Source organism: Oculina patagonica, chromosome 5 (assembly GCF_052425735.1).
Source record: "Oculina patagonica isolate OP01 chromosome 5, crgOcupat, whole genome shotgun sequence".
In the NCBI taxonomy this organism is placed as follows: Eukaryota; Metazoa; Cnidaria; class Anthozoa; order Scleractinia; family Oculinidae; genus Oculina; species Oculina patagonica.
Genome location: NC_135762.1, coordinates 29,751,823 through 29,823,911, shown reverse-complemented (window position 1 = coordinate 29,823,911; position 72,089 = coordinate 29,751,823). Strand labels below are relative to the sequence as shown.

General features: G+C 38.2%; 2 protein-coding genes across 2 annotated transcripts; one reads left to right on the top strand and one right to left on the bottom strand.

The window, feature by feature from the left end:
* Positions 1-17,516: 17,516 nt before the first annotated feature.
* Positions 17,517-54,816, bottom strand: LOC144655113 (uncharacterized). Its single transcript, XM_078515330.1, has 12 exons — positions 54,602-54,816; positions 51,167-51,303; positions 49,876-50,014; positions 41,535-41,582; positions 39,641-39,712; positions 36,206-36,277; positions 23,772-23,846; positions 22,528-22,739; positions 21,482-21,607; positions 19,436-20,992; positions 18,213-18,608; positions 17,517-17,646 (listed from the first exon to the last, which is right to left on the bottom strand). The coding sequence occupies exons 1-12, from the start codon at positions 54,814-54,816 to the stop codon at positions 17,573-17,575; spliced, it is 3,123 nt and encodes a 1,040-aa protein (XP_078371456.1). The 3' UTR covers positions 17,517-17,572.
* Positions 54,817-65,627: 10,811 nt separating this feature from the next.
* Positions 65,628-69,347, top strand: LOC144655112 (uncharacterized). Its single transcript, XM_078515329.1, has 2 exons — positions 65,628-65,694; positions 66,994-69,347. The coding sequence occupies exons 1-2, from the start codon at positions 65,631-65,633 to the stop codon at positions 69,345-69,347; spliced, it is 2,418 nt and encodes an 805-aa protein (XP_078371455.1). The 5' UTR covers positions 65,628-65,630.
* Positions 69,348-72,089: the final 2,742 nt, after the last annotated feature.

The following is a 72,089-nucleotide window of genomic DNA, read 5'->3' as shown; positions in this document are numbered from 1 at the left end:
GTTCCATACGCCGAATAAACATGTCCTGAATTCTCTGCAGCGAAATTATTTCGAAATCTACATCTTTCAAAAGTTGTATGGCCATTACATATGTATACAGCACCAGCGTTTATTCCTCCATTGCCCTCAAATAAGGTATCTTCAAATGTCACGTGGGTCTGATAATGCCAAAGAGGATGAACGTCTTTCTCTGTTTCCTCATTGACACACCCTGGACTAAGCTGTGTATCAGAACTTGAGATGAAAGATACAGCGCCAGACGACATTTTGTAAACGCTAAACATGCTAATGTTTTTCCAATGGAATGGAGAGAAACAGAACCCATTAATAAATGACGAGTTTCTTATGCGTAACGTTTTGTTACCTCGAAACAGCAAGGCAACAAGGTTGCATGGTTTCGAGTCAAATGTTACGTTATCCAGTTCGATAATGGCTTTCGAAAAACTTAGTTTTTTCAAAGGTTTTATATAGATAAATAATCCAAATGATTTGGGTGCAGATGGTCTGTTGGTGAGATTGAATATGGTGTTCTTAATTGTTAGTTCCATCTGACTTGGATCGGGTGATGTTACCACCATATCACGGAAATTGTCGAGGAAGGTGCAGTTGATAATCGACGCTTTCAAAGGGTGGGCTTCAGAATATGTATTTGGCAACAAGTCATGTATAAAGAGTCCGTAAAGATGTGAAGATAATACAGTGTTTCTCAAACTGATGTGAAATCGCGAAGATGCAAATATGGCACAAAGTTCATTGCCAAATTTGCCTTGGCCAGAAACAGAACTGTCTACAATCGTTAATGTCCCCGGTTGTCTACTGTAGGAGAAAACACCAACAACGAAACTTTTCACGATGTTGCGAACAAATGTGCAGCCAAAAATAGTTACATCTGTCTTACCACCCATGTTGACTACTGAAAGAGCATTTCTTATGGATTTGTTATTGTTTTCCCAGAACGAATCACTGATGATTACTTTGCCATTAAATAACATCAGTGTGATACCATCGCAAAGATAATGGAAACCAAAGCAGTCACGCACTCTGACATCTCTGAAGTTTGCAATTAACTTGTTTGTTCTTCTTGACTTATTCATTATTCCTGGCTTTTGGTCTTCAACCAAAACTGCACATCCTAAACCAGCGGCACATTCAGTGAAATTAACATTTGTAATGTTCAGACTCAAGGTTCCAATCTCACTTTGAGCATACAAAGCTCCACCAAATTTAGCTATGTTCCTGCGAAACCTGCTGTTGAAAATAGCTAAAGACCCGCGCACTGTTGAGTTAATAAACATCGCTCCCCCTCTTTCGTCTGGAAGTTGCTGTCCAATAAACGACGAGTTTTGAATTTCTACTTGGGCTTCCTCAGAATGAACTTTTATACATCGCAATAAACTGTTGTGAGAACATCTTAGGTTCCTGAACTCAACACACGTTTTCTTTGTATCAGAATTGTACAAACTGTTCACCACGTGACGCGGTTTTCTACCAGCCATTGCCTTAACCAAATTAGAAATGGTATTGTTGAACAACCTGACGTCATTATATACCTCGCTGGTTACGGCTGATGGCAGATCAAGATTAACGAAATGGCCATAGTTCTTCACAGATGTAACATTGGAACAAGATATTTGGACATGTATACTGGACGACATCTTGGTTTCTGATTGGATTGTTAGTACACCCCTTGCAGACCGCTTTTTGTGAATTCCATTTTCTGAAAACTTTGTCTCGTTGATATTTATGGCTAGAAACTGATCTTTGACTAAAGCACCACTTTTAAACGTGATCTCCACACATGAAGTGTTGTTCTTAAAGAAAGAAGACCGCTGAATGTTTAGGCACATTTTGGCGTTGATTCTTATGAGAATACTTAGAGCTATGGACGTGTCCTCAAAAGAACAGTTTTTAATCGTTAGAATGTCACAATCTTGAAAGATAAGTGGTGTTTGGCGGAAAGCAATACCAGATAAAGTAATGTTCAGTGGCAGAGTAGTCGACCTCTTTATAAAATGAAATCCATTAAAACATGAAATCAGAGGAGCGGCTTTCCAACCCTCTATTTCCAAATTTTTCTCAACAACAATTCTCGGCTGTTGCTCGTGCGTCATGCCAAGATGACAGACATAAGGATTTTGCTCGGTCCCAGTACCATCAAGGTGAATGTTTCCGCCCCGGTCCACTTGATGAACTGCTTTTGCGATAGACCTGCATGGATGACTGACTGTACCACAGCTCTCGGAATCGTGTCCACGCAGGGAAACATAGACATCAGTAAATCCATGGAAACGACCAACTAAAAGAAATGTAACACGGTATATATTAATTTACTACACTTTTTGTATGTTCAGTACATTTGATCTGATTTGATAAGGGAACGGCTCATGTCAAAATATTCAATAAAAGTCATGAACATGCAATGCCACACTTAATTAAAGAAGTGGCTGACAAAAGGGCGAAAGAAATAAAACTGTGCAAACTGTTTCCACTTCATTAGTATCAAGATCTATCGAGGGCGAAAGCAATGTTACTTTCTTGTCACATGTATTAGTCGCTTCAACTGGCCAATATTGCTTAGTTCATACCGTCATCTGATCTACGAGTATAATCCTCGACGAACCAACATACATACATACTTTATTAACATGTAAACCAAAAAAAAAATTGAAGTTATGTAAGATTTCTGAAGGCAGGTGAGGCCGGAATAAATATTCTTTATTCTATTCCCCGAGTTTGTTATATTCCAATACTTGAATTTTTTAAAGACGACGAGAATTCATCTCATGCAGCTTAACTTTAACTTGTCAATCTCACAATTGAATTATTCGTTCCCGCAAACAAAATTTTAAAAGAACTGACTTTCTCACTTTCCGTTTCGAACGTGGAGAATAAACAGCATGAATGCCAAACTGTTTTTCTTTTGTAGTCTGCACCTTCAAACTTACTTATTCTAACAACTAAACAGTCCTCAATTGCATTTTCCATCATACAGTCCCCACTCACACGAACATATTGCACTCTCTTAATTACATTTTCGTCGATTTTGGTCAGGATAAATTCTTTCGTTTATTTGATGATGTCCTTCCTTTCCAGTTCTGAAAACTGAAATTTGCCGTGGTCAAATAATTCTCTTGAAATAATATATTATGGATGATTCCTTGGTGTAATTGCGGGAAATAAAAAATCGCTACAGTGCATGTGGAACCTCGATAAAACGAAGGGACTGGCAAACAACGTTCGCTATATCGGAGTTTCCTTATATCGGGGTTGTTTCCCATATAGTTTACTTTTTCTAGGGCAAAGAATAACATTCGCTGTACCGAGGACTCCGTTATGTAGAGGTTCGTCAAATCAAAGTCCCACTGTACAAGAAAAAAAAATTACATGTTGAACAGAATTTAACTAATCCCTAAATCAGTCGAGAAAGGACAATTGGGCTGATCAAAAACCTTCCTCTTGTCAACTTTCGACTAATTGCTGTCGAATCTATTTTCGTTGAAATTACAGGAACTCTGATCATTTGATCAGATAGCTTTGGTATGTAACATAGTAAGTTTACAAAGTGCCAGTTTGCTTCTGGTAATTACCTGATTTCTTGCTTGACAGCGAAAAGAAGATCCAAACGGCCATAAAAATCCGCAAATACGCCATTGAAAATCACTTCCCAAGTGACGCCGAAAACCAAACTCGCTTTTCTCCCTTTTGTAGTTGCATTACATTTTCTACTCCCTCTGATGTGAATGGAGAAACAGTTTTGAATTTGTCTAGTTGAAGATGTTCAGGAACCGAAATGTCTTTGAAAGCATGGAAAGCGAAATATATAGACGTTTCCGCTGAGCCAATCCAGTTAAGTTTCCAATTCCGTTCTCGTTTTAATTTTTAAAGATTGACATGATCGTCATTGGACATCTCATCTTAATTTTATATTTTAGTTTCGAGAGATTGCTTCAGGACTTGATCTCCTTCCTTTCGAGAATAGCCATAAAATAAAAGCTCCCAGGGGCTTTGACAATTAATTTTAAGTGAGTAAAGGAAAATCTCTATTGTTAATAGGAACTTGGTACGGAAATCTTCAGTGAACAACTGATTTTATTTTCAAGGGGAACAAATGAAAAAGTGCAAAATTATCAAGGAAACATGCGGGACAATAAACTGAAAAACCAAATTTCTGTTCTGAATTTTGAGCGACTTTCAGTGTAGACTTGGTCAAGGACCGGAGAAAGACCGCAGAGCAAACAAAGATATTTTCAAAATCAATCGCGCGAGGATAAAAAGGCTCCGACGAAGGGTTAATGATGTCAAGCCAGCTGTTACAAGATGAAAACAGGACAAATAACAATTCATTCGAGACAACACAATATTTACTGGAACGTGTCTTTCCTTAACATACCCCATGGTAATCTCCTAAAGAGGGATTGTCTTACAACTGGGGTCCAACCCTCTATCAGCAGCTTTCCAAATTCGTTGTATGGCCATTAATCTACCTAGCTAGCACAAACTGGACAGCAACTAGCCAAAAAAAAAAAAAACAGAGGTAACGCTAACAAGGGGGAGCGTTAGGGGGAGCAGGGATAGCGCAGTGGTGCGAGCGCTTGCCTCCCACCAATGTGGCCCTGGTTCGATTCCGGCCCGGTACCATATGTCGGTTGAGTTTGTTGTTGGTTCTCATCCTTGTTCCGAGCGGTTTTCTCCGGTTTCTTCGGTTTTCCTCCCTCCGCAATAAACAACACTTTCAATTTCCAATTACATCAGGAATACACGGCCCCACAAGTTTCTAGCTTAAAACGTTACCGTGTCTAAACGAACGCAAGTTATTTATTTATTTCACAACGGTTGTATGTACGTAACGTCGTGCGTGTCGCATAAATTGGAGTTTTAAATTAGGTTACTTTTTTGCAAGACATTTCTGTGCTGATTTCTGCTCACAAGGCTTACAAGGTTTTTGAGAGTAGTGTCTTTTCTAGTAACACATCACTAGAAAGCAAGTGGTCTTGCGGCCACTTCTAATTTAACTTCTCCGTTCCAAGCGTGTGTTTCTCGAAAGTACTGAAGACACTTAGCACCCGCAGAATTGTGAACCGTTAGAAAGCCGTTGGCTTTTTAAAAACCGATGATGGCCGAAGTTATTTTGTCCAAAAGTCTTTAAAGTTCTATTAACGTTGTTTCTATCGTCGACACAAGTCAGTGTCAAGTACAAATTTTATATTCCGATGTCAATCCATAATTAACAATTATTCGCCGAAGGCGAAGTGATTATTGTTGAATAATCCTCGAGTCGAAGTCGAGTGAATTATTAAACAATAATAACTTCGCCTTCGGCGAATAATTGTTTTAGTATAATTTTCAGAGGTGAATATCAAAAACTGCAAAATAACAATAAAGAAACACGAAAACAACAAACACAAGTGCTCGCTTGCATACGTGTAAACCAGTTTAATTCATCGATTGAAATCGTAATTTACACTCAAGTTTTAGCAATAAAACGGAACAAAACAAACACTACGAAAAAGATAGATACTGGTACCTTTGTTTAATCGTTGGTGACTTCTGAGCAATTGAGTGAGTTCTCTCGAAATTACTAGCTCCAGTAAGAAGAGAACTAAACAATGTTTTGCCAGTCGATCTGACTGAGTACATGGCCGCGTACGATATTCAAAACCACCATGTTTACGATCAATTCTAATGCCTTGAAAACCATCTCTTGAAAATATTTTCGGTCCAAAACCCTTGGTAGTCAATTTGCAAAATTCCCAATGTTTTAAATATCCAGGACTTGGAGTGATTTCTTTTAAATGAGAGAAATTTTCATTCAGCAAATGCCGCCATGTTCACTGGCCTGGATGGCAAACGTGACATGGCTTAGTAGCCAAACCTTGAGATGCAATATTCACCGCCTAGCGCGGTGAATATGGCGTCATAGTCCGAGCTTCTCGACCAATCAGAATTGAATTCACCTCTGGAAATTATACTAACTGCAATTATAATATTTTTATTTAAGAGTTGTATAAACAGTCCACATTAAAGAGGCATAAAAGACTGATTATCATTATTTTGAAAAAAATGTCTATACGTTGTCATTAATCCTTCCTTCCCTCCCTCCCTCCCTCCCTTTCTTTCGTCCTTCTCTTGGCGCTTCTCTTCAAGGTCCCTCTGTCGACACATTTTGAACGAAAAAGTGTCGGTGAAGTCCGCTAATTCAATACCTGTCACAAAGTTTAAAATATAGTTCGTTGGGTAAACGCGCAGACTAATAGCCCTGCTAAATAAAATAAACAAAGGACTGTCTGACACCTTCCGTGAATATCGTTATATTTATTTATCTGGTTCACCTTGCATTGTTTTTTGTGCGTAATGTTATTTTCGCTGCAACGTAAACGTTCTTTAAAGCTGTTCATTTACCATTACATGTAAAATTATTATCCTCTTAATATTTCGGTGACTGATTATCTTGGAGACACGTTACTGTGAAAATCTCCAATAACTATCAATTAACTCTCCGAAGCTAAAACCTAAGCTATTATGTGTTTTTAAAACAATTACTTCATATACTAAAGAGAAAGTTCATAAAATTAAACCGGGCATTTCTTTGCCTAAGAAAATAAGTTTCGCTATAGATAGAAACTACAGTTTACACCTTTCGGATACATTTGCGAAATGCTAATTTTTACTGTCGCAGTCATAGCACATTAAGTCAAAAATTCTGAAACCAAAACATGATTCAAAATCTCACGAAACCAGAATATACTATAAGCAAAAACAAAAAGACAAATTAGAAACGTAACAGAACATTCTGACCAAAAAAAATGAAAAACATTTATTCGGTCAAAAGTGAACTTTGTTAGCTGTTTACGCCTTGACAACTAAGCGTGAGAATGGCTAGGCCATGACCCTTTCATAGCGGAACGTCCTCTTTAAAATGGAGCATCACTTTTATATTCAGTGATATCCAAAAGAGGTCTCCGTTGGTCCATGAGCCATTGAGGGCTCCCAAGTTGGCGCGAACATCCAGTAATTTGCTTGATCAGAAACCCCAGCAGCCTAGCCAGCTGAGACAGAATCGCAAAGGTGACGAAACCAGATACTAACACTGGGACAAAAGCAAGGGCGCACACCTCAAACCATTCCAGAGCGTCCAGATAAGACTGGTAAGGCCCATCAATTGTGATACCAAATGACATCAGTGTTGCTTTCGTCAGATTGATGAGGGCAATCATAGTTAAAGCGGTAAGGGACAATGTTTCAGCTTTGTTAGCCAGTGGTTCTCGAAATGGTTTCTTCAAAACGTGATGAATGGTCATCAGTAAACATGCTGCAGCCATTGAAACCATACGTAACATCGAACTTCTTATGAACGAATGGCAAGCGAGGAGAATAAATCTCCGACCGATTAAAACGCTCTCCCAGTAAAGCGTTCCTTTATCTTCATTGTTTGGCGGACGGAAAGGACCGTGGAGTACTTCCAAGATATCTTTGTTAACAAACTGAGCTCTGGTGGAAATTTGCCCTGTTTGTTTCTGTATTTTCTTAAAAAACCAGTAGATGAGAAATGGCAATGGAAGCATGCAAGCAGCGAGGAACTCACTTGCAGTAATGGACGCACTGTAAAGCTTGGAGGAGCCGCAGTAGAGAACAATGATAAAGGGAACCACAAACACTGCAATATAGGCCAGAAGAACATACTGCCACCATTGCATACATGGAACATTTCCATCAATGAATAACCTCTTAGTCGATCCGATCGAGACGCACTGCATTAGCTTCAAGGACGTTTCTGCCAACCTTTCGTAACCTAACAGCAATACTTCCATGACAACGGCCATGTAATGGATAAGAGCTGGTTTTTCTTTTCGCCTTAGCGTGTTGAAGACACAATGGACGCAATAGATGAGTACAATGTCAGTCATTGTCATGAAAACTGTACCAGAAAGAACCAACTGCTTAGACACCGCTGTCATCCCTGGAAAAGGGCAACCAATTCCATGGTTTATAGTGCGAACTTGGAAATTAAAGGCGGCAATAACTGTATAAATAAACGGTAATTTTTCAAGAAGGCTTTCTATGGAACCAACCATCAGTAGTTCGGCAACTTGATAGAAATAGAATGTGATTTTAATATAGCCGTTGTCCGCGCCCGAGTGTTGATGGAAGCCGCCCAAGTCATCTTTTTCATGGTCCTCTTCTTTTCTTCTAAACCATAATATCTGATTTGCAAGAAAACCTAAGATCGGAGGTTTTATCAAAAGGTAGAGGGCCAGTCCAGTTGTTATCAAAATTGTCCAAATCCAAAACCAGTAGTTGTCGCATTCCTCATTTTTACGGCATTCAGATGAAAAGAGAGTTTCACTGTATCCTCGATTGCATTTCCCACAGAGAGTGCCCATTCTGTTTCCCTGACAGCTGTTATGTACTTGTGTATCTGATGTTGGTTCTCTACAGTACTGTTCCGGACAGGCCATGAATTTCAGTGATGGCGGATCGCTCGATGTGGGATAACCCCAAAAGTTTGGTTTGGCAGCTATGTTCCTTTCAATACAACTGGCACCAAATGGACATTGTAGACATTTGACGGTGTTGTTTACAATAAAACCACGTGAAACTCCGTTTTGAATACTGTAAAACCCCGGAGAACAAAATTGGCAAGAGTACTTCAAAACGGTGACATTTATTCTGCAGAAACTGTTTCTTTGCTCTGTATATACAAAATGTGTTGTATTATCCAAGAAAAGATGGCTTCCGATAGGACATTGGATGCTCGAATTATCATCCATGTGTACGTAACCTCCATTCGAAATGTCTAGTACGGAAAAGGAAATCCTGTCAGCAGCAAACGACACCATAGTTGTATTTTGAAGATTTATAGGTCCGCCACTTTCTGACTGCATGAACGTCGATTTTTGAAACGTAATGCCGTTTCTTGTCATATTCACTTTTGTTGAAATAAATATGCAGTCTTTGAAATCCACTTGGCCAGTTCCATATGCTGAATAAACATGTCCTGAATTCTCAACAGCGAAATTATTTCGAAACCTGCATCTTTTAAAAGCTGTGTGGCCATTACATATGTACGCAGCACCAGTGATCAATCCTCCATTGCCCTCAAATAAGGTATCTTCAAATGTCACGCGAGTCTGATAATGCCAACGAGGATGAACGTCTTTCGTTGTTTCCTCATTGACACATCCTGGACTTAGCTTTTCATCAGAACTTGAGATGACCGATACAGCCCCAGATGAAATTTGGTAAACACTAAACATGCTAATATTATACCAATAGTATCGATCGAAACATAAACCATCAATAAACGAAGATCTTTTTATGCGTATCGTTTTGTTACCTGGAAATAGCAAGCCAACAACGTTGCATGGTTTCGAGTCAAATGTTACGTTATCCAGCTCGACAATGGCCTTCGAAAAATTGAGTATTTTTAAAGGTTCTATATATATGGAAATTCCAAATGAGTTGGGTACAGCCTCTCTGTTGGTAAATTTGAAAATGGTGTTCTTAATTGCAAATTTCACCTGAGTTGGTTCGGGTGATGATGCATCTATATCACGGACATTATCAAGGAAGGTGCAGTTATAGATTGACACGTTCAAAGGGTAGGCTTCAGAATATGTATTTGGCGATAGGCCTCCTATCATGAGTCCGTAAAAATGTAAGGTTAATACAATGTTTGTCAGATTGATGTAAAATTCCGAAGATGCAAATATCCCGGGAATTGTGAGCAAAGTTACATTGCCACGTTTCTCTTGACCAGATACAGAACTGTCTACAATTGTTAATGTGCCCGCTCGTTGACTGTTGGAGACTACAGCAACAACGGCTATTTGCACGTTGTTGCGAACAAATGTGCAGCCAGAAATAGTAACATCCGTGTTATCGCCTGTGGTGACTACTGTAAGAGCATAACCTATGGATTTGGTGTTGTTTTCCCAGGAAGAATCACTAATAATCACTTTGCCATTGAATAACATTAGTCTGATACCGTCGCACAGACCATGGAAGCCAAAGCAGCCACGCACTCTGATTCCTCTGAAGATTGCAATCAACTTGTTTTTTCGAGTCGACTTTTCCATTTTTCCTGACTTTTCGTCTTCAACCAAAACTGCACATCCGGAACCAGCGGCACATTCAGTGAAATTAACATTTGTAATGTTTAGACTCAATGTTACAATGTTACTATGAACATACAAAGCTCCACCGCTTCTAGCTATGTTCCTGTGAAACCTGCTGTTGAATATAACTACGGACCCAAGCACTGTTGAATTAAAAAACATCGCTCCCCCTCTTTCGTTTGGAAGTTCCTGTCCAATAAACGACGAGTTGTGAATTTCTACTTGGGCTTCCTCAGAATGAATCTTTATGCATCGCGATAAATTGTTGTGCGAACATCTTAGGTTGCTGAACTCAACACGAGTTTTCTTTGTATTCGAATTATATAAACTGTTTACCAGGTGACGCGCTTTTCTACTAGCCTTTGCATTAACAAAGTCAGAAATGGTATTGTTGAACAGCCTGACATCATTATATACCTCGCTGGTTACGGCTGATGGCAGCTCAAGATTAACAAAATGGCCATAGTTCTTCACAGATGTAACATTGAAGCAAGATATTTGGACATGTGTACTGGACGGCAGCGTGGTTTCTGATTGGATTGTCATTACACCCCCTGCAAACCTCCGTTTGTGAAATCCATTTTCCAAAAACGTTGTCCCGTTGATATTAATGGTAAGAAACTGACCTTTGATTAAAGCGCCACTTCTCAACGTGATCTCCACACATGAAGTGTTGTTCTTAAAGAAAGAACACCGCTGAATGTTCAGGCTCATTTGGACGTTGTTTCTTATGAGAATACTTAGAGCAATTGACGTGTCTTCAAAAGAACAGTTTGTAACTGTTAGAATTTCACAATCTTGGAACATTAGTGGTGTTTGGCGGAAAACAATACCAGATAAAGTAATGTTCAGTGCCGGAGCAGTGGACTCCTTTATAAAATGAAATCCATTAACACATGAAATTAGTGGCGTATCTTTCCAACCTTCTATTTCCAAACTTTTCTGAACAACAATTCCCGGTTGCTGTTCGTGCGTCATGCCAAGATGACAGACATAAGGATTTCGCTCGGTTCCAGTACCATCAAGATGAATATGTCCGACCCGGTCCACTTGATGAACTGCTTTGGCGATAGACCTGCATGGATGACTGACTGTACCACAGCTTTCGGAATCGTGTCCACTCAAGGAAACATAGACATCAGTATATACAGGGTATTGGACAGCTAAAAGGAAAAAGTTGAATACTGTACAGTTTAGTTTAATACAGTTGTTTGTATTAGCAGTATATTTGATAAGAGATAGAACGGCCGATGTCAAAATATTGCAGTAAAAGTCATGAACGTGCGAACGTGCGTTACAACTCTTAATTAAAGAAGTTGCTGGTGAAAGAAATAAAATTGTGCAAAGTGTTTCCACTTCCTTAGTATCAAGATCTATCTAGGACGAAGTAATTTTCCTTTCTTGCCACATGTATTAGTGACTTTTGGCCAAAATTGCTTAGTTCCTACCATAAACTGATCAACGCGTAATCCTAGGCGAACCAACAGATTATCCCGCAGGCAATGCTTGAACATTACAGAATTAATCCTTTATTACGATATTCGCTTTTTTCACGATCCCATAATACACCTTGTTTACCCCCCAAAATTTTTGCATAAGCATTGTTTTCAATTTCTCTTGGGACGATTGTAAGGTCATTTTACAGTCAAAACCATAAAACCATGAACGCTTAAAACTATTCCTGGAATGTTTATTAGCGACCAATCAGATGCGAGACGTAACCGCAACAAACCGCAAGAGTAATTAGCTAAAATGTTTGGATCAGTCACGAAACAACGAGTTGGCTTTTTTTCGACGATAAATCCCTCATTCTACTGTTAACAAATACTGAAATTGTCATTCTTTTTCTATTTCAGAGCTTATGCATAAGCAACGAATAACTATGAACGATATTTTGCTGAAAACGTAAAATTCTGCTCTCAGACGCGCTGTCTAGCCATGTCTTAATTTTCAATTCAATTACTCTTGCAGTTTATTGCGGTTACGCCTCGCATCTGATTGGTTGCAAAACAATAAACATTCCAAAAAATAATTTTAGGCGTTCATGCTTTTATGGTTTTGACTGTAAATCCCAAGAGAAATTGAAAACAATGCTTATGCAAAAATTTTGGGGGGTAAACAAGGTGTATTATGGCAACGGTGAAAACAGCGAATGAAAGATTTCTGAAAGAAGTTAAGGCTGAAATGAATATTCTTTATTCTATTTTCCGAGCTCGTTGAAGACGACGAGAATTCATCTCATGCTGCTTAAGAGCCTGATTGCATGAGCCGGGCTGGCTCGGTTTGCCGAGATCTCGGCACGTCTGTTAAACGCAACAAAAATCGACTTCGCGATTACATGACAACCGGGCCAGCCCGGTTAGCCGAGATCTCGGTATCGCGATGCCGGGATCTCGGCTAGCCGGGCTGAAAATTTTCCATGTAATCGCGTTAATCGGGCCAGCCCGGCTAAGCGGGCCAGCATTAAATTTCTCTTCCGAGCACAATATCCGACGAAAAAATCAATGCTACTCCTTCTAAATAGGATGTACAGGTAAAGTAACCCATCCAGCTGCATAAGTGCAAAACATTTAACCACCAAATTGCCGGAAAAAGGTGATCAAGATCATTCGTGCTCTGATCATTCGTGCTGTAACCGGGCTGAAAGTCAGCTCGGCAAACCGGGCCAGCCCGGCTAACCGGGCTCATGTAATACCGGGCTGAAAGTCATCTCGGCAAACCGAGCCAGCCCGGCTAACCGGGCCAGCCCGGCTCATGTAATCAGGCCCTTAATCTCACAATTTTATTATTCGCTACCGCATAAAATATGTTAAAAGAACTCACTTTCTCGTTTTCCGTTTCGAACGTGGGGACTGAACAGCATGAATAATGCCAATTTTATTTTCTTGTAGTGTCATGTACCTTAATATTACTCATTCTAACAATGAAACAGTCCTCAAAATTTATCCTTTAGTAATAATAATTTACGATATGTAAGATTTTGGAAAGAGGGCGAGGCTTGAATAAATATTCTTTATTCTATTTCCCGAGTTTGTTATATATTCCAATACTTGAATGTTTTGAAGACGACGAGAATTCATCTCATGCAGCTTAACTTTAACTTGTTAATCTCACAATTTCATTATTCGTTCCCGCATACAAAATTTTAAAGGGACTCCCTTTCTCGTTTTCCGTTTCGAACGTTGGAACTAAACGGCACGAATGTTATTTTTTTCTTTTGGTGTCGTCTATCTTAAACATTACTCATTCTAACAATGAAACATTCCTCAAATGCATTTCTCGTCATACAGACCACACTCACACGAAAATATTGCACTCTCGTGGTTACATTTTCGTCGATTTTGGTGCCATATCAGAATAATTCTTCTGTTTATTTGATGAGTTCCTACCTTTCTGGTTCTGAAAACTGAAATTTGCCGTGGTCAAATAATTCTCTTGAAATAATATATTATGGACGAGTCCTTGGTGAAATTGCAGGAAATAAAACACTCAATACAGTGGAACCTCGATATAACGAAGGGTTAAGGGGCTGGCAAAAAACTGTGGCTAATCAAGGTTTTGTTATATCGGGGTTGCTTCCCGTATATTTTAATATTACTAGGACAAAGAATAACATTCGCTATACCGAATACTTCGTTATGTAGAGTTTCGTTAAATCGAGGTTCCGCATTGTACAAGAAAGGAAATTTACGTGTTGAACAGAATTTAACAAATCCCTAAATGAGTCGACAAAGGCTCATCGATAACATTTCCCTTGTCAAATTTCGACTGATTGCGGTCGAACCTATTTTCGTTTAAATTACAGAAAATCTGATCAATTAGTCAGATAATTTTGTTCTGTAACATAATAAGTTTGCAAAGTGTTAGTTTGCTTCTGGTAATTACCTGATTTCTTGCTTGATAGCGAAAAGAATAACCAAACGGCTATAAAAATCCGCAAATAAGCCATTGAAAATCACCTCCCAAGTGACGCCGAAAACCGAACTCGTTTTTCTTCCTTTTGTAGTTGCATTACATTTTCTACTCCCTCTGATGTGAATGCAGAAACACTTTTGCATGTGTCGAGTTTAAGATCGTCAGGAACCGAAATATCTTGGGCATGGAAAGCGAAATATGTAGTCTCTGTCTCTGAGCCAACCAAGCTAAGTCTCCAATTATATTCCGTTCTCGTTTTTGAAAGTTTTTAAATGTTGACACGTATATGTTTCATTCGACATCATATTTTTATTTATTTCGTGTTCTTTCAGTTTCGAGAGACTAGTTATGGTCGTTAAGGACTTGGCCTCCCTCCTTTCCATAATTACCAATAACTAAAATGCTGGGCGCCTGCCAGGGGCTTTGTTCATTAATTTCAATGGAGCAAGGAATATCTTTACTGTTAGTACTATTAACAGGAACTTGGTAGGGAATGCTCTAGTGAACAATTGATTTTTTATCGGAACAGGAAAGAAAATGCAACTGTTGGTAACTAGAAAAGAATCTGTTCTAAATTCTAGCTAGCGACTTTTAGTGTTGCACTAGCCAAGCTAGGAACGGAAAAAGATCGCAAGGCAAACAACAATATTTTGAGAACCTATATCTATTTAGGTAACTTCAAGTGTCTTTCAATCAGCTTAACTCAGATATTTTTTTTAATTACGCCGAGATTATAGTTGTCTGTATTTTAAAATTGTCTTTTTTTGTTACTGAAGACTAAAGTAAGTCTATTATCTATTATTTATTGTCTGTCTACTGGGGAGAGTCAAAAGTCAATAATTGAAACTTGAGACGTATACATGAAATGGGCGAGTCGTATTTACGAAGCGGCAGACAAGGTAATGTTTAAAACTTGCGACGTAAATCGTCTTAATTTAAATCGCCTCTAAAACGACTCAAAAAGACGCAATAACACATGTAAATATTTTATATTAAAGGGACATGGTCAGCGTTCACGTTTTGAAAAAAGTCCACCTTAACCCGAAATCAAAATACGCGTAGAGAACCTTCAGAAATCTGCTTCAATCTTCTGGGTTTTTTTTTCTTCTAAATTTTCCCATTTAGTGAAACACTGAGAAGATTGAAGCAGATTTCTGAAGGTTTGTTTTGAAAAAAGTCCACAGTGGTCTTTTTTTAAAACGTGAAAACTCCAGGTTAGCGAATCTTCTAAGAAGCCGACAAAAGTTAAAATTCGAAGTCGACGGACAGTCATATTTCAGTACACTTTTTTACTGACTAATAAAATGGCAAATTTGAATGAACGCAAAAGAAATCAGCTGCTTTTTGGACAGATGTTCAATCATTTGCTGGCTTAACCTAAAAATAAGTTCTCTAAACCAAACAATAAGAAAGAAACTTGATCTTAATTTGCGAAGTATACTATTTTAAAAGAAAAAAGCAAATAACTTACGACGTATTCTAGGAATACAATGTTAAGGTGGCTCGATCGGGTTTTTGAGTGACGATACCTTTCAACTTTGAGCAACTTGTATGTCACCGTAAACAATCCAACTAATAATCGATCAGTACAGCTGTACTAAAAGAAGATGAAAGTTTCGATTGAGATAAGTTTCGTCGAAATCGGAGTAACCATAGCAACATAATGACGTCACCACCCATTTTACACGAGACCGATTTTCTTCTCATAGAGGGATAATTTTGAAAAAAGACTTCTAGATCTTGGATTTGACATAGTTTTCTCAAGGTCTGCAAAATTTGAAGAATTTTTATGAGAGCGTTTTCGAGAAAATTTTGGATGAAGTTTTCAGGTGCTAAAATACAACAAAAACAAAGCAGTCTTAAAACATTATTGAGAAAACGTTCACAAGGCCCGATCAAGTAACATTTTGGCCTTAAGTGAATCTTGTACTATCCAATTACCTTGGGAGAAAATCTCAGAGAAATCGTTTCATTTGATTTCTTGAAACATCGGCTTGAATATCAACTGGTATAAAGTTTTATTGCGCTCTTTTATCGAAAACGGGCCTTCGCTTACTAAAATGATCGCAAAATAAAAAGCGCTCGATAGAATTTTTTTAAACTTGGCAGTCAAAAAGAAGAATATATATGTGAAGAAATGTCCGATTTTCAAAATAATTGAAACATTCTAAGGCAGTTAATTTAAAGCCTTAACTCAGGTAAACATTGCGCTGTTTTTCACCCTACATCGGATCGCTGCCTCATTATCTGTCTCCATTGTCTCAAGCCGCGCGCATTTGTAAATTCCAGTAGATCATGAATTATTAATTATTTATTACTGGAGATTTCTGTGACAATTCTGCCTTGGCCTTGAAACTGTTAGGAGACTAAAGATAATACAAATGCTTTACTAGCCTATTCCTCGTTGTCAGTGTATTTTGGCTTGTTAAATTAGCTTGTTTCTGTGCAGTTTTCGGAAAACAAGCAGTTGTTATACATATTCAAGATGTGATAAAATTTACAAATGCACGGGACACGACACAATAGAGACTTATAATGAGGCAGTAATCCGATGTAGGGTGAAAAACAGCGCAATGTTTACCTGAGTTAAGGCTTTAAATTAACTGCCTTAGAATGTTTCAATTATTTTGAAAATCGGACATTTCATTACATATATATTCCTCTTTTTGACTGCCGAGTTTAAAAAAATCTATCGAGCGCTTTTTATTTTGCGATCATTTTAGTAAGCAAAGGCCCGTTTTCGATAAAAGAGCGCAATAAAACTTCATACCAGTTGATATTCAAGCCGATGTTTCAAGAAATCAAATGAAACGATTTCTCTGAGATTTTCTCCCAAGGTAATTGGATAGTACAAGATTCATTTAAGGCCAAAATGTTACTTGATCGGGCCTTGTGAACGTTTTCTCAATAATGTTTTAAGACTGCTTTGTTTTTGTTGTATTTTAGCACCTGAAAACTTCATCCAAAATTTTCTCGAAAACGCTCTCATAAAAATTCTTCAAATTTTGCAGACCTTGAGAAAACTATGTCAAATCCAAGATCTAGAAGCCTTTTTTCAAAATTATCCCTCTATTAGAAGAAAATCGGTCTCGTGTAAAATGGGTTGTGACGTCATTATGTTGCTATGGTTACTCCGATTTCGACGAAACTTATCTCAATCGAAACTTTCATCTTCTTTTAGTACAGCTGTGCTGATCGATTTTCAGTTGGATTGTTTACGGTGACATACAAGTTGCTCAAAGTTGAAAGGTATCGTCACTCAAAAATCCGATCGAGCCACCTTAAAAGTAACCTTTACCTTTGATCCCCATGGGAATAACATCCTGACGATCTTGACCTAAAATTAAGGTCTACATAATGATTACTAAGTAGTGTGTGACATCATTGACTCATACTATACTCCTACTGCTACAAATATTTGTTATCAGTTCAAGGTTGAACTAGAAACTACAGTTAAGTATTGTAAAGTCATTATCAACGTCGTTTTCCAAATGGTTACATGCGCATTATACCATGACCAAGACATGTTACATGACACTTGATCATGTCTTATCCGGATCCAGTACTTTCTCTTTTGCTGATTCCAAAATCCGAGTCTGATTACGAGATGCCAAACCTAAAAAAAAAACAAATTCGTAAGCATTTTCATATAGAATCTTTAGGGAATTGAAAATACAAATCCAGTTATTTTTAAAGTTAAAGCTCACAAACACCGGAGAAAGTCGAACATATATTTTTATCCTTATCGTCAGTTTTAAAGATGATTTCATTTGTGAACTCTCGAACACAATCCAGTGTATATATTTTTATCAGCGTGATGCCTTAAATGTCATGTAGCCTGATCTGAATGCTAGATGTCATGTTTTTAACAGTCACATGCATGTTTGATGGTCTCTCAGGATTCAAATATTTTTTGCTTATTATTCCTTTCTATAAGCTAGACATTTGTTTCTTAAAAAGAATAGTCCGCATGCATGCACAAAAATCCCGGACTGCAGAAAAATGACCCTAGTTAACTAAAACAATTGTTTTGTCTCATGTACCAAATGGGACACTGGCAAAAATACATATATATGTGACAAGAAGAAAACAAATCTATTGTTTTGATTAATGAAAATTAGACACAATTTTACTTAAGTGATGGTTAACGAATAATAGATAATGCCGTTCCCCTGTACTCACAGGGGTTCACACGCGTCTTCTCAATTTGCTCATGAACCACGATATCAACAATTGAAAGCAAATATGGATCTGCTTGTGTCCCTTGATGACTTCTTTTGTTACCGTATTTGGCGTCTTGAGAACTGCCACGCGTCTCTGCTGTAACATCGTCACCTTGTTCGCCTTCTTCCAGAGTGACATCAATAGCTCCACTGTCCTTTACAGCAGCGAGAATGGTTGACACGGAAATCTCTCCTGTATCCAGCTGGCTTTCAAGGACATTCGTTTCGGCTAAACCACTAATTTCTCTCGGCAAGGCGTTTAGAGTGAGAAGCAAAGCCAGGCAGCAAGAAAATGACCACTGCGGATTTTTGCGCCATTCCTTGAAGAAGTGATACAGGCTTAAGACGTACTGAACTGAAAGAAAACAGGAACTAGAAAATAACTATGAACGCAAAGAAATGTTGTGTAATATTTTTTTGCTATGATATTTGTAACTGAACCATTTGCAAAATAACAATAAGAATAATTATTAGGATTTTTTGCACAACCATTTGCATTGGTAATTAAATGCAAAATAACTATAAGAGCTTATAAGGATTAACGTTTTGTCTGATTTTCCTGTTGGAATAACTTACAATTCTTCTGTTTCGGCCGGCTACTATTTGGACGACTTATCATGACATTGACAGAACAGCTTGTGAAACGTTCGTCCCACTAGCTTAGCTGCGAGCAACATACTCCAATTACACTTAAATTCCAAATAAAAAATGTTGAAATTTCCAGATATGGATACTCTCGATGTGGGTGATGTTAGTTGGGAGAGGAGGGACTTGTAGTAATTTTAAAATCCATGAATGGATTGCTCGTTGAGAGACAGATTCATCCAAGATTCGGTTAGTAATTACAACTTATAGTTAGCTTGACTTGGCAGCGTTTGGGATAAGGTGGAAGATTTTTTTGTTAGGCATTCTCCAAAAGTTACTTTCTTAACCGCGATGCGGTACTTATTAGGGTAATACATTTCACTCGGCGTACCAATTTTGTAAACCAAACTGAATAGGGGGAAGGCGTCCGAGCCAGTCAGAGTACGCAAAAATCGATCACTTATGTAACAAATACTAACGGAAGAAATCAAAACCTAATGAACGCACTCCCAAGAAGTTTTAATTATCTACTATATATTCATTTAGAATGCTTTCACCAATTAATTAATCTTATACGTAGTAAAAGTAGAATCTTACCGACTTCAAGGCCGATAACCAAAGTATTTGCTAGAAGTACCAATATCTTGAATACGATTGCGTCCACGAACGGGTCGCTTGAGCCTGATATGTTCTCAGCAGGAATTTTACTGATAGCTCCAATACCCAAGTTGATAACAGTAACGGACAGCGACACCGTCATTAATCTGTTCTCGGTCACATCCTGTATGGGTTTGATCCAAGAAAAAAGCATCCCATACATCCCAGCCGTCACCCATGCCAAGCCAATATAAGACCTGCTCTCTTGGCCCACAAGAATCAAACCAGATGTAAGGATTACTTTACGTGACATTTCAACCAATTCCCAATACCATGAACAAGGTTTATAGTTTTCGAAAAGAAAGCGCAATGCTGTCATCATTTCTGCACTAAAGCCTGGACGCTGAGACGTTTGGGCGGCTCTTGGTGCTAACATAACTCTTCGTTGTCTCCAAATGGCAACGAAAGAAGCGGCAGGTAGAGCAACGAGATAGGCACAGGAAACGTACGCTACGATAACCAACTTGTTGTACGTTGGAACATCGCACTGGATGCTGTAGTCTGCTTTCAAGTACTTGTTACAAATCTCGTCTTTTTCATCTCGGCAAATTCTTCGACAAGCAAATGGCAGGACATTGGCGGTCTTGGAACACGTGCTTAGGTACGTCACGTACAGGAAGAAGAATAAATTTTTATACACAAGCTTTTTCGTCTGTGAGATTTCTTGTGACTTTACTTCGTCGTCCACGCTCTCATTTCTTGAAATGACCACTTTTCGTACTCTGTAAGCGGCAGCAGAAAATCCAACAACAGCAGCATTTATTGCCATCATCGCAAACAAATTTCCAAAGGCATCGGCGGGTAACCCTGGAAAAAGGCAGTGAGAGGGGGCTATCTGAAGTATATTCAGTTGGAGTATTTCTGAATACTTGCCAATGACTTGCAGGGAATCTGGCCATTTTATATACGAGAACGCTTCCAGTACACCGTAAGTGACTTGATAGAAGCCAATAACGATCTTAAGTTTGGATAAAAACAGGTCCATTACAAAATTGCCTTGTCCCTTGTTTATCTTCCTTTTGCTCGTCCACACCAAGGAGGCCGCGATTATCAATAAAATGACTGCAATGACCGACAACTGCCCCGCCATCAACTTTTTCGATGGACATTTTTTGCATGTTTGCAATTGCTTAAAGTATCCTGAGCTGCAAACCCGACAGAGAGGACCTTTGTAACCATTCTCACACGGGGAATCCAAACCACCCTTGCAAGATCCATCTATTGGGCACATATAAGGTGTTGGCAAAGGGAAAGGATATTGTACGCTGAAACTATCCAGTGCTGGTGAAGATGCCAACAAATTCGCCTGAAAACTTCTGTAGCGGTCTCTGTATGTTTCATTTCTCCATTTCCACCAATATCCAGATTTCAATGAAACATAATCCTCTTTGCATTCCAGTCCTAGTCCACATTTGTGACATTTCTTGAACAGATGAGTTCGATAGAATCCTATCAAGCATTTAGCGCGGTGCCCAGCGAAGAAATCAGTTTCTGTCCCTGTGGGAGAAAAAGCGTAAGAAATTTATATCTTTTCAATGAATCCCAGGTTATTTAGTAAGGAAACGACAGGTCCCAATCACAGTGCAAATCTTTATTGTTTTTTATTGAGGCCACTTCATTCTTAGCTTTATCCTTCTGGTTTCACCTTAATACTAGAACAGAAGTGAGATTTTCAATAAATCTTATGATTAAGATTGATCATTAAGACTAGATCATTCTTATTCTCTTCATTGTTAATGGTTGAGAGACCACAACATCGCCCAGAAAAAAAATAAACTGCCGCCATTTTTGCTATTACCGTGTTCTGCACCACTGCTGCTAATAATTCTTCGTAGTTGCATTACTTTTAAAAACACACCACAAATTTAAAGTCAGTGTTCAATCGATATGCGACAGCCATTGAACTCGCTTACTGCAGAATTATCGTTACTTGCCAGTGTTTTGCAAATCAATTTTTCCTTTGCCTTTGGCCAAGTAAATGATTACCTTCAGGACAAGCCTTGCAATCTTGAAGACGTGTTCCTGGTGCTTTATCATATGCAACGAAAGAACCGTTTGGGAATTTCATGCAGCTTTCGGCTACATAGCCGAACATGTCGGAGTAAAACCCTCCTGAAAAAGGAAACACTGTCATTTACTCAAGTACTCTTTAATGCAAAACAAAAACAGTAAAAGCTTTTTATATTTTTTAATTTTTTATAAGGTTTCACTTAGCGAACAGCATATATGAGAACCTCCGTAGTTGTAAATTCTTCTTCTTTTATTTCCGACGCGTTTCGTATCAAATGAGACTTCTTCCGGGAAAAATGTTTCAGTCATGTTTTCAGCCACAAATCGAAAGATGTTAAGATGATTTTCATTGCAAATTTCATGTTTTTTCATGGGATTCACCATCTCTTTAGTCCAAAAACCAGTGAAAACTCCTGAAATTAAACCTCGTTATTTTGTCGTTGTATCTGCCTTGTTATTGTGTCATATCTTAATCGCTAAACACGTTTTACTGTTCACAGCTTGTCTTGCCTTCCATCTTGAGATGGAAGAAGGTCAACCGAGACCAAAAGATTTTTCTATTAAATGCTATTTTTCATTTACAGAATCGTGCAATGATGAGGTTAAACTGCATTTGAAGTAATATATCAAACACGAGAGGCAGTGTTTCATCGGGATATCCAAACACCGCGAAGAGAGTTGAAAATACGACGCGCAGCGTGGTATTTTTGACGAAATTCGAGGTGTTTGGATAGCCGATGAAACACTGTCTCGAGTGTTTGATATATCTTCTCAATCGAAACAAAAACTACGGAGTAAACGGAGAAATAAAATCGTAAAAATCTATGCTAATTAAGATCGGGGTTCCAAACCACCGTCACGGTAATAATTTCCTTTGGTTTAACTTGATGAATTATCAATGAGTTTGAGAAGACTAGGTAATTCCCTAGGTTAGCTGAATATATTAATGAATACACAAAGAAAAGTATTTGATCTTCAGCCTGTTTAGCCATTGACTTCGTTGCACTGATTGGCAGAGTTACCTGGAGGGCACTGTGTACAACCATGTTGGCCTTTTGAGGAAGAGTTTGAAAATGTTCCCACCGGACATGGTAGAAGAAGTGTATCATAATAGGTGTGATTGGTGGAAAATCTTTGGAAGCCTGATGCTAATAAGGCGGAAATTAATGCCTCCTGTCCTGCAGTGCACCTGCAACTTAGTTTGATAGCATCTGCATCGGAACCAAGAGAATTTCTAGGAAAAGTAATTATATGTGTTAAGTCGTGATCTATTTGTCATATATTTGTATGATAGTGATACCAGGTAATAAGGACATGTAAATAGGCAAATACCGGATTTAACAAAATGATCCAGAGCGTCCACTTCATATTTCGGCAAAGAAAAAATTGTCATGCAGTTTTACACTTTGAAACTGTGAAATTCTCGGTGAAAGTTCACTGGGTGACCATCGTTAATATTGTGTTAATAGTGCCCAGGAAACCGAGCAATGATTTGTCTTGACATGTATCGCACAAAATATAGCTTTCTTTACCGGTGGAAACAGTGACCCTACGTATATTAATGATTGTGTCTACAGCGTACAGATGCCCTAAGAAAATAGGTCAGGGGCACCCAACGGAATATTTCGTTAAAATATCTGATTTGAGATCTAGAATTTTCGGAACATTCATTGTAAATTTTTTTGCTTGCCTGCCTTTCCTAGAATTTTCGAATATCTAAAAAATGGTATAATTGTTCATTTTTAACGGATTTTTACTCTAAAAAGGTCACCTAGAATTTTCGGGAGCCTTTCTCTGGCTGGAATTTTTTCGAAAAGGTAAGTTTTGAACCCTATAACTTTCGGATCACTAGACTTTCAGCTAGGAAATCCGAACAGATAAAAAAATTTTAGGGGATAAAAATATGCCTATATCTACCGTTTAAATACTAAAATACGTTCAACGGTGCTATATTTAAAGGGTTTTGAACTATATTCTCGATGAGTGCCCATGATAGGTCTGTCTGAATAATTATTAAGGCACTAACAGATATATTATACTGCCTTCTGTGTTCTTCAATGTTCCAACCATTCTATTTCTAATAAACCTGAGACAAAAAAAGCAATTTTAGCATCGCTTGTGTGTATTTAACACCTTTTCACCGAGGTGGAGGTGAAAGGTAAAGGATATTTATCAAGCCTCGCAGCTGCCATATCCTCTCCCTCGCTTGGTTAACAAGATATATGTATACATAACTGCAGTATACATCAAAATTAGTACACATTACATTTGAATATTATGACCATGGAAGTTGACAAAGGACTCTAGGCTTAATATCTTTAGTCTCGTCCGGAGTAAATATCTGCCAGAAAGAGAAAAGTAGATAAGTATTAGTTTTATGTGTATATTCTGGAAATAGCGCAACATGAATAAAAAAATCAATCAAACAATAAATAAATAGATAAACAAACAAACAAATAAATAAATAAATAAATAAATAAAAGTCGTTTGTTTACGTGCCGCCATTTGTAGCATGTTAGTTCATTGCTATTGGTGCATTTCGATTCTTATTATTATTCCGACTATTAGATGTTGTTCCCTCATAGAGCGTATCTCACGTGACCAGCTGCCATATTGGTTTACAGACAAAAAGATTATTTTTAAAAATAGAGTTTAATTCCCGGAGGAATGGCTTGATATACCAACATGGCTGCCGTGACGTCATACGAAAACGCTCAGCTTTGTCGTTCGTCGGGTGTTGTGCTTTTTGATCGTAGGTATCCAAGCTTCTGGAACTACGTTTCCACCATCTATGTTGATCAGGATGAAGCCTTATTTGGATAGCTGCTTTGACCCTACGTGTGTACCAGTAAGTGGTACACGTAAGTTATCGTTATGTATATTTTTACACTATTTGAAGAGTCACGCATTTAATATACATTATTGAGGAGAATGACCTTTAACTGAGTTGTTAATTTGCGTAGCGTTTACCTTTCAATATAGCGTAGTAGCAAGACTTGCTCTTTCAGGTGAGCTTACAGTGCGAGAACAAAGTCCTAAAACGCATGAATTCCGTTCTTCATATATGCAGTCATGATGTTTCAAAAAATTGTACAGAGGAGTCGTTGCGTTTTTACCTTCCGTTCAAGAATTCTTCGTTTCAACTAGAAAAATCCGAATTAATTCAAAAATTCTATGTCCCCAGAGCCCTTCGTTTCTCGTGCCAAGGCTGCGCCGGCTTAGAGAAGCGATAAGAGCTATCGGGACGAGAATGATACAGTTGTACGAGTGCTCAATTCGATTCCTCGCTACCATGTATTATTCTGTTTATTATATAAACCTACTAATTTCGAAGTTTTTGACGATTTTCCGAAGATTGCCGTAGATTTTTAAAATGTTATCCTAAGTTCGTACAAATGTTTCCGAACATTTTCCGAAGATTTTCGAAGATTTCCGCAGATTATCGAAGATTGCCGGTGAAGATCCGAAGATCTTTAGAGGACAAACTTTGGCTCATTGAGCATTCAAACATGGCAAACACTGCGAGCTGATTGGTCAAAAATGATATCACACATGTGTGGATATCATTTTCATCCACACATGTGAGATACCATATTTATCGATTTGCTACCACTCGCTATACCACTGCAATTTATATAATAAGGGCCTGTTCGCACTTGGACGAAAAATTTGATTTGGCGTTAACAAAAAAAATTGGAAGAACTGCTGCTGGATAGCGAGTTGAGAATTGTAAACTCGCTAGCATAAGCTGACAGTGCTGTGACCGTTTCTTGCCCGCCTAAGAGTGGCATTGGTAGCCATATATATAGTTTAGGCAGAGTTGAACAACTGGAAAGGATGCATTCGGTAAAAACGAATGGGAATCGGCGTTTCTCTCCTCTAGCTATAATTCATGTTTTCTAAAAGCTACCGCTATAAAATAGCGGCATAAACATTGATTTGCTTAGAATCAATTTTGGCATTTGATGACTCGATGAAGGTTAATTAGCTGTCAAGGAGCAAAAGGTTTTCTCGCCTGACAAAAAATTCACGGCCTCCAAAGGTAGTCGACGGCATCTTTGAAGTTTGGTGGCACTTGCGAAAATTTTGGTGGGTGAAAAAATCGTTCGCACTTAAAAAAGCTTTGTGTTGACATATTTTTTTGTAAAACAAACAGAATTTCGCGTAGTGCGAACAGGCCCTAATATTATGTATCTTCTGTAATAATTAACTTACACTTGCAGTGGAAGATAGTCAGCCTTCCTAAATGCCTCTTTACCGATTGTCGTTATAGGATTATCCGATAACATTCTTAAAAGCAAATCAGCATAAAATTTTAAAAGTAACATAGACAACGCCTAAATTAGTTATCACGGTCGAAACTCAAGACTCGTTAGTTGAGCAAACACGTGACACAGTAAATAGCAGTTCAGACTCTTGGCTAGTCGATTTTTCAGCAAGCTAAGATCATGACGCACAGCTTTCTGTGACTGCTCATGATCATTTGCAAATTTCATCTCTGTTTTAGCACCGCATTCATTTCGTTTTATTAATTAGTTTCTCTAACCATCAGTTAAATCCAAACGCACCCATCCCCAACCCCCCCCCCCCCCCCCATACACGCACGTGCTTCTGTATGTGTACTGCTGTGAATCATAGATAGATGATGCAATCAAGCATACATTGAGTTAAAAGAGAAACTGAATTGCCACTGTTCCTTAATACTCACATAACCCTATTTTGGTAAAAGAAGGCTCAATGTGTAATGTTCTTCAATCGGTTCGCGCTTAGGAATCTAAAAGTTTAGAGAAACAAAAAAAAAATGCCCGGAATAACCTATACTCATTGGCAAATATTACACTTAGCTTCTGTTATTTTACCTGAAATTTAAATTAGAGAGTTATGTCGCGACATTCATAGTCACCACATGATTAGCCTGCGAATACAGCAGCCTCTTTTCGCTCCCCGACGGTTTCATTAAGCAATACGTACAGATAAGCAAGCTCAGGATATTTCACAAAGGTCTCGTTTGAAATGGAGTTAATCATGTTATTCTGCAAAGATCTGTTAATCAGTGAATCAAGTAATTAGAAAGGTGATATATACGTAACGTAAGCATTGAAATACAGCATACTCTTGCTATTATTACCAAGAAATTCCAGCTTCTTTTAAGACTTGTGTCCTTCTTAGCCTGGTTACGTCATGGACAATTTCAAGGACGGGTACAAGAGAAACAAATAATACAACATTTGAATAGAGGAGAGATGAGGAAGGTGGTGGCAATGAGAAGAAAATGCCAGTTCTTTTTATACTAATTTGTATAGGTAATTACATGATTTCGAGTGCAATTAGGGATAAATAAGCACGAGTAAATATGTCAAACGCTAACAAAATTGCACGAGCCCGCAGGGCGAGCTCAATTTGAAGTCTTTAAAAAAATTTACGAGTGCTTATTTATCCCAAACTTTTTGAGAAAAATCTGTGATTACTTACAAGCCATATTCATGAAAAAATTGCGAGAAAGCAACATGCGTAAATCTCTTACAAAAATACTTTATTCAAACTCGGCAAATATCATCACGCGTTCAGTCAAAAAAAGGACAAAGCCCGAACAACAGGTTTCTCGATGTTTTAAAAGTAGTAATAGTAATGAAGTAAGCATTGAAATACGCTAAAATTAGCTAAAATAAACGCCCAGCTAAACGAAAAAAAAGGTATCTTAAAACTGAATTTTCTGTTCAGGTATTAGTAAAGCGATTTTATAAAGCTTTGTGTCTTGCCGTGCGCGGTTAGCCGTTATTTGGGTCGTCACGGAACGCTTCTCCTCCCCTTGAATAGGGTGTCATTTTTCGGTTTTGGGCCTTAAAAAGGGTATCAATTTTCGCTTTCTTTATCCTTTAATAGGGTCAGTGTTTAAGAACCTTGGCGGCACACCCCTATCCGAAATTTATGGGAGTACCCCCCCCAGGGCAGGAAAGTACTGATTAATGTGCAGGAAATCCAAAAAAAAAAAAATAGTATGGGGAAATGAAAATTAGTATGCCGGGAATCCAAATAAGTATGCATGAAATACGAATGAATATGCGGGAATTCAAATCAGTATTCAGGAAATCCGAAACAGGGCTTATCTTGGTGAACTCTATACTACTAATGATGGCAAACGGACCTTATCCTTGCAGAAATCAGCCGTTACGTTAATCACAGACAAAAGTGGAATTGATTTACAATAATATAACTATTTGTTTACAAGTGTCAAGAATGTTTCTATAAAAATAGTTAATAATAAACCAAATAATTTAGACACATACAGTAGCTCTAGCCTTTCTCCGAATAATTCATTTGGTATGTATTGAATCCTGTTGTAGGAAAGATCTCTGTAGACAAAAAAGTCTCAAATTAGTATTTGGGCTCATGATTGCTGACTATCAATAATTGTGTACCAGTAATTGCTTGTTACGAGATATGGAAGACTTACTGTAGAATTATCAAACCGGTACTTTGTATCTTATAGCCAGTAAATGTCTCCGCTGAAAATTAGTAATTAGCACCTTTAATTAACACGACCCACATGCGAAAGCTTTAATTTATATCGTGAATAAATAACAGGTTTTGCACTGCATTGTATTGTATTCGATTGTATTGAATTGTATGGTATGGTATGCTATTGTATTGCTTTGTATATGTATTACAAACACGGGATCCTCGAATGTGATTGTTTCTTTCATAGTTGGTTATTTGCTGATAGAAAGCGATCTCTTCTGGTTTGGTTAAATTGACCATTTCCTTGCCTCAAGAAAATATCGTAGTTCGAAACCTTTCATCGGTGTTGTGAACGTTATTGTGACATCCAACAATCAAATTAACCCTCCGTAAGAAGCTTAAGTCAATAATAATAAAGTCCTTTGCAAACGTTCTCAGCAATAATGTGCATACTTACAGAGATATGCCAACCCCCCTTAATTTCTGGATTGTCCCAAAGTCGCCGTAACTTTGGGCGACTTTAGGCGATTTTAGCTTATTTTGTCCAAATTACGGGCGATTTTGGGCGATTTAAGGCGATTTTGAGCGACTTTGGGCAATTTTATGTGACCTTTTAGGCAATTTTAGGTGACCGACCTAAGTACAGTTGTGGTATACATGTACATGGGAATCATCATGGTACACCATAAAGCATTGTTACAGAAAATATCTATACTATCTATAAAACACCTTAGAGCGACTTAGGGTGACTTTAGGTGACTTAGGGCGACTTTAGGCGACTTTGGGCGATTTTGGGTCCCAGAGTAGGCCTAGAATAAGTGAACTCAGTCCTTAATAAACCTGAAATTAAGTCAAACGTACAGTGACTGTAAAGCTGTAAGAGGGGAGAATAGCATCGTGGTGAGGTTTTGAATCTTATTTGATGCTAAGTTCCTGCAAAGAAACAAAAATAATCAAAGAAAAATCCATGACAAATTAAGAAACTTAATCTTTTCTTTTGTTACGGTATAAAACGTATTAATATGCAGGCCCGGAAGCCGAAGTCTCTCCGCACTATGTTAAATGTTTATTCAGCCACAGCTATTCAGGTTAAATTTATCTCAGTTAAATACTACAAAAAACTGCTAGAAAAAAAATATGTTAAATAAATGGAAATTTGCACTGCGGGCCACTCTGGTCATGGTGAAGCAAAAATGAATTATCAAACAGTAACAAACAACCCATTTGGTAAGTATCGTATTTCGTAATAAGAAAGATTTCTGCAGATAAAAAAGGGAGTTAGTATTGACATTGCTTATCCTAGCAGTATGCAGGACGCGTGTCACATATCAACCTAGTAAATGGCCTAGCTCACAACGAGTCTCTCGTAGCTCAGTTGGTTAGAGCGCCCAACCGGTATCTGAGAGGCCATGGGTTCGATTCCCGTCGGAGACTCAGAATTTTTCTTTGTCCTATGCTCGTGTCATGTTGAAAACTTCATATTCATTATTTATTAGTAGATGTTAGACATACGATAAAAATATACTTGTTATATATTTACAGAGAGATTAAATCTTTCATACAGCAAAACAACCCATTTGGTAAGTATCGTATTTCGTTATAAGAAAGATATCTGCAGATAAAAAAAGGGAGTTAGTATTGACATTGCTTATCCTAGCAGTATGCAGGACGCGTGTCACATATCAACCTAGTAAATGGCCCAGCTCACAACGAGTCTCTCGTAGCTCAGTTGGTTAGAGCGCCCAACCGGTATCTGGGAGGCCATGGGTTCGATTCCCGTCGGGGACTCAGAATTTTTCTTTGTCCTATGCTCGTGTCATGTTGAAAACTTCATCTTCATTATTTATTACCGAGCTTAAAATTTACCATCTTTATTATTTCTACGCGCATTATTGTATTATTTTAACATCGCCCAAAAAAACCGGCTTTTTTCATCAACTGGGAAGCTTGTCTCGCTGATGTCACTAACCAATTAAAAAAAATTATATCTTGAGAGCGCACAAACAAGCCGTTGGCCGCATTAGCACCATTAGAAATACCCTAAAAAGAACAACTCAATTTATGTGTTATTATCATAACCAATTATTGCCTCCGATGTTTCTCTGTTTGTTTCCTATAAGTAGTCAAATACACAGTTATGACACAAGAATAGCCAAGTGTTATCGACCACATCATGATGCTGTCGTACTAATCTCAAGCAGTTTACAACACTTTACCAGGTTCCTAATTAAAATTTCGAATTCTCTCCCAGAATCAATCACTGGTTCGACTAACTTTTCAACTTTTAATAAGAAAAAAATGATTGAATTGTTAATGAAATTAGTCTGAATTGACCTGCACATTCACAGCGAAATTACTAACTTATTGCTTACCGAGGTGGCCTCCCCTATAAGCCTGGGGGTTTCCTAGAGGTCTTCTAGCCCTACCTACTATAGTTATTGTTGTAATATTTCATTTCAAAAGTGGCTAATAAACGATTATGATGATGAAATCGTCACTAATTTATTAACCACCTTAGAATGCATTTAAATTAATGTTGCTCAGTAAAATCGACACAAAACTCATTTAAGTGGCAGTCCCGCTAAAAGCAGTCCAGTTGGTTTCGCGACCAAAAGTATGTTCTCTTAATTTTCTATCTGTAAAAAGGGTTTGGTCCATAAAAATATATAAAAAACAATAAATTATTCTCGAATTCATTATTTTTCCTTTTCTACGAGCCAGAATTGAATATCGCCATACGAAGCATACTTATTCGGGTTTGGCAACGGTGATCGAAAGGGTAAAATTCACCTATTTCTGAAGTGCGCTGCGTCCGCAAAATTGCAGTTCACGGCTTTTAATGTTGACACAATTCTTAGGTAAATTCATTAAGTTTACTGACGAAATATTGAAACTTTCTCTAAAATTCTAAGCTGACCAGCTTGGCTGAAAGACACCCTACTCTGAGGCCTATATTCACAAACAGAAAAATGAGAAAATCTCAATCGCCTGTTCATCACGCTAGTTGTTTAGCGGTTTTAGAGGAGAATACCTTATATGATTGGAAATACTGTTCCTGCAGTTTTTTGAAGGGTTAATATTTATCCATGTACGTTCAAATTTTAATATTACAGTTGTTTTACTTACAGGAAAGTAAGTCTTCGCGTATATTGGAACAGCTTAGGAGGAAGGTGTTGAATATTGTTTGAAGATAGACGCCTGAAAAGAGGATAACAAAACATCACAAAAAAGAGTACAAAAGGAAAGCAGTTAAGGAGAAAAATTAACTCGTTATCACACTCATGTTGGCTTTCTGTGAATGTTGCTTAAATGAATTTATAAAAAGAACATATCAGGAATGTAAAAACCTGTGCGAATGGCTCAAACATTGCGAAACATGCGTGGTCATTCGACCATCGCATAGACTTTGAAAACTCTAGTGTTATTGACAAAGGCTCTTTTCGTATTAGAAAAACTTTGGAAGCTTGGCACACCTCTGCTACTAAGTATGCTGACAATAACTCAAAGCCCATTCCAAGCCAATATTGTATTCTTTTTAAAAAATAGCCTCTTAATTAGCACATTTTTACCTCGCTTTTGTTTTTCATTATTTTCTTTTTATCACACCTTTCTTGTATATATTTTATCCATTTTGTATTCAATTTTTTATCCGTCGAAGGCTGTAGAGCGACAGCCGAAAGCTCATTGTTTTTAATATTTTTAGCCAGTGAACGTTTTTTATTGTTTTTATTAATAATAATTTAGGCCATAATTTAGGCCGCTTACCTTGAGGCCATGCGATTATTGCCTTAGGTTATAGGTTGTCTTACCATGTGTGGTCAGTTATATTCTCCCCCTGCTGAGGAGACGTTTGATTCCACACCAAAATACTATTTCGTGCTGATAAAGCGATTTTCGACTGACTGTCGTTAAACCAAAACGAATAATCACTCGAGCCAATCAAGAATGACACTGACAGTTTAGTGAACCAATCATAACTGGAAGCCATAGCTGGCAAGAAACAAATGCGTGAGCGTGGGTCTCGATTTGTTTTTTTTTTGTTTTTATTTTGCTTCGCATTAATTGAAACGTGGCACGAGATATTTAAACCAATCACTATGCGTAGTAATGCAAAACCAAACCAAACGCGAATTACTTTCGATCATCAGTAATTTAGGTGATCATCACGTGCGATCATCCTCAGCTCAGCAACAATCAATCCGAGACACTACGCGGATCAGTCCGCGCGGAGGGTGACGTTTTGTTACAGAGGGAGGTGGGGGGAGGGGGGGGGGGGAGAAAGTCGACACTTTTCTTTGAAGACATAGCAGTGCCGGGCAACCGTGCAAGTCTTTGTCAATCAACCACTGCTAAGAAAGACGTCACGCAAAGTTTTGTTTTTCTCAGAAAGTTTTAAATATCAATGACTGCATGCGTGTGAAATGCGAAAAGTGGCGGTTTTTTCGTTTGATGTTCCACGCCGCTGAGATGTTTTTTTGCATTTTCAGCCAGATTTCTCACGTAGTGTTTCACGTCACTGAGAATGTTGGGGCGGCGTGGAATAACAAGCGAAAAAATTGTCACAGTTGACATTTAACAATGCAATGCAAGTCTGTGTCAATCAACCGTTGCTAAGAAAGACGCCACCCAAAGTTTTGTTTTTCTCAAAAAGATTTAAATATCAATGACTGCTTGTGTGCGAAACTCGAAAAGTGGCGGTTTTTGCGTTTGATGTTTCACGCCGCTGAGATGTTTTTTTCCATTTTCAGCCAGATTTCTCACCTGGTGTTTCACGTCACTGAGAATGTTGGGGCGGCGTGGAATAACAAGCGAAAAAATTGTCACAGTTGACATTTAACAACCAAAAAATTGGTAAACCATTTCAGTTATTTAGTTTAGTATAAATTCGCAAACTTTACTTTTGCCAGACTGGTCACCGTTATTGCTGTTTGTTGTTTTGATGTCCTGCAAACTTCAAAGAAGCAAACAAAATGCAAATAGCTATTGTGTTTTGTGCACGGTCAAGACCAAAAACAAGCGAACAAAACGATGAACCTTGTCAAGCTATTCGCTATGCTCTTAGCAACTATTCGAAAACTACTGCGCAAACTCGGTTACCCGGCACCGCTATGACCCATTTTTGCGTCGTGTAGCAAAAGAAGTTTTTTTTAAGTGAATTTGAAAGCCATTGATTTTGAAAGCTTCTTAAATGATAAATGAAGATTTTGAAGGAAAATCTAAAATTTGGAAGGGATGGAAGTTTCAATTACAAAGAAGCACTTCTTGAAAAAAAAATATTCAACTTGCATTTGGCTTGCTTTTTCGCCTCTTGTTAACTATCAGCCCTTACAGTTGACCATTGAATTCTTTTTATCGGTATTGACTAAAACTGATCACTTAGTACGATCTTGCGCGAGCACTATTATTACTTAGTATAATTTCAGAGGTGATTATAAGAATTGAAGCATTCTGATTGGTCGAGAAGCTCAGCTTATGAGGCTATATTCACCCCGCGCGAGGTGACTTCGTCTCGGGATTATTCCACAATAATCACTTAATTGTTTAATAGAAAACCTATGGGCGTACTATCAGGTAGTATTGTTCACCACTAAATTTTCTCAGATTCTGATTGGTTTAAATTGATCACGTGACGCGATAGTGTTCGTTCGTCGGAAGGCACTATCAGCCCATAGTGCCCGCCGAAGAAAAATGCCCGGATCGATACTGCCCGCCCGTGACTTTTTTTTTGTAAACAAGCGTACCTGCAGACAAAACAAACAACCAAATTCACTGCATTAAGTGGGTTTCTGGTGTGGTTTTGCTTCGTTTGTTTAATTTCGGCTTTTAATTGAGTTTTTTATCCTGAAAAGTAAAAAAATAATTCTCGATGCTCGTTTTTGAATGAGCGCGCGGAAGAAAATTTAGTGGCGAACAATGAAAACGATAGACCGTTTTAGTCTCGGAACTATCGGTCTAAAAGTTGCCCCTTGGAAATTTGATGTTCTTAAAACTAGAATATAAGCCTTCAAAGCTTCGCTTTTCGGGCTAATATTTGTTTTAAGAACCTCAAATTTCCGCGGGGCAACTATCAGCCGATAGTTCCTCGACAGAAACACTTTACTGTTTAAATAGAAACCTCGAGATTGCCGTCTCATTGTTAAATAAACACTGCTGAGGAACGTGACACTCTATTGTTATAATAGAAACCTGAGTATGGTCTTTTAATGAGTTACTTTGTAACTTCTTACAGCCGTGCCAGAGTTTTTATAGTGGCAAGCAATCCTTCTGGTAAAAGTGAAATGTTGTTTGCTGAAATATCTCTGTGAAGTAAGTTAAACGATAATATTTTTAGTGCTGATGTTACAAACTTCATTGACGATCTGGTCTGATGTTTCCACATAAAGTTCGTCACAACAATAAAAAAACTTCATTCTCAACTTACAGTACTTCAACTTTTCAAATTAACAAACCTGATTGCTAATTCCTAAAACTGAGAAACTCGTTACATAATGTTCTATTTTTGTGCAGAAACTTGTCACGTGATTTTGTCAGCCGTAAAAAGTGGCGGTTAAACGTGAGGTTGCAAAGCTTTTTCATAAGTCATATTTTTAGATTACATGGACGAGTGACCATAATTATTATATGGCTCCACAAAGTTCCCTGAGGGTGCTCTGAACGTTCCTGATAGCAGTTAAGAAGTTGTTAACTTAAATCGCTACTCATGACTCGTCCAAGATAAAATATGAAAATTACTAGAAGAGTATAATTCTCCTGTGCATGAATCCTACATATCGCTTACAGGTCACGCAGATTTATCAGTTTGACAAACAATCCATCGGGTAGAAATTGAATATTGTTTGTAGAAAAATGCCTGTCAAAAAGTTATCCGAAGTAAAGAAAAATAGCTAGCAATGAAACATTCAAATTCAATTATCTTAAGCATAATACTGAAAAGTTAAACTGAATGCATGACTGCTGTGAGTACTGTTCTAGGTCTTGCGTACTCACAGGTAAAAAAGATTTCTTTGTCAGATGAACACCTCACTATGTAAAGATGTAATAGCGTTTGCAGAAAAGTCACTATAAATGAGTTGTAACAGGACTGAAATTAATCATATAACATATCTCGTTTTCTTTAAACTTTAAAAATAATATTAAAGATGAAAGCGCTTAAATTATAAAAAAATCGCACACTTTTGATTATTTTATCACCATAAGGATGAATGGTAATGAATTGCACGCTGCTTATATTGTATAAAAATCAAGTTATTTCGCCCTCGAATTGCGTTGGAATGTTACAATTGCCTAGAATATATGTTCAGAAAAATATATTTATTTTGCAAAAATAAATGGGTTTATTTACCAGTCTTTTCCAGCTTCCGGTGCAATTCCCTCCAACGATTACTTCCGGTCACATTTTTGTGGGCTCTTAGGTTATGCAGGCGCGGTTACATCGCCCTTTCCCTCATGGCCGGCTTCCAACTAGTCATGTAAAATTGTCCCCTCCCTCCACTCCCTCTGTTCTGTCGTTGTTGATTTGGGTTGGCGGGTTCTCCCTCACCTTTGCTGGGATAATAGTTTAAAGTTTCCATATTTTAAGCTTTCTATCCTTGATATACAAAATAAACGGCCACACCCGTGGCCAAAATTTGCCAAATGGTAGTCTTGCCTTTCATTATCCCAGCAAACAGAGCTTCGCCAAAGCAACACATACATACTTGTTTATATGCATAGCATTTAATCTAGTAGGAACAGGATACATAAAAGCTTTTTTGGTTCAATATAAACAAGGCTTGAATAACCTCGCGTGAAAGTTTTAACTTGGCTAATGTGATTGTCGTCTGGCGATCGAGTGTAACGGAATGACGATGGTAATATTTTCAAATGTGACTGTTCCGCACTTACAGATCTTGCAGCTTTTTCAGGTTGTTAAACACTCCTTTAGGTAGAAATGTCAGAGCGTTTGATGACAAATTGTTATGAAAATAATTGGAAAGATTTAAAAATTTAATGTTAAAATTAAAATATTTACACAACATTAAAAGTATTTTATTTTTTATTCCTTTGCAGGGTTAATGCTAACAAAATGTAAATTCTCCCGTTTGGGAAAAGGTTTTAGTGTAACAGTACACTTGAAACTTTCAAATAGTATTCTTTTGTTTAAATAACACGTCTTTTGTTCAACGTGAAAATTGTCTGGACGACATAGTTCAACGGTGGTCCTCTTTTATGTATTTGGTATGCTGCAAGTGCTTAACTTACAGACTTTTCAGTTCTGTCAGTCCGTCAAAAACCCTTTCATGTAGTAATGTGATATTGTTTAAAGAGAGGTCACTGCAAAAAAAAATTCATAAAATAATTGGAATGACAAAAAACTTTCATTTGACATGTTCGCTTATTATAATTTTAAAATATAAATGGTTAAGATAAGGATAACCTCTTTATAAAACAGTGGATGGTTTAATACCATTTAATAACCTCAGTAATTAAAAAATATAAAAAAACCCGAAGATATATTCCCAAAGTTAACCCGAAAAGTTCCAAAATAGAATGGAGGATTTAAGAGCTAACCCTTCAGAATGGTCCTACCTGTGAGATAAAGTATGGAGATGTGCATATTTGTATAAAAATGGCACGTATTTCTTGAACAGCATCGTGTATACTGGGTACTTATAATGTTCTGAAATTCTCAAATTTACAAGTCTATTATTTACGCTGGATAACCTCGATTTTGCTTACAGAAAATATAATTTTGTCAGGTTGTTAAAGACCCCATTTGGTAGAAATGTAATGGCGTTTGAAGAAAAACTCCTGAAAAAGGAATAATGTAGTAAGTGAGAGGGTCAAAAGTAACAGTTTCTTGGGTGAAGGCAATCATTTTAGTTTCACTTTTTATAACTGTACAAACAAAGTTATTGAACACATTTCACTTACAGACGAGTAAGACGGGTTAGAGCGTTAAACAAACTGTATGGTAAAGATGCTATGGCGTTTCTAGACAAATACCTGTATTAAAAGCAAAAGGATGAGAAGGAGGGTGAAAGCAAGGGCTTGCGGGAAAAATGAATAAGAGGATGAGAACAGGAGTAGGGGTGAGGTTTAGGTTGGTTAAGGAAAGCTTCAATTGTGATATAGAAAGCGAGAGTGGGGGTTTGGGTTATGCAGTAAACTCCCAAGAGACCGCTGACTGGCGGTAGTGTGCCCAAGGTTGTGAGCTTTATGATTCGATCGTAATAGAGCATGTTGCATTTATGCCTGTTGTCTTTATGCCTCTCCGGACAATTAGTCGGACAAACAGCTCGAATCAACTGGTAATGGTTACATGATAACCGTCAGGTACTACTGGTACTACAGGTACTACAGGTACTACTGGTACTACAGGTACTACAGGTGCTACAGGTACTACAGGTACTACTGGTACTACAGGTACTTCTAATACTACGGGTACTACAGGTACTACTGGTACCACTGGTACCACTGGTACTACTGGTACTACAGGTCCTACTGGTACTACAAGTACTACGGGTACTACGGTTACTACTAGTACTACAGGTACTACAGGTACTATTAGTACTACAGGTACTATAGGAACTAAAGGTACTTTTGGTGCTACAGGTACTATTGGTACTACGGTTACTGTTGGTACTATCGGTACTACAGATGACTATATTCGTGATGGTTAACTAAGAGTGTCTATATTTGTGACGGTTATCATGGAACTATTACCAATAAACGAAATGACCAGTCAAACTACACACGGATCCTGCACACGTGGTTTGACACAAGAGGGTGGAAAGTGTGTCATTGCAGGAGGACTTCTCTCTGCTTATAGAAAAAATATTATTTTTTTATGAAAACATACAATGTACAATGGTCAGAAAAAATAACGTTAGTCAAAGTATGTTGAACGTCTCTCCTGTAATGTTATGCACTAACCATTGCATAACCATGTTTCTCTCAAGAATCAGAAAACATTATCATTCATGAAAAAATGATTTTGCTATTTTAGTTCAAGACTGCAGCTTTCATTTAATAATAATAATAGTAATAATAATAATAATAATAATAATGATAATAATAATAATATAATAATAATAATGGTTTATTAACAGTATATCCATATTACATGGCTCTTCACCTGTTAATACTAACTAAATATAAAACAAATTACAATTCGATATAAAAGACAAAAAGAAAAACTCCTAAAGCTTAAAACTTACAATTAATATAAAAAGACAAAAATCCTTAGCTATAGCTAACATAAAAAAGTACAATTTGATATAAAAGACAAAGAGAAAAATTCCTAAAGCTAAAAAATTACAATTAATATAAAAAGACAAAAATTCCTATAGCTAAAATAATATTAAAAAAAGTGCAAGAAATAACAAACATCCAGTGTCCAAGTTTTCTCGATATTAACCAAATGAATTCCCTCCCACTAATCAGCTCCTATATTTCCTTTTAGTGAATCTACACTTGCAGTGTGTATGTTTTACTTACAGCCACTTCAGACTCTTCAGGTTATTGAACACTCCTGGGGGTAGTGATGTTATAGCATTGGAAGATAAATCACTATATAAGTCATTAAATAATTCCTTAACCTGATTCATGCTCATTTTAAGCGATTATTAACACTTGCGCGCCGATGTCCCCCCGTTTTTTTCTAAGACGTTTTATAAAATTGTAAAGAGTTTTATCTCTAGGATGCTAAAACGTTCCAAAGCTGTATATTCATCACAAACTCGATGCAACAAATGATTGTCCACGATTTGTACGTTGACACGACAATGGAGTCCTGATCTTGTGGTGGCCTGTGGTCCCGTGGTTGTCCTGTGAACGCGCAAGCGAAAGTGGTTCTATGTTTCGTTGTATGTATGTATGTCGGTATGTGGCAAGTTGGCCTCGATCTCATGTGATTAGACATTAGAAAGCAATTAATTGCGTCACAGCAACGTCACAATGACATTGTGCCGCAAAGACAGCGCGCGCAAAAACAATTCATGAAGCCCTTCTTCGGTGGTGAATAACGTTGCAAAGGAAAAAGCGACAAAACTAGCATTTGAAAATAACGTTCAGCGCGCGCACAAAGAGGCGCGCGTGCAGTTCAAATGAATGCAAAGTTGATGTTCATCAGCTGATGGACTTTTTACATCTAGATTAACCCAAAATTTTAATTTCACGGCCACTTTCACTGTTGCACATTGATCTAAAGTAAATTCATGGTACCACTATAGCCATTTGTGCTTTTTCCTGAAGTCATGAGTAGATTCAAATATGAAGGATTCAGAATGGAGGAATTTACAACATGATTTGACGTCATTTGAAATTATAATCAGTAGATCTTGTTGTGTACCAAAGGCTATAGGCTATCTACATGTTCTTATGGGGAAAATATGTCTCAAAGGGTTCAAATTAATAAATTATTTATGAACATTATGAGCTTGGCTTTACTTTTTTTTGAATATGTCACATATGATGTTTGCTGGTGAACAACTTCGTATTGGAGGTACTACTTTTTATTTACAGTACTTTTAGGCTTGTCAGGTTGGAAGGAAATTTCTCTGAGTAATTTTATATATAAAGTTTGTATTTTTCTCTCAAATTTTGGATTCTATGTACACGTACTTGCTATATAAGAGCTTTACAGCTGACTTGAATAAGTTACTGTCGTATGTTGAAATACTTCATTTTACTTACAGTACTATTATAGTTGCCAGGTTGTTAAAGGTTCCATCAGATAGGGCAGCAATAGCATTCCAAGCTAAATCTCTATAAAAGGATCCAGAAATGCAACATTTTATTCGCATTCAGAATAATTCACAAAATAATGGAAACAGGAAAACCAGCGACAGCAGTCCACAACAAAAACTAGTTGATATATGCAAGATATTAACCACATATCTGAAAATGCAACTAGACGTTTCCATGGCTACAGTATTTTTGAGTGGCGGCTCAACCCAAATAGTGTGCATGAATAGTGCGCTTTACCCACGCTAACCCGTTCCCAGGCCCTTACGTGGACCTCGCGCTCGCCCGAGAGAGGAGGAGAACGCCTAGGGACTAGGCTGCGCTTTACCTACTTTTCACTTTACAAGTGTATTTCATAATTTCATAACATCCTAGTTTTGTTTTAGGTTTGTTGGAATACCTTGGCGATTTAATCGACATCGAGCTAAAGTGCACATGCGTTTTATCATGCGCATTATTGCCAAAATAGGCAATGATGAATCCCTTCAAATTGCACACACCCCTTTAAGTATCATATAAGTTAAATTACCAAAGGTCACTTCGTTGTTGAGGCTAAAAGAAGTAGGCGTACTTAATCAGTCCTCCTCCTTTCCTTTTTCCTCCCACTGACACTTAGCACAAAATCACCAGTACACAAAGGCTTTCAAGAGTACCCCCCCCGGGGGGGGGGGTACTCCCTATAACGGCCTATACGGGGAGGCTCCGCCCGAAAGGGGTACCTTTTTCAGGCTTCAGGTATATAAAAGGGTAGGGATTTCACGAGTTTTAAGTATATGAAAGGGTATGGAAATATGTCATTTGGCTATTTAAAAGGGCCTTTAATTAAAATATTTCGAACAGACGCAATTTATGGCTGTATTATTTTAATTTATTAAGCGCTACATAAAAACGACAAGAAAACGTCCTATTTTAAGTCCACGCCATGTCGCTTAGGTATATGAAAGGGGTACCTTTTTTCAGTTAAAGGTATACGAAAGGGGTACAATTTCTGTCAAATATGGTCTATAAAAGGGTAAGGGGTTAGAACTTGGGGCGGGGCCTCCCCGTACAAAACGTTTTTGAGTACCACCCCCCCCGGGATTCGAATAAGATCTCTTCACTTACAGACTTGTCAGTTTAGAAAAGTTATTGAAAATCCCATAGCGTAAAGACGTAATAGCCTTCCCAGAGAAATCTCTGTGGAAAGGTTTCACAAGTGAGATAATTTTGAAACAATTACTCGATGAGGTTGAGATATAATTAATAAGGCTGAGGTTTGTATTATCTTCTAAAGCCAAAGGTTGAAGCTATCATCTTAAATAGAATCGAATATTTCATTTATATTATTTATTTACAAAACTAATGCGTCTGTGTTAGATGGTTTCTTTTTAATTTAGAGCGCCTCACAATTTCACGGACTGTGAAATTTTGTATTTCTTCACCCCTGCTTTGTAACGGGTACTTTCACAAGTTTGATTCTGTTTCCTTTGTCATTCATTAAAATGTATTAATACTGAAGAGTTGTAACATTGAACTGAAACCCAGCTTGTGTGCAGACAGTTGTAACATATTGGCCCGCACATGTCGCATTATTGCATGCATAAGGCCAAAACTGCAAACCTGCATTTCATCTACATGCCAAAATCAAATTGTACGGTAATCATTGGCGGGAGTCCAATTCGGACTGAACAGCTACAGCGATGACTTTAATTAACAGATTTGATTAAAACAACATCACTACACATAAATAGGTTAAGACGTTATTTTTCATCAGATTAATAAACGTACATCCTATTAGAAAATGGCGTGCATTTAATAAGTACTTCAAGTGGCGCCATATTTTCGGTACATTCAAGAACATTACCCAAATCTGGACTCGAAGAAGATGAGTCTTGACAATAAGGTCCACAATCTGAAAACAGTAATTTAGTAAATAAATTACTTCACAGCTTAGCAATTTCACCAAAAAACTGCACTTGCATGATAAAATCACTTGACTTCAACCACCGTGATTTATAAAGCTTTTCAGTTACTAAAACTAGTAATACGTGACTCGCAGGGCCTCGCGAAGCTCTGGGTTATTGTTGCCTAGTAACGGACAGAATACAGCAGACAGAATACAAACAGAAACTGAACAACAACAAACTGCACGAGTACAGAGACTTCGACAAAATACAGCAGACAGAATACAAACAGAAACTGAACAACAACGAACTGCACGATTACAGTAGCGGCGAATACAGCCGCCTCTCATTCGCGTCCCGCAACGAAGAGCGAAACAGATTACAATTACTGAGACAAAATTATACAGACAGACTTTTAGTAGAATAGCAACTGAACAGCTACAGGATAGATTACAATTAAGAAGGGAAGGGATGCAGCGAGCTTACAATTAGAATCCAAGGAGGAGAGAAATATTCGATTACAGTCTGCTCGAGAAAATAGTGACACAACAACAATTACAGCAACAGCAACAGGAACTAAACAGAGATGATTATCTTTCCAATGGATGGAGAAATCCCGATCAGTCTTGACATCAGCAACAATGGGTTCAGAACGAAATGGCAAATTTTCATACAACAATGAACAGTTTTCTACACCAGCAGTTTATAGCCTGAATAGGCGTTGAGGGAGTATTATGTGGAAATCAGTGTTATTTTAATCCGAAAAGAAAAACGATAAAAATGAAAGGCTCAGGATTCGAACCCACAAAAAAAAGAAAAAAAAAAAAAAAAAAAAAAAACCCTAGCCGGATTCGAACCCCCGTCCTCAGTCCCGAAGATCTGATTTCAAGTTCGACGCCTTACCAATAGGCCACCAGCGCGCGGCCGTGTGACGTCATTTCCGCCAGACACCAAGCTCACAAATATATATGACCGTAAACTTCCACACGAGATTTCATCCCGCCTGAGCCCTTTGAGGGACAAAATTATACACCCCGCTACGCTCGGCCTTCGGCCTCACTTCGCGAGGAATAAAATTTCCCAAGTAAATCATACAATAATAAAACAAACCACTGATCATCTTTTGTAGAAACCAATCTTATCCCTAGGCCAGTCTACCGCGATTACGTATTACTCGGCTCAGTCTACCGTGTATATTAAGTCACCTTTTCGCGGGTTTTATGCATATTGTTTCTTCACGGAAAGATTCGTTTATATCTAAGAAGCTACGTTCGTTTGTCGTCCTTCGTTTCGCCGCGTGTCCAAATCGTCAGGTACATATCGTTTCCTTCGTTTGTCTTCTAGTATTTCCTTTGTTGTATGCTGTTATTTCTGTTCTTACTGTAATATATTTCTTTATTTGTCCTAGAAACCACTGGTAATTAAGTTACGTCCACAAGAATAAATTTACGTTGAATTTTAAGTTATATTGCTGGTGCGTTTGCTACATCTTTATTATTTGTTACACACTTGATGCTTTCCACATTGCTGATCCTAGCAGTATGAGACAGGTGCAGGAGACAGGTGAGAATTAAATATTAACGTAAATGAAATGTAGCTGTTTCGTGCAAACCTTTCCATAAGGTAAATCTAAAACGAACCTGTCCTCCTAACCTTTAAAAAGACTTGTTTTCTGTCCAAAACGTCTTACCGTTAAAGATGACTAAAAAGTTTCTCACGTCAGTTCCATGTCTGTTGGTGGCTACGCAAGTGTAGTTTCCTTCCTCATATAACGTAATGGTTGCTGTATTTGTGGTGTTGATTAGTGTGGCAGATTTCCTTATTATCGCTGTGTATATCGGATGACTTCCAGTGGCTGAACACGTGAGTCTGAAGTAAAGTAATGATCGCACAACTGGAGCAGGCGATGTTATCTTGGGTAAAGCTATTAAAATAATAATAAAAAAATTGTTGTTATACAAGTTACAATGTGTCAGATTTTGTGAAATATGTACATCGTATCGAGATACCATTTAATACATTTACATATTTCAGAACCTCTGTAAATCGCTTTGGAATGATGCCGAAGTTCTCAGGGTAACTGTTTTTTGAAATAGCAGCAAACAACAGACCTAAACAGACAGATACAGTCGGCCAGCAGACAGACAGACAGACAGACAGACAGACAGACAGACAGACAGACAGACAGACAGGCAGGCAGATAGGCTGAAGTAAGAGCGGACTGATGCGTGGATAAATCTTCAACTCTATTTCACGTAGGTTTCCCTCCAATGATTCGCCAAAAGCACTTAGTGGAAACTAGTGTGAAGAGGTCGAAGAATTAGAATTTAACGACACCAGCACCGTGCTTCACAAAAAATTTACGACACCCTACGGTAACGTATTCTGAGATTATTTAGGTTTCCCTCCAATGATTCGCCAAAAGCACTTAGTGGAAACTAGTGTGAAGAGGTCGAAGAATTAGAATTTAACGACACCAGCACCGTGCTTCACAAAAAATTTACGACACCCTACGGTAACGTATTCTGAGATTATTTAGGTCTCCATAGCTGGCTAGTCATGCAGGTATTTAGTTCCATATGTTGTACTTACCGACTGGAATAAAGGTAAGAAATACCAGAAATCCCCTTCTTTCAATGCTGAAGTCTGAGTGAAATGTTATCACTGCCAAGTCTCCAATGATAGAAACGCTTCGGCCAGTTTTCATACCACAGTACGCGCCAAAGTTTTCGTTGTTTTCATTTGTTATCTTCGAATAATCACAGCTAAGAGGGAAAGAGTATTTGTTATTATGTTTTCCTGCACACCACATGGACACATTACGCGACCGAAAATAATTTCCTTTTCAGTTATCAGGGGGAATTTACAAGTGGGGATTACAGAATTTAGGTTTAGTTGAACTATTGCTAATGAGAAAATGTACTTTAAGACCTATTAATTTTTTGTTCACCGTTCTCTTAAAACAATACCTCGGACTTGTCTCGATTAACCGGTAACTCTTAGGTATTAAATCACTGATGAGTTGGGGTCAATCGTGGGGAAGGTGCTCGCCAAAACATCATTTAAATCACGTTGTTAACAGTACACGTTTCTTTTCTACATTTACATATCTTCGCACAAAGCAATCGGCTTCACCTATGTAAACCGCGTTTTAGCAAAGAAATGACGTAGCCAATATGTGGTTTTTCCGTGGCGCGCAACATCCTTTGAATTTCTTCACCTCAACCTCCAAATTTGCCGCATTTTCGGGTTTTGCAAATTTAACTCCTTTGAATACATTCAATACTTTATCGCCTACCCACAGCTTCAAGGAACAGACTTTCTTCTTCTTTCTCGTGCAACGGACCGTCAAAATGGATTTTAATTGTCGCGGCGGAAACGTCGCCATTCTTGATGCGAATCTTAAGCCGTCCACTATATCTCTGCGGATTTGTATTTCGCCATTATGGATGTTTGTTACGATTAATGGGAACTCTGCACTCTACATTTCAGGCTTAACGTTAAGCTTGATAGCTTGTTTTCGAGCAAAAAGGATTCTCTTTCTAATAACATGTTGTAAGAAGCGGTCTAAGATGACTGAAAACTCTAAGTGTGTGCTCAGTAATGTGACATATATCAATGACCAACTAGGGGAGAGAGAATAATTAAAAGTTGATACATTTTATGTTACAGTATTTTCAAGGGGGATTTACAAGTGGGGATTTTTGTAAGCTGCACAAAGTGAGAAAAAGCTGTACTGTTACTTACAAGCATGACGGACCATCCTCCATTTCAAAATCCTTGAAATCAATTTTCATTTCCATGTCACGTGGAATATTAACTGAATAAGAGCAGTGCATATTTCTGGGATTTTTTTTTGGATACCCAGGACTTCTCAGTGAACTGTTTACCACGGTGCCACATTCTAATAATTAAGAATAAACAAACAAACTGTGATCACTTGGGCGACAAAGACTTTCTTTAGACACTGTTTAGAGACTTTCAATTTTGAAAATTGACAAGAAATACGTACTTCATATCTGTTTGGAGCTAGCTTAAACAACATTTCCCCTTGTCCTTCGATATAACCATCAAATAAGGTGTAAACAGGTAAAGATGTTACAGCGTTACAGGCATGATATAAGATACAAAAGTTCAAGCAAAAACATCAACGCTGAGCGTTCGCAAGCGTCGGAAAGAAAATATGGTATACTCATCCAGCTGAATTGATGATTTTCTTTTGTCCGTGTTTAAAAACTGCCTTATTCAGAGAAGAAGCCACATTAGCTATAGCTGCTTTTTTATGCGGGTCCTCTATCAAGGTCGAATTGGGATTTGGAAATGTTGCTCTTTTTAGGAGGGTGGAAAACCGAAGGAACCGGAGAAAAACCCTTGGAGTAAGGCGAGAACCAACAACAAACTCAACTCACATAGGGTCCCGGGCCGGAATCAAATCCGAGCAACATTGGTAGGAGGTGAGCACTCTCACCACTGCGGCATCCCTGCTACCCCAGTTGAGTTAACAGGTTTAGCTGTAATTTTATTTCTAATTTCTGTGAGCTCATTTTGTTCTACTTTAAGAAAATATGATCTGTCGCGAGCATTTTTTGCAATGCGGTAAGATATATTTAAGGTTATAAAGTCCATTAAAAAAATAAATCACAGTAAAGCTCCGCTTTGAGGCTTGTCTTTATCTATGTATTACATATTACATACCGGCCGGGGCTTGCGTATTATTCCCTGCCAAGGTAAAAGCATTAATTACTGATTATTGATTACGATGCTTATCCGTAATTATAGTTAGTTAGTTTTGCATAATCTTTTCAAAGTTTTAAATTGTAAGTCTGACTTGTTTAAAATCAAATTCAATGATACGCGATCTTTTGAATCAAAAGCAGTCGAGAAAGGCTTCGATCAAAATTTATTATGACCTTTTATAACAGGCGTTTCCCAGTTTACCGCGGAGGTCAAATACAAACTCAAGCTCGATTGACAAATAAACTGTAGCAGAAAATTGTCAGGTAGATTTGTGCTGGCGAGTCATATATTTACAAGTATTTACTAGTATTTACTTGATGTTGCCAGAGCACTTCACGCTGGCCGGACATTTGCCCAGAAAAGTGCATGTATCTTCAGAACAACGCCTCCACGGATTCTAACATGTACGACCGGGCAATTTAGGGGACATGCTAAACAGACTATAAACAAGACCAGATAAAGAAATAAGCTGGAATATTGATTTTCTATACCTGGAAGTAGCAGAGGATATGTTATACCCGGAAGGGTACGGGGACGAAATTCAGCAGTGGATAAAACATGGCCAGGAAGACAAGTATACCTTCGACTATCGATTCGTGAAAAAGTTAGCTTCACAAGAACAATGTTAACCACGGCTAACTAGAGTTTTTTGTCGACAATCGATTCGTGAAAAAATGGGCTTGACATAACTTGAGGTAGGATCGGTGAAAACTTCTTCTGTCTTTGGTAGACTCGTCTAGAAAAAGCAAATTGTTCTAAGTGAAATTCACCATTGTTTACATTTTCGAATCGTGTAACAAGAGAAATATAGCGCCTGACTTACAATGCAAAAGCGTATGCTTTGTTTACACCCTAATCCTGACGTCATTACTATTATTAGTGTCCTTCCTTTCTAAGCTAGAAAAACGCTAACAGAAGGTCTTTTTGTCAAGCCCATTGCCTTCACGAATCGACTGATCGAAGACATTTTTTCTGTTCCGTACTCTTAGTCTCTGCTGATGAATTCGTCTTTATATACTTCTGTTATTGGCAGCCATTGCAATTCATTTGGAGTATAAGTTATACTCCAAATGAATTGAACGTCCTATAGTAATTTCAGAAAAAGAAATTTACAATAATCCTTCCTATTTCTTTATCTGCTTCTGTTTATGGTCTTTATGGTCGGTTTTGGTTTTTCCCGAAATTGAACACCAGCGTCCTAGTATAACCAGAATCCACGGATTGCGTATTTCTGAAGATATGTCAATTTTCTGTGCAAATTTTATATCAGTTCGGTTTGAAGTATTCTTGCCTCATCATCAACTACTAGTAAATACTTGTGCATATATGACTCGCCAATGCAAATCTAAGTAAAAATTTTCCGCTCTTCTTTGGTCGACTGAGTTCCAGATTAACATCTCTTTCAAAAATGACATAATAAGCCGGTTGACGAAAGCCTATCGCCAACTGCTTGTTGGTGTTTGATTAAAAAAGTCGCGTATCACAGAATTTGACGGTAATAAAGTCAATACCTCGCAAGGACCGCAAGGAGAATTGGACAACATCACGGGGCTAAGTTACCCGTCTGAATGACCGAAAGATCAAATGGCATATTAAATGCAGTACCTACCAGTTGGAACTAGAGTAAAAAATAACTGAAATCCTCTTCTTTCCAAAAAGAAGTCTGAATGAAATTTTATGACTGCCGACGTTCCAGTTACTAGAACAGCTTTTTCAGTCCTGTGACGACAGAACACACCAAATGGCTGACCTTTGTCGCTAGTTATCTTTACATAGTCATCCCTGCAATGAAAAACCATTCCCTGGTTAGCAGTCAACTGTGATGAGCTCTACACTTCATCCCGCGATATGGTCCTGTGATACTGGTCAGTGGATACCTTGTTTTGACAGCGGTTATGGGGCTCCGCTCTGCAGCCCTTAGGGCCGCTCGGGAGCTCCGTTATCTATTAATTCGATCACATCTTCATGTTACAAATGAAACAAAAAACCGTTTCTTAGGGCTTACCAGATGCGGTTGTACCTATGTATATCGTCAAAATAAAGTTTGGGTCCCACGAACCAAAAGTTTTGAGCTTGGAAAAGTGCTGTTTTCGAGTCCGCCATAAAAGATTTATGTTCTAGTGAACCCGCGGTATCAAAAGAATTTAGCTTGCAGTAATTTATTGAAACCTTATTGTTCATTTTGTTGTGACGTCATTTTCTCAACTCAATCGATCGAGGAAAGCTTTATTTCACCTAAAAGGCTTGTTAATTTGACAATATTTAATGGCTAGTTCGCATTCTAGCAACGAATTTCTTACCTGCAGCGATAGCAGTGATTCAGAAAGTATACGACTTGAGAAAATGACGTCAAATGTTTTTCCCGGGAAGCCTGGCCCAGACTCGTGCCCAGTCGTTACTCGTTTTTTCGTTTTCGCTACGTTCGAAGAGGTTGATGTTCGTCATTCCCTTGATGCCTTGCGCGCTGCTGAACAAGCAAGAGAAGCGACTGGGTACGAGTCTGAGCCTGGCCTCCGTAGTTGGTAATCAAGCCACAGGAACATGGCGGTTCAATGGCGGACGAAAATTGATCGACTTTCATGGCCGAAAAAGTACAGTTTTTCATATGCTTTGAAACTTTTGTTCTATAGAAGGTTAACTACCGATCAGACGAAAAAACAGGTATCCCAAAATTTGATCGTAGTAGCACTTTAAAAGCGGGAATCTTCAAAATGGGGAATCTTTAGAAGCGGGAATCTTTAAAACTAGGAATCTTTAAAAGTGGGAATCTTTAAAAGCAGGAATCTTAAAAAGGGGAATCTTTAAAATGGGAATCTTTAAAGCGGGAATAAACATCAGCGGCAATCTTATCCATAAATGTGCACTTTATTCCATTGCAGTCTTGGCTGTCGATAAGGTACATTATTACGCTAATTATACTGAGCAAATTCCCGCCACAAAACTCCCGCGAGCAGTTGGCCATTCGTTTCCGTCAATCAGGCATTTCATGTGGTTTCCCAGCTCGGTCGCCATTTAATTTTTTGCAACTGAAAAATTATTGGATTTAAATTTCCTCAATGGAAGTTAATCTATATGTCTGTTAACGCTGTAATAAACTTCAGTATATATCGGCAAAGTTCTTTAAAAGTAAAACCCAGGGTTGTGAACAACTGAAATTGAACCCTTCGCCAGGCACATCATTTTAAAGATTCCCACTTTTAAGGATTTTTCCGTTTTAAAGATTCCCCATTTTAGAGATTCCTGCTTTTAAAGATTCCTCGTTCTAAAGATCGCCGCTTTTAAAGATTCACCGTTTTGAAGATTTCCGCTTTAAAATATTGCCCATTTTAAAGATTTCCGCTTTTAAATATTGCCCATTTTAAATATTTCCGAATTTAAAGATTCCCCATTTTAAAGATACCCGCTTTTAAAGAATCCCCATTTTGAAGATTCCCCAGCCCATTCTCCATTCCCCATTCCCCGATTCCTTATTCCTTATTCCAGTTTTCCCATGGATAGTATACTATCCATGGTTTGCCGCATACGTCAGTTTTTGCAGCTACTTACTCGCATGATAAAAGATACCCAACGTCGAAATCACGAAAGTCAATTTTCAGTTCCTTGCCATCTGCAATTGGAACTTCGTAACTACAGTCCATATTGCTTGGGTAATCATTTGGATATCCAGGACTTATCAGTGTATTGCTTACCACTGAGCCACACCCTGTTAAGAAGAAAGTATACTTCATAAAGCTCTCTAGGTTAACAGTCAACAGGAAACGTGAAGCACAATTTAAACGCTGAACTATTCAATAGCCAACATGTTACTGTTAATCCTGTTAGCTTAGTGTGCTAACACTACAATGCAAAAACGCTACACTACTGTAGTGCAAAACACTACAGCTACCTTATTACATGAGATTTTCGCGACACGTTGATTTCGCGAATTTCGCGATTTCAAAAAAATCGCGAAATTAAAGTGACGCGAACAACAAGTGTCGCGAACATAACATTAAACGATAAACAAGTGACTCACATTATGCCTATAATCAAGAAAGAATAAGTTTAGTACCACTAAAGGAAGGAATTTTCATTGTAAATGGATGTTGTCGTCAATGACTCAAGAACAAGAACTCATGCACGTACAAGCATGACCTACTTGTAGACATTGTGAGAACTGCTCTGTTGTTGCTATTGCCGAGATTTAGTCCCGCCCTTGCGTTTTTGTTAATTTGACGTTATTGTTCCTTTGATGAAGTCGTTTTGTTTAATTCAAGGGCATGTTAAATAATATTGTCAAGGAAATGTGAATTGTGTCCTACTCAAAAATGCGAAATTAACGTGATTCAAAATACAAAGTTTTCGCAAAATCGCGAAATTTAAGTGTCGCGAAATATACGCACCTCAAAATCGCGAAAGTAACGTGTCGTGAAAGTTTCATGTAATAAGGTACTCTCCCATTGCAAAAACAGTTATACAAGTTATTTTTTACTCCTAACACTGACAGAATATTTTCGTAACTGCACCGCACAACTTCAATTGATGATACATTTGTTTGTACAGAAAGCACCCCTCCCCCACCCTGTCATTGTCAGTTAGTTTGCAGATTCTTATTAACAGAATTGCAAGATGTGGAAGGGGATGGGAAAGAGAATTTACCGGGCGTGTGAAGTGTCCCAGCTAATTGTGACTCGGACTGTAGCTGTTTTATTTACATCAAGACCAAAGGAGTCCAAGAGAGCGATGACTATCCCGGAATAAACTCTCAGTTTTTGTGTTTATGCGCTACTTGATTTGAGCCCGGGTCAAAATTGAATATAGAAAAAAATGTGTTTTTTCGAATATTCAGAACGGTGGCTTAGAAAAAGGTTTTCACCTTGTACGGCGAGAGAGCCGTTCTTTTCACTCCACATTGAGGCTAACAGTAAGAAAAGTATTTTTTCGATGCAGAAGAACTTTACTTCTATAATCGCACACATGGTTCCTCTCTGAAAGGATGCCTCGCGATTCATCCTGTAGAAGCAGAAGATTAGAAAATCAAAACTGTAGACAAAGATAATCCATATACCAAAATATTATTTAAATGCATCATTGTAACTTACCTGCCCCGGCGTTACGATGGAGTAAAGTACAACTTAAAAATTCCGCCAATTTACATTAAACTTTTTGTTCGGAGTTACTGATTACGGTAAGAATAGGTCTGAAAATTTTTCTGATAACGTTTTGTCGAAATAGGAGATAATATAAAATAAAATGTAAATTTTCAGTAAAGCGTTTTGTTTAACTTTCTCGGATATAAATAGAGCGTATTTTCTTACAGAATGTCTATAGCATTATTTGACTTGGACCTTCTTCTTGCTTTAACAGAATAATCAAAGAATAACTCTTTCTATTTAACTTTCGCAGAAGCAGTTGTTCCAAAACTATTTACTAATAGTATTGAATAGATGTTGAATTGTATTGGGATTCAAGCTGTGCTATGATAAAAGTCTGTCTAGACTTCCTTAGACTGGCGATAAGAAAGCTGCAGCAACGCAGTGAGTAGGGAAAAAGTATTTGTTTAAAGCTACCTTGGGCACAGTGGGAGTTACCTGCGATCAGGCGGTTTTTTTTTAAGGGAGAAGGGTAAAAGAACGCCCAATACATTTATTTAACCGGCTGCCAACCTCATGCTAATTTACATAAACTAAGGTGCGGTCGAGCTGTCAAACCACTCTTTGAAGTCGGCGGTAAATTCGGGATTCGGATTTCCACGAGGCGTATAAAACGTCTGCAGAATAATTTTACATATACAGCCCATATTAAAACTTTGCCGTGCTGAAAAAAAAAATGCTTTTGGTAGCAGGGTTAGATGGCGCTTGTGAACATGTATTTTCCAGCTGTAGATACCGTCCCTTTATCTCAGCTCACAAAAAAGAAAACAAGGAATTCATGGACAAGAGCTGTTTACAAGGTCATCGTGTCGCTTTATTTTATAAACATTGCAACACCTCTGGAATTGTTTGGTATATTAAAATTTTTCCGAAACTCGTTGGAAGAACTGTCAAAACATGTTAATGTTAACAAATTACTCAGCACTCTATCTGTTCTGCCTTCAGAGAATTACACTTGAAATTCATCGGGACTTCAGCTAACGTAGAAGAAAACTCTTCCTCCCAATAAACACGCTTCGGCTAAGCCATGCTACCAGCTTTTGACTGGTAGTCTCGTTGAATACGACTGCCAGTTGGTCAACACCGCTTCGTTAAGTATTGTTTTTCAACCAATCAGAAAAGAAAACAGAATCCGTTTTTTTTTTTTACATACGATCTGACAAGTAAATGTATCATCACCTCCTTCCCCGAAGTGATAAGGAAGGGAGGGAGGGAGGGCATGATCTCAGTGTACCGTGGGAGGCGCGGTTGCCTAATGGTTAGTGCGCTGGACTCTGGATCGAACGGTCCAGGTTCGAGACCTGCCCAGGGCACTGTGTTGTGTTCTTGGGAAAGACACTTTACTCTCATAGTGCCTCTCTCCACCTAGTTGTATAAATAGGTACCGGCGAATTGAATGCTGGGAGTAACCCTGTGATTGCCAAGCATCCCATCCAAGGAAGAGTAAAAATACTCCTAGTTGCTTCATGCTACCGAAACCGGAATAAGCTCCGGCCTGATGGGCCACTTTAGGCTCGTATGCAGACTTTACCTACCTTGGCCACCGTTTAAACAGAAATGGGTTTCTCATTCTTTTGTCACGATTCGATTTTCTTTGCTATGATGCAAGATTGAAGTTATTTAGCTTGCGGAAACAATTTAACCAAACTGTTTTGAAAAATATCAAAGATATTTCGACTACTGGTTGGCAGGGAACTCGCTTTTAATTATCGTGTCAAAGTAAACTCATTTAACTAGCCGCGACATTAAAAATACAATGTAAAACTTGCGCTTTTTGACATGTAAATTTTGGTAAAGATTTTACTGATGTCAATATAACGTTAGAGGAAATGTCTGAGAGATATTCACGTTTTGTAGAATCGAAACAATAGACAATTTAAAATAAAATGCAAAATTTTTTTCAAATGTTTTTGTGTAACTTGCTAGGATATAAACAGAATAGATGTTCTAACAGAATTTCTGTAGCAGCATTTGATTTAGGCTAAAGTCATGCTTTAACAGCCAGTTTCGTCCGGCATGAAATAATTATCGAATAATTTCTGCTATTTCTACAGTATTTATCCTTTTCACCACCAGTTGCTCCAAAACTGTTAATTAAAATATTGTTTTGAAATTCCATCTGTTAAACGATCTTGCTATATTAAGCTGTAGCAAAACCGTGAGTAAGGAGGAAAAGTCTGCGCTTTTTTAGCTCTTGAAATTTGATCATTTCTTTTCGCTATAATGCGAGGTTAGAGTCGTTGAACTTGCGTAAAGCTTTAGTTAACTAAGAGTTATTTAACCTGCGAAGAACAATTAAACACTACTGTTTCGAAATATACAATGCTGTCCAGAACTATTTCGTCTACTGATCTCCAGGGAACAGGCTATTAATCATATTGTCAAATTTCAAGTTTTGCTTATAAGACTAAGAACCATAAACAGAGACTGTCTAATAGGCGTGGGTAGGTGGGTGGGTCGTGCGTCGCAGGTGGTTCGTCGTGGGTCGTGCGTCGTGCGTCGTGCATCCGAGTTCGACACGTCATATACAATATTTTATGCTGTTTCAAATGCTATCTCTGTTTTTTTTCCCGATGTATGTGCCGCATAACAAGTTATCTCTTCATTTTAAAAAATTTCCACAAAGTATTTAATGCTTAACAAGGCAATTCGAGTTTACTTACTAACTCCTTCACCTTTTTATTCTTTCCGCAAGCATGTGCATTTCTGCTATTTTTATCCAGTCATACTTGAGCGTTCCCACGCTTCTAATTTGATAAATGCAAGGTGTAGTATAGTAGAGCCGCTAAGGCAAGCCACAAAGTCTTAAACATATGCTGAAATCACAGTACACCAGGTGCACGTCCGCTCAAGTTTTCCACCCGCTTATACATCTCTAAACACTCGTATGTACATGTTTCATACGTACATCCGCTGTCCTGATACACTAAATCCCTCTCTTTCTTCGCGTAAATGGTTAACCTCAAATATTAACAGAAAATACAACAAACCTGTAGTTCCTTTAAAACATGTTCTTAAAGTTCAGTTCATATTCAAAGGTTCAAAAGAAAGTCATCCTTAGCAATAAAACATGGTCCTTGTAGTTCAGTTCATATAAGAATGTTCAAATGTTAACGCATCAATGAATGTGACAGTGTCAATTTCACTATGTTTAGTACAGAACGTAATCGTTCAACAATCTTGGACAGCAACTAATTCTGGCGGATCTCCTCAATAGCTGCTCAGCTATAGGTTCAGCGGTAGGTAAAGCTTCTGGTTGTGATTCTGCCATCGGAACAGGATTCTCTTTCATAGGTGGAACCTTAATGGTCTTAGATTCATACCGTGATTCAGCGTTCTGATGTGAAGTTCCCTGTTCTTCCTGATCTGGCATATCAAAGGGTTAAATATGCTGAAGGATTCGCTTGTACTGAACCCCCTGTGGTAATTACAATACCACCTGGTCCCCATACCTAGACTTCACCTCATATGGTTCCTTTTCGTAGCTTGGTGACAGCTTGTTTTTTTTTCTTATTCTCAACCAGAACGGTGTTTCCTTCTCTCACATTTCGGTCTCTGGCATAAAACCTCTTGTCGGTATAGTCCTTGTTGAATTGTTTTCTCTAGGTTTCCCGATCACGGACGCCTTGGTCGTTTGCTTCTATTTTATCTTCTTCTACGTCGACCAGCTCCGGCATTTTAGTTGCAAGCTTTCTTCTAACAAGTAATTCAGCACTCTATCCTGTAGTCGAATGTGGCGTGAACTTGTACGCCAAAAGGAACCAGTTAAGCTCATCCCTCCAATTCTTTCTTTCTGTTTGAGCTGCTCTAATATAAATATTTAAGAAGCGACCTCTTTTGTCTTTCCACTTCGCCATTAGCCCTTGACCACAGAGGTGTTGTGTAACGGTGCTCAATCCCCATTTCTTCTAAATACTCTTCTATCTCCCTTGACACCAGGTTTGAGTCATTGTCAGTGCGTAGACCTTTAAGTAATCCATGTTCTGCAAACTGGGCATTCAGGCAATGAATGATGGTTTTGCTGGTGGTTGTTCGAACGACATCAACTTCCGTCCACCTTCTGAAATGAACGACAAGAACAAACAGGTGTTCTCCATACGTTAATGGACCCATAAGATTCACAGCTACTTCTTTCAATGGTTGTTTTGGTAGCAGTGCTGGTTTCACTGGTGGGCGTGGAATGTCTCTAGTAACTAGCTGGTAACAGTCTAGTTACACTCTGCACATCTTCTCCCTGCATCGCGATTCATCCCAGGCCACCAGGCTTTCGTTCTAAGTCTCTACTTTGTTTTTACAACTCCTCCGTGTCTTTCGTGTACCAAACTGACAACTCTTAGTCGCAGAGCTTGGAGTACAACAATTCTTCTTGCGCACCGGCAAATACGGCTTAGGATCATTGTCCTATTTTCCTTCGACCTTCGATGAGGAAATTTCTGACGGCCTGCAACACTAAATCTTTGTGCTGGTTTAACTTGCTTGGACATAAACAGAAGGGATGCTTTCACAGAATTTCTGTAGCAACATCTGATTTAGGCTAAAGTCAAGCTTTAAATGTAAATTTTGGTAAGGATTTTACTGATGTAAATTTTTAAAAATAATATGTCTGAGAGATTTATACGTTTTGTCGAATTGAAACAGCAGACATTTAAAATAAAATGCTAAATTTTATTTAAACGTTTTTGTTTAACTTGCTCGGACATAAACAGAAGGGATGTTCTAACAGAATTTCTGTAGCAGCATTTGTTTTAGGCTAAAGTCATTCTTTAACAGACAATTTTGTCTGGCTTAAAATAAGTTGAAAATTATAAATGCTTTCTCTACAACTGGTTGGCAAGGAACCCGAATTTAATTGTTGAATCAAAATATACTCATTTAACCAGCCGCGGCATTGTGATTAAGTAAAATACAATGGAAAAATCGTTCTTTTTACCTTTAAATTTTGGTAAAGATTTTACTGATGTTAAAATCACTTAAAAACATATGTCTGAGAGATTTTCACGTTTTTTTCGAATTAAAACAGCAGACAATTTGAAATTTATTAAAAAGTCGTTATTTAACTTGCACGGATATAAAAAGAAGCGATGTTCTAACAGAATTTCTGTAGCAACATTTGGTTTAGGCCAAAGTCATGCATTAACAGCCAGTTTTGGCTGGCATGAAATAATTATGGAAGAATTTCTGCTTTTTCTACAGTATTAATCCTTTCCACCACCAGTTGCTCCAAAACTGTTGCTCCAAAACTGCGGAGCTCCCTGAGTGGCCCGAAGGGCCGCAGAGCAGAGCCCCATATCCATAGAAAATTAACAGACCCATGCTTCTGGTTTTTCAGGAGGACGGTTGCATAACATGATCGTCTCATCTGTTGGAAGACTTCATTCAGCAACGTTAACGGACGGACCATCAGAAATAGCAGGAGGACGTGGGGGGGGGGGGGGGGGGCGTTAAAATATTTTAATTGCACGAATTTTTTTAAGGCCTACTTGTCTGCAGGATTTTCTTTTTTCGGTTGCATGATTTTTTAAAGACAAGTTTCCCTTGCAGGAATTTTTTTTTGGAAAAGTCACCCCACCTCCGGCAATTCCTAATGGTCCGTCCCTAACCATAACAAAGAATTGGAGGAAATAATATCAATAAACTAATAAAACGACAACATTAAAACAGGAACTAGCTACTTTATCACCAAGGAAACAGCTCTGCTGCGTCGGAAGACAAGTCTAGCCCTTACTAACGTGAAGTTGATAAAGGTTAATTAATGGCCTTACAACGAATTTGAGAGCTTGCTTATAAACATTATCCTTTCGTCGGAGCATTCAAAATATGGTTGTTTGCTTTACTGTCTTTTTCCGTTCCTAGCTTGAACAGGGCAACACTAAAACTCGCTAGCTAGAAATCAGAACGGATTCTTTTCTAGTTTATTACCCACGCTCGCATTTCCTCTCCTGTTCCGATAAAAAAATCAGTCGTTTACTAGAGCTTTCCCTACCAAGTTCCAGTTAATAGTACTTATTATTCACTCAAAATATTTCTTCGTTTCTGATTGGCTTTCAATCCACGGCTAATTCCAACTTACCGGCTAGCACCGACCAAATTTGGAAGACGCGTCTATTATTGGACGAATGACGTAATAATTATTGGACGATTGACGTCAATTGTCCAATAATAGAAAAATTATTGGACGATTGACGTCACGTAACAACGGCTTTGTACAGAGCTCAGCCGAAGGCGAAAATGGTCGCTAAATTTCAAAATTGCAACGAAAAAATGGCCAAAATATTAGATGATAAAGATAGCAAAAACATCAAAAAAGCTTCGAAGGGAAGTCACTTGATTTTTAAAGCTTATCTTTAGGAGAGAAACATCAAAAAACCAGCGACACCGGAGGAATTGGCCACTGTTAGCGAAGATTCTACGCCAAAGTTAGTAGCCATTTTAATTAATTTTGTGTTTTAGAGCACTTGGAAATATTTTGAATGAATAATAAAACAATTCTTGAATTCGGCTTTCGTATGATATGAAGAATTATGCAGATCGAGGAGGGTGTTATCCGCCTCAGCCTTCGGCTTCGGCGGATAACACCCTCCTCCTCATAACATCTTACAGTTACTGTACTGAATTAAATAATTCAGCAAAAATATATCATATCATACTTAGCCTCATCCAATAATTGCTTAATATGATGTCGAATATACGTGTCAACCTTTAAACTTTCAAAAACGAGAACGGAATATAATTAGAAACTTAGCTTGGTTGGCTCAGCGGAAACGACTACATATTTCGCTTTCCATGCCCAAGATATTTCAGTTCCTTGCGATCTTAATCTTGACATTTTCAAAAGTGTTCCTGCATTCACATCAGAGGGGGTAGAAAATGTAGTGCAACTACAAAAGGAAGAAAAGCGAGATCGGTTTTTGACGTCACTTGGGAGGTGATTTTCAATGGCGTATTTGCGGATTTTTATAGCAGTTTGGATCTTCTTTTCGCTATCATGCAAGAAATCAGGTAATTACCAGAAACAAACTAGCATATCGCAAACTTATTATGTCAGCGAACAAAGTTATCTGATCAAATGATTAGATGTCCTGTAATTTCATCGAAAATAGATTCGACAGCAATCAGTCGAAAGTTGACAAGAGAAAGGTTATTGATCAACCCAATTGTCCTGTCTCTACTCATTCAGGGATTAGTTTAATTCTGTTCAAGACGTAAATTTCCTTTCTTGTACAGTGGAACCTCGATTTAATGACCTCTACATAACAAAGCTCCTCGGTAAAGAGAATGTTATTCTTTGCCCTAGTAAAAGCAAAATATACGTCGAGAAACAACCCCGATATAAGGAAACCTCGATATAGCGAACGTTTTTTTTGGCAGTTCCCTGACCCTTCGTTATATCGAGGTTCCACTGTAGTGATTTTTTATTTCCCGCAATTACACCAAGGACTCATCCATAATATTTCAATTCAATATAATTATTTGACCATGGCAAATTTCAGTTTTCAGAACCAGAAAGGGAGGAAGTTATCAAATAAACAGCAGAATTTATTCTGATATAGCACCAGAAACGACGAAAATGTAATAAAGAGAGCGCAATATGTTCGTGTGAGCGGGGACTGTATGATGGGAAATGCATTTGAAGACTGTTTAATTGTTAGAATGCGCAATTTTAAAGGTACACGACACCAAAAGAAAAACAATTGGACATTCGTGCTGTTCAGTTCGAAACGGAAAACGAGAAAGGGAGTTCCTTTGAAATTTTGTATGGGGGAACGAATAATGAGCTAGACAGGAGTGAATCTGCATAAGATGAACTTTCATCGCCTTCAAATAAATTGGGATAAAATAAGCTCGGAAAAAGAAGAATAAAGAATATTTATTTTCAGCCTTTCCTTGCTTAAAATATCTTACGTATCGTAAATGATTTTTATTATTGGTTATAATGTAACTAAAACATGTTGGTTCACCAAGGATTACGTGTTGAGCAATAACGTTTTGAACTAATCAGTATACGTCAGTTGAGGTGACTTATACATGTGGCAAAAGGAACATTGCTTCGTTCCCGATAGATCTTGATTCTAATGAGTTCAAACAGTTCGCAAAATTTTATTCCTTTCGCTCTACAGCCACTTCTTTCATTAGCTATGGCAATGCACGTTCGCACGTTCATTGCTTTAACTGAAATATTTTGACATTGGCCGTTCCCTTATCAAATATACTGCTAATACAAAAAGCGTAGTAAATTAAACTATACGGTGTGATACTTTTTTCTTTTAGCTTCTCAATACCCTGGGTATACTGATGTCTATGTTTCGCTGGGTGGACACGATTCCGAAAGCTGTGGTACAGTCAGTCATCCATGCAAGTCTATTGCAAAAGCAGTTTACCAGGTGGACTGGGGCGGACACATTTATCTTGATGGCACTGGGACCGAGCAAAATCCTTATGACTGCCACCTTGGCCTGGCGCACGAGCAACAACCGGGAATTGTTGTTCAGAAAAGTTTGGAAATAGAGGGTTGGAAAGGCGCGCCTCTGATTTCATGTTTTAATGGATTTCATTTTATAAAGAGGTCGACTACTCTGCCACTGAACATTACTTTATCTGGTATTGCTTTCCGCCAAACACCACTAATGTTTCAAGATTGTGACATTTTAACAATTAAAAACTGTTCTTTTGAGGACACGTCAATTGCTCTAAGTATTCTCATAAGAATCAACGCCAAAATGGGCCTACACATTCAGCGGTCTTCTTTCTTTAAGAACAACACTTCATGTGTGGAGATCACGTTGAAAAGTGGTACTTTAGTCAAAGATCAGTTTCTAGCCATAAATATCAACGAGACAAAGTTTTCAGAAAATGGAATTCACAAACGGCGTTTTGCAAGCGGTGTAGTAACAATCCAATCAGAAACCAAGATGTCGTCCAGTATTCATGTCCAAATATCTTGTTCCAATGTTACATCTGTGAAGAACTATGGTCATTTCGTTAATCTTGATCTGCCATCAGCCGTAACCAGCGAGGTATATAATGACGTCAGGCTGTTCAACAATACCATTTCCAACTTTGTTTATAAGGCAACGGCTGGTAGAAAAGGGCGTAACCTGGTGAACAGTTTGTACAATTCGAATGCAAAGAAAACACGTGTTGAGTTCAGGAACCTTAGATGTTCTCACAACAGTTTATTGCGATGTTTAAAAGTTCATTCTGAGGAAGCCCAAGTAGAAATTCAAAACTCGTCGTTTGTTGGACAGCAACTTTCAGAGGAAATTGGGGGAGCGATGTTTTTTAACTCAACATTACGTGGGTCTATAGTTATATTCAACAGCAGGTTTCACAGGAACATAGCTAAAGGTGGTGGAGCTTTGTATGTTCATAGCAAAATTGGAACATCGAGTCTTAACATTACAAATGTTAATTTCACTGAATGTGCCGCGGGTGTCGGATGTGCAATTTTGGTCGAGCAAAAGTCAGGAATAAAGGAAAAGGCAACAGACACAAACAGGTTGATTGCAAACTTCAGAGAAATCAGGGTGCGTAACTGCTTTGGCTTTCATGGTCTGTGCGACGGTATCAGACTAATGTTATTTAATGGCAAAGTGATCATAAATGACTCTTCCTGGGAAAACAACATTAAATCCATAAGAACTGCTCTGACAGTAGCCAACATAGGTGACATCACGGATGTGACTATATCTGGCTGCACATTTGTTCGCAACAACGGAAAAATGGCCGTTGTTAGTGTATTCTCCAGCAGTCGACAACCGGGCACGTTAACGATTGTAGACAGTGTTGTGTCTAGTAAACGCAAAAGTGGCAATGGGAATATGGCCATATTTGCAGCTTCACAATTTCACATCAGTCTGAAAAACATTGTATTGGCTTCACATTATTACGGTCTCTTTATATCAGGCTTGTTTCCACACACATATTCTGAAGCCTACCCTTTGAACGTGTCAATCTATAACTGCACCTTCCTTGATAATGTCCGTGATATGGTGGCAACATCACCCGATCCAACTCATGTTGAATTAACAATAAAGAACACCGTTTTCAAATTCACCAACAGACAGGCTGCAACCAACCCATTTGGATTTTTAATCTATATAGAACCTTTAAAAATACTGAGTTTTTCTAAAGCCATTATCGAGCTGGATAACGTAACATTTGACTCGAAACCATGCAACGTTGTTGGTTTGCTATTTCGAGGTAACAAAACGTTACGCATAAAAAGATCGTTATTTATTAATGGTTTATGTTTCGACCGATTCCAATGGATTAATGTTAGCATATTTGACGTTTACAAAACGTCGTCTGGCGCTGTATCGGTCATCTCAAGTTCTGATACACAGCTAAGTCCAGGATGTGTCAATGAGGAAACAGAGAAAGACGTTCATCCTCTTTGGCATTATCAGACCCACGTGACATTTGAAGATACCATATTTGAGGGCAATGGAGGATTGAACGCTGGTGCTGTGTACATATGTAATGCCTATACAACTTTTAAAAGATGCAGATTCCGAAATAATTTCGCTGTAGAGAATTCAGGACATGTTTATTCAGCATATGGAACTGGCCAAGTGGATTTCAAAGACTGTATATTCTCTTCAACAAAACTGAATATGACAAGAAACGGCATCACGTTTCAAAAATCGACGTTCTTGCAGTCAGAAAGTAGCGGACCTATAAATCTTCAAAATGTAACTATGGTGTCATTTGCTGCTGAAAAGAATCCCTATTCCGTACTAGACATTTCCAACGGAGGTTACGTACACATAGATGATAATTCGACAATCCAATGTCCTATCGGAAGCCAGCTTTTATTGGACAATATGACACATTTTGTATATACAGAGCAAAACAAAAGCTTTTGCAGAATAAATATCACTGCTTTGAAGTACTCTTGCCTGTTATGTTCTCCCGGATTTTACAGTATGCGAAAAGGAGTTTCACGTGGTTTAAATGTAAACAACACAGTTGAGTGTCTACCATGTCCGTTCGGTGCCAATTGTATTGAAAGGAACATAGCTGCCAAGCCAAACTTTTGGGGTTATCCCACATCCAACGATCCGCCATCATTGCGATTCATGGCTTGTCCGGAACATTACTGTAGAAAACCTACATCACAGACACAAGGATATAACAGTTGTCAGGGAAACAGAACGGGCACTCTCTGTGGGAGATGCAATCGAGGATACAGTGAAACTCTCTTTTCAGCTGAATGTCGAAAAAATGAGGAATGCGACAACTACTGGTTTTGGATTTTGACAATTTTGTTAACAACTGGACTGGCCCTCTACCTGTTGTGGAAACCTCCGATCTTAGGTTTTCTTGCAAATCAGATATTATGGTTTAGAAGAAAAAAAGATGACCATGAAAATGAAGACTTGGGTGGCTTCCATCAACACTCAGGTGCGGACAATGGCTACATTAAAATCACATTCTATTTCTATCAAGCTGCCGAACTACTGATGGTTGGTTCCATAGAAAGCCTTCTTGAAAAGTTACCGTTTATTTATACAGTGATTGCCGCCTTTAATTTCCAAGTTCGAACTATAAACCATGGGATTGGTTGCCCTTTTCCAGGGATAACAGCGGTAACTAAGCAGTTGGTCCTTTCTGGTACAGTTTTCATGACAATGACTGACATTGTACTCATCTATTGCGTCCACTCTGTCTTCAACACGCTAAGGCGAAAAGAAAAACCGGCCCTCATCCATTACATGGCCGTTGTCATGGAAGTATTGCTGTTAGGTTACGAAAGGTTGGCAGAAACGTCCCTGAAGCTAATGCACTGCGTCTCGATCGGATCGACTAAGAGGTTATTTATCGATGCAAATGTTCCATGTATGCAGTGGTGGCAGTATGTTCTTCTGGCCTATATTGCAGTGTTCGTGGTCCCCTTCATCATTGTTCTCTACTGCGGCTCCTCCAAGCTTTACAATGCGTCCATTACTGCACGAGAGTTCCTCGCTGCTTGCATGCTTCCACTGCCATTTCTCATCTACTGGTTTGTTAAGAAAATGCAGAAACAAACAAGACAAAATTCCACCAGAGCTCAGTCTGTGAACAAAGATGTCTTGGAAGTACTTCACGGTCCTTTCCGTCCGCCAAACGGTGAAGATAAAGGAACGCTTTACTGGGAAAGCGTTTTGATCGGTCGAAGATTTATTCTCCTCGCGTGCCAATCGTTCATGAGAAGTTCGATGTTACGTATGGTTTCCATGGCTGCAGCATGTTTACTGATGACCATTCATCACGTTTTGAAGAAACCATTTCGAGAACCACTGGCTAACAAAGCTGAAACATTGTCTCTTACCGCTTTAACTCTGATTGCCCTCATCAATCTGACGAAAGCGACCCTGATGTCATTTGGTATCACAATTGACGGGCCTTACCGATCTTATCTGGACACTCTAGAATGGTTTGAGGTGTGCGCCCTTGCTTTTGTGCCAGTGTTAGTGTCTGGTTTGGTCACCTTTGCGATTCTGTCGCAGTTGGCTAGGTTGCTGGTGTTTCTGATCAAGCAAATTACTGGACGTTCGCGTCAGCTTGGGAGCCCTCAATGGCTCACAGACCAACGGAGACCTCTTTTGGATATTACTGAATATGACTGAGACGCTCGATTTTAAAGAAGTCCTTCTGATATAGAAGGGTCAGTTGTCAAAACTTAAACAGCTAATACTTTTTACCGAATGAATGCTTTTAATTTTTTTGGTGAGAATGTTTTGTTATGTTAATTTGTAATTTGTCTTATTTTGTTTATAGTGTATTCTGGTTTCGTGGGATTTTGAAGCATGTTTTGATTTCAGAATGTTTAACTTTTCGTACCATGACTGCAAGAGTAGATATAAACATTCCGCGTAGGCATCCAAAAGGTGTAACTTGTAGGTTTTAACTACTATACTTCTTGTTTTAAGCAAAGAAATTTCAGTTTGATTTTGTAAACTTTTCTTTACTGTAGTACATGAAATGATTGTTTAAACACATAATAACTTTAGGTTTTAGCTTTTAGTGATTGGAGATTTCGAAAGTAGGGTGTTTCGAAGACAATATTTATCTGCAGCCACCATAATATTAAGAGGATAACAAAACTTTACATGTAACATTTAATAAACAGCTATTAGGAAAGGTTACGTTGCAGTAATTACACACATGGAACAATGCAAGGTGAATCATATCAATAAATATAGCGATAACTGAGAATGCCAGTCAGTCTTTTGTTTATTTTAACTAGCTGGGCGGTTAGTCCGAGAATTTTCCAACTATATTTTTAAACTTTGTGACAGGTAATGATTAATTTTTAGTGGAGTTCACCAAAAGGTGGTTTAAAGAGTTGCGACATTTGTTTGTTCAAAATGCGTCGACAGTGGCACTTTGAATGCGAGTTTGGAAAGCTGACGATAGAGGGTTGGACCCCAGTTATACGACAATCCCTCTTTAGGAGATTACCATGGGTTATGTTAATGAGAGACACGTTCTAGTAGATGTTGTGTTGTCTCGAATGGATTGTTACTTGTCCTGTTTTCATTTTGTAACAGCCAGTTTGAAAGCATTAACCCTTCGTCTGAGCCTTTTTAACCTCATGGGATTGATTTTGACAATATCTTTGTTTGCTTTGCGGTCTTTTCCGGTCCTAGACCAAGGCAACACTGAAAGTCGCTCAAAAATTCAGAACAGAAATTTGGTTTTTCAGTTCATTACCTTACATGTTCCCTTCCCCTTTGAAAAAATATCCGTTGTTCACTGAAGATATCCGTACCGAGTTCCTATTAACAGTAGAGATTTCTGTGCTTCCTTAAATTAATGATCAAAGCCCCTGGGAGGCGCCCAGATTTTTATAATTTATGGCCATTCTCGAAAGGAGGGAGACCAAGTCCTGAAGCATTCTCCCGAAACTGAAAGATCACGAAACAAATATATAATTAAAATGTCATATCGAATGACGAAAACATGTCAATCTTTAAAAATTCAAATGAGAACGGGATTGGAAACTTAACTGGATTGGCTCAGCGGAAACGTCTATATATTTCGCTTTCCATGCTTTAAAGACATTTCGGTTTCTGAACATCTTTAACTCGATCACACATTCAAAAGTGTTTCAGCATTCGCATCAGAGGGATTAGAAAATGTAATGCAACTACAAAAGGAAGTAAAGCGAGATCGGTTTTCGGCGTCCCTTGGGAAGGACTTTCAATGGCGTATTTGCGGATTTTTATGGCCGTTTGGATCTTCTTTTCGCTATCAAGCAAGTTATCAGGTAATTACCAAAAGCAAACTAGTACCTTGTAAACTTATTATGTTACAGAACAAAATTATCTGATCAAATGATCAGATTTCCTGTAATTTCAACGAAAATAGATTCGACAGCAATTAGTCGAAATTTGACAAGAGAAATATTATTGATCAGCCCAATGTTCCTTTCTCCACTGATTTAGGGATTAGATAAATTCTGTTTGACAGGTTTTTTTTTCTTGTACAGTGGAACCTCGATTTAACGAACCTCTACATAACGGAGTCCTCGGTACAGCGAATGTTATTCTTTGCCCTAGAAATAGAAAAATATACGAGAAACAACCCCGATATAAGGAAACCTCGATATAGCGAACGTTTTTTTGGCAGTCCCTTGACTCTTTGCAATTGTTATATCGAGGTTCCACTGTAGTGATTTTTTTATTTCCCGCAATTACACTAAGGACTCATCCATAATATATCATTTCAAGAGAATTATTTGACCATGACAAATTTCAGTTTTCAGAATTGAACCGGGAAGGAAGGAATTCATCAAGTAAATTGATGTAATTATTCTGACATAGCACCAAAATCGATGATAATGTCATCAAGAGAGCGCAACATTTTGGTGTGAGTGGGGACTGTATGATGGGGAAATGCACTAAAGGACTGTTTTTTAAGTTACACGGCACTAAAAGAAAAACAATTTAGCATTCATGGTGTTTAGTCCCCACGTTCGAAACGGAAAACGAGAAAGTGAGTTCCTTTAAAATTTTGTATGCGGGAACGATAATACCCATAGAATAATAAAATTGTAAGATTGACAAGTTAAAGTTAAGCTGCATGAGATGAATTCTCGCCGTCTTCAAAAAATTCAAGTATTGGAATATAACCAAACTTGGGAAATAAAATAAAGAGTATTCATTCCAGCCTTACCCTCATTACGAAATCTTACATATCGTAATTTGTTATTATTAAAGGATGAATTCTGTAATGTTTAAGCATTGCTTGCAGGACAATCTCTTGGTTCGTCTAGGATTACGCTTTAATTGGATTACGGTATGAACTAAGCATTAACCAAAAGTGACTAATACATGTGGCAAGAAAAGAACATTACTTCGCCCTCGATAGATCTTGATACTAAGGAAGTGGAAACAGTTTGCAAAATTTTATTTCTTTCGCCTGCCAATTCTTTAATTAAGTTCGCACGTTCATGTCTTTTACTGATCAGTGTGACATAGACCGTTCCCTTATCAAATCAGATTAAATGTACTGATCATACAAAAAGGGTAGTAAATAAAACTAAATCGTTTTGCATTTCTTTTAGCTGCTCAATACCATGGATTTACTGATGTTTATGTTTCCCTGAGTGGACACGATTCCCAAAGCTGTGGTACAGTCAGTCATCCATGTAGGTCTATTGCTAAAGCAGTTTATCAAGTGGACAGGAGAGGACACATTTATCTTGATGGCACTGGCACCGAGCGAAATCCTTATGACTGTAACACAGAAATGGCGCACGAGCAACAACCGGGAATTGTCGTTCAGAAAAGTTTGGAAATAGAGGGTTGGAAAGCTACGCCACTAATTTCATGTATTAATGGATTTCATTTTATAAAGAGGTCGACTACTCTTCCACTGAACATTACTTTATCTGGTATTGTTTTCCGCCAAACACCACTGATGTTCCACGATTGTGAAATTCTAACGGTTACAAACTGTTCTTTTGAAGGCACGTCCATTGCTCTTAGTAGTTTTATAAGAAACAACGCCAGAATGCGCCTAAATATTCACCGGTCTTCTTTCTTCAAGAACAACATTTCCTGTGTGGAGATCACGTTGGAAAGTGATGCTGTAGTCAAAGATCAATTTCTCTCCATAAATATAAGCGAGACAAAGTTTTCGGAAAATGGAATTCACAACCCGCGGTTTGCAAGGGGTGTAGTGACAATCCAATCAGAAACCAATATGTCGTCCAGTATACATGTCCAAATATCTTGTTCCAATGTTACATCTGTGAAGAACTATGGCCATTTTGTTAATCTTGATCTACCATCAGCCGTAACCAGCGAGGTATATAATGACGTCAGGCTGTTCAACAATACCATTTCCAACTTTGTTAAGGGAACGGCTGGTAGAAAAGCGCGTCACCTGGTGAACAGTTTGTACAATTCGAATACAAAGAAAACTCGTGTCGAGTTCAGCAACCTTAGATGTTCTCACAACAGTTTATTGCGATGTATAAAGATTCATTCTGAGGAAGCCCAAGTAGAAATTCAAAACTCGTCGTTTGTTGGACAGCAACTTCCAGACGAAAGAGGGGGAGCGATGTTTTTTAACTCAACAGTGCGCGGGTCTTTAGCTATTTTCAACAGCAGGTTTCGCAGGAACATAGCTAAATTTGGTGGAGCTTTGTATGCTCAAAGTGAGATTGGAACATTGAGTCTGAACATTACAAATGTTAATTTCACTGAATGTGCCGCTGGTTTAGGATGTGCAGTTTTGATTGAAGACCAAAAGCCAGGAATAATGAATAAGTCAACAAGAACAAACAAGTTGATTGCAAGCTTCCGAGAAATAAGAGTGCGTGACTGCTTTGGCTTCCGTTATCTTTGCGATGGTATCAGACTAACGTTATTTAATGGCAAAGTGATCATCAGTGATTCTTTCTGGGAAAACAACATCAAATCCATAAGAAATGTTCTTACAGTAGTCAACATGGGTGGTAAGACAGATGTAATTATTACTGGCTGCACATTTGTTCGCAACATCGTGAAGAATGTCGTTGTTGGTGTAGTCTCCTTCAATACACAACCGGGCACATTAACAATTGTAGACAGTTCTCTATCTGGTCAAGGAGGTTCTGTTTCTGGTCAAGGCAATGGTGGCAATGCAATTTGTGGTCTATATTTATCTTCGCGATTTCACATCACTCTAAAAAACAATGTATTAACTTTACATCCTTACGGACTCTTTATACAGGACTTGTTGCTAAATGCATATTCTGAAGCCCACCCTTTGAACGCGTCAATCAATAACTGCACCTTCCTCGACAATTTCCATGATATGGTGGTAACATCACCCGATCCAAGACAGGTGGAATTAAAAATTAAGAACACCATATTCAATCTCACCAACAGACAATCTGCACCCAAATTATTTGGATTATTTATCTATAAAAAACCTTTGAAAAAACTAAGTTTTTCGAAAGTCATTATCGAACTGGATAACGTAACATTTGACTCGAAACCATGCAACCTTTTTGCCTTGCTATTTCGAGGCAACAAAACGTTACGCATAAAAAACTCGTCATTTATTAACGGGTTTTGTTTCTCTCGATTCCATTGGAATAACGTTAGCATGTTTAGCGTTTACAAAATGTCGTCTGGCGCTGTATCTTTTATCTCAAGTTCTGATAAACAGCTAAGTCCAGGATGTGTCAATGAGGAAACAGAGAAAGACGTTCATCCTCTTTGGCATTATCAGACTCACGTGACATTTGAAGATACCTTATTCGAGGGCAATGGAGGATTAAACGTAATAATGGCCACACAACTTTTGAAAGATGTAGATTTCGAAATAATTTCGCTGGTGAGAATTCAGGACATGTTTATTCTGCATATGGAACTGGCCAAGTGGATTTTAAAGACTGTATATTCTCTTCAACAAAAGAGAATATGACAAGAAACGGCATTACGTTTCAAAAATCGACGTTCTTGCGGTCAGAAAGTAGCGGACCTATAAATCATCAAAATACAACTATGGTGTCGTTTGCTGCTGAAAGGACTCCCTATTCCGTACTAGACATCTCCAACGGAGGTTACGTACACATGGATGATAATTCGAGCATCCAATGTCCTATCGGAAGCCAGCTTTTCTTGGATAATACGACACATTTCGTGTATACAGAGCAAAACAACAGCTTTTGCAGAATAAATGTCACCGTTTTGAAATACACTTGCCAATTTTGTTCTCCCGGGTTTTACAGTATTCAAAGAGGAGTTTCACGTGGCTTAATTGTAAACAAAACCGTTAAATGTCTACGATGTCCCTTTGGTGCCAGCTGTATTGAAAGGAACATAGCTGCTAAGCCGAACTTTTGGGGTTATCCCACATCCAACGATCCGTCATCATTGATATTCATGGCTTGTCCGGAACATTACTGTAGAGAACCAACATCAGAGACACAAGGATATAACAGCTGTCAGGGAAACAGAACAGGCACTCTTTGTGGGAAATGCAATCGAGGATACAGTGAAACTCTCTTTTCAGCTGAATGCCGAAAAAATGAGGAATGTGACAACTACTGGTTTTGGATTTGGACAGTTTTGTTAACAACTGGACTGGCTCTCTACCTGTTGATAAAACCTCCGATTGTAAGTTTTCTTGTAAACCAGATATTATGGTTTAGGAGAAGAGAGGACGACCATGGAGAACAAGACTTGGGTGGCATTCATCAACACTCGGGCACGGACAGTGGCTACATCAAAATCACATTCTATTTCTATCAAGCTGCCGAGCTACTGATGGTCGGTTCCATAGAAAGCCTTCTGGAAAAAATACCGTTTATTTATACAGTTATTGCCGTTTTTAATTTCCAAGTTCGAACTATAAACAATGGAATTGGTTGCCCTTTTCCAGGGATGACAGCGGTGACTAAGCAGTTGGTTCTATCCGGTGCAGTTTTTATGACAATGACTGACATTGTACTCATCTATTGCGTCCATTCTGTCTTCAACACGCTAAGGAGAAAAGAAAAACCAGCCCTCATCCATTACATGGCCGTTGTCATGGAAGTATTGCTGTTAGGTTACGAAAGGTTGGCAGAAACGTCTCTGAAGCTAATGGAGTGCGTCTCGATCGGATCTACTAAGAGGTTATTCATCGATGCAAATGTTCCATGTATGCAGTGGTGGCAGTATGTTCTTCTGGCCTATATTGCAATGTTCGTGGTTCCCTTCATCATTGTTCTCTACTGCGGATCCTCCAAGCTTTACAGTGCGTCCATTACTGCAAGTGAGTTCCTCGCTGCTTGCATGCTTCCACTGCCATTTCTCATCTACTGGTTTGTTAAGAAAATGCAGAAACAAACAAGACAAAATTCCACCAGAGCTCAGTCTGTGAACAAAGATGTCTTGGAAGTACTTCACGGTCCTTTCCGTCCGCCAAACGGTGAAGATAAAGGAACGCTTTACTGGGAAAGCGTTTTGATCGGTCGAAGATTTATTCTCCTCGCGTGCCAATCGTTCATAAGAAGTTCGATGTTACGTATGGTTTCCATGGCTGCAGCATGTTTACTGATGACCATTCATCACGTTTTGAAGAAACCATTTCGAGAACCACTAGCTAACAAAGCTGAAACATTGTCTCTTACCGCTTTAACTCTGATTGCCCTCATCAATCTGACGAAAGCGACCCTGATGTCATTTGGTATCACAATTGACGGGCCTTACCGATCTTATCTGGACACTCTAGAATGGTTTGAGGTGTGCGCCCTTGCTTTTGTGCCAGTGTTAGTGTCTGGTTTGGTCACCTTTGCGATTCTGTCGCAGTTGGCTAGGTTGCTGGTGTTTCTGATCAAGCAAATTACTGGACGTTCGCGTCAGCTTGGGAGCCCTCAATGGCTCACATACCAACGGAGACCTCTTTTGGATATTACTGAATATGACTGAGACGCTCGATTTTAAAGAAGTCCTTCTGATATAGAAGGGTCAGTTGTCAAAACTTAAACAGCTAATACTTTTTACCGAATGAATGCTTTTAATTTTTTTGGTGAGAATGTTTTGTTACGTTAATTTGTAATTTGTCTTATTTTGTTTATAGTGTATTCTGGTTTCGTGGGATTTTGAAGCATGTTTTGATTTCAGAATGTTTAACTTTTCGTACCATGACTGCAAGAGTAGATATAAACATTCCGCGTATGCATCCAAAAGGTGTAACTTGTAGGTTTTAACTACTATACTTCTTGTTTTAAGCAAAGAAATTTCAGTTTGATTTTGTAAACTTTTCTTTACTGTAGTACATGAAATGATTGTTTAAACACATAATGACTTTAGGTTTTAGCTTTTAGCGATTGGAGATTTAGACAGTAGGGTGTTTCGAAGACAATATTGATCTGCAGCCACCATAATATTAAGAGGATAACAAAACTTTACATGTAACATTTAATAAACAGCTATTAGGAAAGATTACGTTGCAGTAATTACACACATGGAACAATGCAAGGTGAATCATATCAATAAATATAGCGATAACTGAGAATGCCAGTCAGTCTTTTGTTTATTTTAACTAGCTGGGCGGTTAGTCCGAGAATTTTCCAACTATATTTTTAAACTTTGTGACAGGTAATGATTTAGTGGAGTTCACCAAAAGGTGGTTTAAAGAGTTGCGACATTTGTTTGTTCAAAATGCGTCGACAGTGGC

Excerpts from the sequence above, each read along its gene's own strand:
- LOC144655113 (XM_078515330.1), bottom strand. The coding sequence starts at position 54,816 with ATGCCAGATCAGGAAGAACAGGGAACTTCACATCAGAACGCTGAATCA. Across the intron at positions 51,304-54,601 it reads TTGTTGAACGATTACGTTCT|GATGAATCGCGAGGCATCCT; the intron begins GTACTAAACATA and ends CTGCTTCTACAG. Across the intron at positions 23,847-36,205 it reads CTGACAGAACTGAAAAGTCT|ATATTTACTCCGGACGAGAC; the intron begins GTAAGTTAAGCA and ends TCTTTCTGGCAG.
- LOC144655112 (XM_078515329.1), top strand. The coding sequence starts at position 65,631 with ATGGCGTATTTGCGGATTTTTATGGCCGTTTGGATCTTCTTTTCGCTA. Across the intron at positions 65,695-66,993 it reads GCTATCAAGCAAGTTATCAG|CTGCTCAATACCATGGATTT; the intron begins GTAATTACCAAA and ends CATTTCTTTTAG.